At 43.7% G+C, this 72,089-nt stretch overlaps 1 non-coding gene across 1 annotated transcript; it reads right to left on the bottom strand.

Moving 5' to 3' along the window:
- Positions 1-40,967: 40,967 nt before the first annotated feature.
- Positions 40,968-41,039, bottom strand: TRNAA-AGC (transfer RNA alanine (anticodon AGC)). Its single transcript has one exon. It is a non-coding gene; the product is annotated as a tRNA-Ala (tRNA).
- Between the last annotated feature and the right edge of the window lie 31,050 nt (positions 41,040-72,089).

The raw sequence follows: 72,089 nt of genomic DNA, 5'->3' as shown, positions 1-72,089 counted from the left end.
GGACACCGAATTCATTCATGAGGATGCAGAAATCATACAGCGCCTGTGCGCAATTCATATCACCGGCTGCCCCCAAAAACAGAAAATCATCCAGATAATGCATAACATGTCTATGCCCTGTGGCCTCTGTAAATGCCCATTCCAAAAAACAGCTAAACATCTCAAAATATGCACATGAAATGGAACAACCCATGGGCATGCATTTATCCATGTAATAATTACCCTGAAATGCAAAACCTAGCAGGCGCTGATCCTGCGGGTGCACCGGAAGCAACCGGAATGCTGATTCGATATCACATTTCGCCATCAGCGCCCCAGGGCCTAGGTGGTTCAATATAGCCACGGCATCGTCGAACGATGCGTATCGTACCGAACAAACTTCTGGGTCTATGGCATCATTCACCGAGGAACCCCTGGCAGCAGAAAGGTTATGTATGAGTCTAAACTCCCCCGGATCTTTCTTCGGGACAACCCCTAAAGGGGAACATATGAAATCGGCCACCGGCAGGCAGGAAAAGGGGCCAGCCACTCGTCCGAAACTGACTTCTTTTGCTATTTTCTTTTCTGCCACGCTTGGGTTGTGCCGTACCGATAACTGGTTTCTACAAAAGGAATTCCCCCGAACTTCCCCCACCGGGATGTGGAAGCCATGTAAGAATCCCTTCTGTTGCAGGGTTTCTGTACTCACACAGAACTGTGCACAGAGGAGTGGAACCTCGGCAAATTAGGGTGTCCCAAAACTTACCTTAGCAACCAACTCACCCCTTACCGAGCTAGCTACAGTGTCTCATTGGACATATCAAACACCCAATGTTTAGACAAACCAGAACATGAACTTACAGTACCTCAGGGTACGTGGGACTCATGAACACTCTTTCGTTATATTATCATTACAAACCAGAACATGGAGTAAAGAAGACACATGTGCATTTGAAATGTTTATTTACTAATGCCGTCTTCTCAGGCGCAGTATCTTTGATAATACAAGTATACTTATTATCAGTAGCAAAATTATCAGCATAGTTACTAAGACATAAAAAGCGAATGGTGACAGCATGTTAACATGCTGTAATGAATAAGAGTTAACAACACTTATATCTCACCCTCCCTAACACATATATTATATTATTATCTAAGAAGGTCTCTTTGGGTTGTTTTAGGGCGGGCCCATACCTTAGTGTCCTAGCATGAAGGAATCACATCAGCATACACCAGCTCTCTCTGCATGTGCACCGCATCAAGTGTGTTAACAATTCTCGTGCAAAGCAATATCAATCCCGCCTCAAGCCCAAGTTGGCAAAGGCTGCACTTGTGTTATGACTATGAAGGCGTGGAGATCAGACCTCATAACAATTCCATATCGTGTTGCTCCTGAAACCTCAGCACTCTCCGTGCAGACATGGTTTATTAAACAAAACTGATATCAGAGCAATAACATATTATTCTCACATACACCACGGCAAACCACTAGGTTGAAAGCTAAGTCAACAATTAAGGGTCGTGTGCAGAAGTTGCAAGAAAGGAAAAATGGCGTTTAAATCCGAAATGTACCTATGCTAACTTAACACGATATAAGGATATATAGGAGCTATACAACACCCCCCCATGATCCGAGAACGGACTAAATAAGGTAACAGAAGTGCCATCACATGAGAGCAGAATCCATGTATAAACGAGCATGAATAAAAATTCAATTATAAAAATTAATGCCAAAAAATAGCCCACAAATATAATGTGGCTCAAGCCAATAGGCAAGCAAAAAATAAAATGTCTTGACCAACAGTCAATAAAATCAAGGAAATGCTATCAATCAGCATGTCAATTTGAGGCAGTGTCTATGATAAGACTGTATATGAAAAGTAAGCTGCAACAGCCTCCAGGAGGAAGTCACTGTCCTCATCCGAAAACAGTTCAGCCATCCAATTTAAAAGATGAAAGGAACATACGTGATCTTCCAGCACCGCATCCTCTATAACCATCAGAGGACAGCTCGGTGGGTTGTCAAGAAAACTCCGTTCCAAGAAATTTTGCGCTGCCGACAACACATCCCAGGGACCCATTAGTCCATGTGCCACCGCCAAGGCCATAATCCTTTCGTCAGAACAAACCAACTCGTGAGCAATGATAGGACTCATCAGTTGATCAAAATCGACGTCAGAAGATATTGGTCCGCAGAGACACAAATCAATGGCCCAAAGGAAATCACAGGTCAGGCAGTGAAATACAGGCTGGACACAGGTGAAATAGGAGAACCGAAAAGATAATCCAAACGCCGTGCTTAGAGTCGCCAACGGCAGTGTGCCATAATAATCAAGCATGCGGTTGCGAAACCGCGTCAGTAGTAACTGTGCGTGGTCTTGCACAGGAAGGGCATCCATATTTAAAAAGGCTGAAAATCACCAATGCGCCAGCCGCTAATGCAAGCAAAAACGGGAACCCTCCAAACAAGGATGAAAAAATAGAATGGAAGAAAGCAGGGATGACTCCAAAAATCTTCTCAAAGGAAGTCACGAGACCACCGCTAACAACTTTAAAAAAATGTGCTAGGCCCGTTGTGGAGGATGCGTTAAAGATAGAACGGACCATGGCTCCGAAATGCAAGGGCAAATCAGTGTTTAAAAGAGCCTGAACCTCCGTGCGGGTGTTAGCAATGTGAAGCACGAAAGTTTCACGGGCCGAGCTCAAGGCCACCTCTTTCTGGGACAATAGAGCTCTTATTCTAGCCATGCCGCTGAATTCTGCTCCCAAGGTCGGTATCTGTGGCCAAATGGAAGACTCCCTATGTTCACGTGTGGGAGGATAAAGAACATTTCAGCAGCAAATAACTCGCTCACTAACCGTTACTATGAAAGCTATACCTTTAATTAAACCACAGCAGTTTTCATTATTGAGCATTAAATAACTACCATTCTCTAACAATTTAAATGTGGGGATGATAGCAGGAACTGGCGTGCCCTGTAAAACGCAAGCCATATTCGGTCGGTCCTTGTTACATGAACCGTGTAACTGTATGTGTCTGCACATTAAAGAATGATCTGGCGTCTCAGTACACTCATCCCCTGTTAGATAAACCTCTTGTTCATCCTTGAAACATCTGTATGTGTATGGGAGTGACCAGACCTCATGAAGAAAACCGCTACCTAAGGGTTCAAAACGACCTATTGGCACATATTTCATACAATTTGAAAACTTATATAAAGCAAAAGGCAGCGTTATTAAACCGTGGATAAGCCACGTAGCAGCAGTGGTCTCTGCCACAGAAAAAGGTAAAGATTCCAATCTTTCAATATGGAGCATAGAAAAGGAAGCATCACGCATTGAAAGCAAGCGTTGTTTGTCTGTCAAATTAAATGGTGCAAATAAAGAGGAAACGTTCATGTATCCCCAGGGAACTTTACCCATTTTTAGAGTCTGTAGTGTCCATGCAAACTGCATGATTGAACGTAATTGATTTTGACCATGGTATAATACAGACACTTCATCATGCACAATATCAACAACAGACGACACAATATTATCTAATGTGTAAATTCTAGAGGAAAGCACGTTAATGCTATTGTCAACCACTGCAAGCACTTTCTCAAGATTTGCCTGATCAATAGCCCTAAGGCGTGAAGCAGCCTCAATCTGTGAGAGTTTCCAAATTTCATTGTAAACACCATATAACCACCTTTTCGACCTGCCACTAGCTGGGCCCTTAATGAAATCATTCAAATCCACGTCTGCATTCAGTTTGGAAAGGTGATACTTAACCGCAGGTAAAGTTGAATGTTTCAGCCAAGCTTGACACAACTTGCCAACAGAGTAAGAGGTGACAGTATGACTCAAATCAAAACGGGGATCAGATCTAACAGTCTTAAACCCGTCAGTTATATTTAAAAATCTTTTTTGACAAGAATCAGCACTACGGTGCCAAAGCAGCCAACCCTTGGGAGTCATACTGGAAATGTTAAAGGAGGAATTCAGAAGCAGAGCCTGTATATCTCTAATGGACAATTTAGTAAAATTACTCCAATTCTCATATTCCTCCAACTCCGGGAAAGACGGGGTGTTTAACCTTTTAGACGTAGCCAATCCAAAGCACGTGGTCTGGGAAATGGTTTCATTTAAAAACCACATATGATTTGGGATGAGACATGCACGGTGCAAAGCCTCAGTGCCTTGTACCTGCCAGGCCCTTGAGCCCCAAACTGATTTAAGGTCTATGGTATCCTTCCATAACTCATACCCTCCAGTAACTAATTGATCCAGGAAGGCCTTTGAATATAACAATTTTGTATTTGTAAGTCGAACCTTGGACAGTGGCTGTTTGTGAAATTTAAATAAAAGGACTCCGGATTGGACTGATTAAAGTCAGTGAAATAAGTATACTTTTTAAGAAACGTTTCTGAACTCCCTTGTGTTGGTGCTGGGCAATGTTCCCACTGAGTAAAATTAACCGCATCCCTTCGGGAAGATGTCTTGTGTAAGAAGTGATTGCCATAATGTTGGAACAGAACAATTCACCATAATTAGCAGATTCTAAATATAAATCCTCAGCATCAAAAGCAGCATAATATTTCAAATCAGAAAACAAACTTTCCACAGCATTAACATCCCAATCATCAGAACGAATGTTTTGTTTCACCACATCCCCCATATTAACTCTTAGTACATTAGGGACATTAACGACTTCCGTTGGACCATGAATCTGAAAACGAACTGCATCCCACGCGATTCCATCCAGAACAGGCCACGCTGTGATGTTAACCAAAGTCAAGTCTCTTTTTAATCTGTGTGTAGAATGTGAAGAGGAAAGTGGGGCCAAAGTTCCATTCAAATGAGTAATGCAAGTTCTCTCCTCGACATAGTGTCCATTCATAATCCGAAAAAAATAAAACACAAAACCAATTGACATAAAAAGGTAAACTGAAAAAAGGACCAGCCAAATGTATATCCAAGGAGGTATCAAAAAATGTTTTTTAAACAGGCTAGCATATAATGCAATTTTAGAGGGTTTTTTCGAGGCAAGGGAAGCAGAGTCAAATGAAAATCTGGATTCCGTGGCTAAACGAGCTTGCAGGTCAGGCATGGACAAATCAGTGGGGTATGTATAGTCTGTCTCATCAAGGTTAGTTCCTGGTAAAGTAGTCAATAATGGAGTGGAAACAGCAGGTAAATCGATGGCCACCTCAGGTTCATTATTAGAAGCAGTGGGCATAATTGAATTTCTCACAATGGAAGGACAGGAAACAGCCGGTGTCATGCTAAGAAGAATCGGCCACTCTGTGTATCTTGACATTGTCAATAGAAATAAACCTGTTTTCCTTACGACCTGGAAGTGGTGGTAAAATGACTGTTCTTGTGCCCTTCACTCCAAGCACTGGGACCGGAGCTCGATAGGAGGGACCAAACTCTTTCTTGTTGTCGATCTTCTCTCGAACCAGTTCTCCAACTTGGGGTAGCCAGCCAACTACCGGGATCTGCAACGCATCATCCGATGTGGAGGGCAAATGTTCCTTTGCAAGAGTGTCTCTCGTCTTTTGTAGATTCTGTAAAACATTGCAATGTTCATCTGCGTCAAAGGAAGTGGCGCGAACCACCGAGTCTAGACCGTCAAGGTCAGGGACGAACATCTTGATGCCAAAGAGCATTTCGCATGGGGTCCGCCCACCCAGAGACCTTCTAGGGAGATTATTAAGAGCACGCTGCACGCCATAGAGGTGAGCCAGCCAATTTCTGCCAGTGCCTATAACTCGGGCTGTCAAAGATTGCTTTAAATCACGGTTCATTCGTTCAACTACACTATTACCCTCGGGTCCGTAGGGTGACGAAAACTTGACTTGGACCCCCATCGAAGTCATGGCATCCTTATACGCCTTAGAGGCGAAAGCCGGACCCTGATCCGAATGGAAGGTACCACAGGCAAAAATCCCTATAAAGATACGCAAATCTCTGATGACAGTCCGGGAATCAGCGCTGCGATGTGGCCATAACCACACAAAGCGTGTGCATGAGTCAACTGCTACTAAGATGTATTTATACGCAGTATCAGATGAAAATGGACCGCAGTGATCTAAATAAACACAGCCTAGTGGTTTATTAGAAATGTACAACTGAGTCTGAGGCGGACGCGTAGCAGTTGAAGGTTTAATCTGCTGGCATATGTCACAAAGAAGGACATAATCACGCGTCTGTTTGTACAGTCCCCGCCACCAGAAACGTTGTTGTAGTTGCGTTACAGTGGCTGAGACGCCCGCATGCGCAGACGCCACACCTTCATGAGCCGCTGTAATCAAGTCTGTTCTGCGATCAGAGTTGGGAATCAGCCTTTCCCCAACATCAGGTATTGTCACAAAAGGAACCTTTTCGGGACTTAAGTGGTATTTATACTTCGAAGGGAATCCCGAAGGATGTTTACTTCCCTTCTCAGAGGCAGCAATCGCTGCCAAGATGTCGCTATCAATCTTGGTTTTCGACCTAGTAACTGCTGCAACTAAGTATGTAGATACTGCTGATTTCGCTGCTTCATCAGCAAGCGAGTTGCCAACAGCGTGAACTCCCACGCGCTGATGACCGAGAGTATGAATCACATAAACGAGTGGCAACATAGCCTTAAGCTCTGCCACTCGAACCCAGATCATTTTATGTTTTATTGTGCTACCCTTGGAATCATGAAAATCATTTTGAATCCAAAAGAACAAGTTTTCATTGTAAGACTGGACACAGTAGTAAGAATCACTTACAATTAGAGTAGTAACACTTGGATCTGCGTACTCCAAAGCTAGTAAGAGAGCACGAAGCTCTGCCAATTGTGCGGTGCAATCGCCCAGGGGCAACGTGTGTACCTCCCTGGAAACGAACTCATCATTCAACATAGCACCGACCACAATGGCGCATGCGGAAACGTAGGCATGTTTAGAGCCATGCGCAACCTGCGCCGACCCATCAGTGGAAATGATGCAATGGAAGTCCTCCAAAGGTCGCATCGCCAGAGGAGCAGGATGAACGAATTCATACTGCAAGTACTCCTGCGACCGTAAGGAAGCGTCAAAAATAAACATGACATCCGAGGATGACAATGACGCAGCCCACTGAATCCACCGAGGGTGCAAAGCTTTTGAATTTGGTACACTCGCTTTCGTGACTGCCTCCAAATGAGGACAGGGTGTTACCACTAGCATGCGTTTCCCCTGTGACAGAGCTCGTTCCTTTAGAATAGCCATCTGTACAGCAGTTAAAACCTTTTCTATGGTGGGAAACCGCATCTCAGCCGAGGTGTACAAGTGTGACTTGTAAGCAATAGGTACTGTGTCACCTTCATTAAAAGTGAGGTAAGTGAAACCCACCGTCCCAGGAATTATTCTTATGACCAGGTTGGTGTGGTTATCACGAGTCAGTAAATATTTAGAAGCGAGCAGATCAGCCTGCAAGGATTGCAAAATGGCTGAATGCTCAGGCAGCCAGCATGATTTTGAGAAAGTTGGTTGTATCAAAACATACAAAGGCTTGATACGCTGGGCATATTCCGGAATGTAAGTTCTGCCGAAATTCAAAAAGCCCAGTAAGGATTGTAATTTTTTCAGAGTTGTTGGTGCGCGCAATTGTGCGCACTTCTCCAAGAAGTGAGGAGCCAAACCTCTACCTTCATTGTTGAGCTCATAGCCCAAAAACAACACTGTGTGTTCAGCAATGTGCGATTTTGCAAAGTTGAATTTGTAACCCATGTCTGCGAAGTTGCAAACAAGAGAATTTACTCGACACAGATGCTCCCAAATATCGTCGTCTGTGAGATATATGTCATCCACATACGAAAAAGCATCAGGGTCGAGTGCCTCCAGAATAGAGACAATTCGAGCGGTAAATACACCAGGACTATTCTTGTAGCCCATTGGAAGACGCCGGAATTGCTTTTGGACTCCAGCGCTTGTAAAACTGGTCCATTGGGAGCTAAAGCTGTCCAATCTGTGGGCATAAAAACCATTGGATATGTCAAGCGTTGTCTTGAAACGCTTACGCACGAGACTATCCACTAGGGCAGAGCCGTGGGTATTCTGTACTGCACAGTTACGGCAATGCGAGTTTAAATGCCGGTAATCCAAAACCAAACGATATGATCCGGCAGGTTTATTCACAGTAAAAAGGGGATTATTCATCGGTGACACACACGTTTCAATAACTCCCTGATATTCCAATTGTTCAAGGATTTCCGCGACGGAAGATTTTGCTTCACGCCGAATGGGATATTGAGGTTGAGGCTGCGGCTGAGACCGCAACGGAATTTCGTGGCAAGGCGACAATTTATCCCAACCACATTGGTTACGGTACAGAGCCGGCGCGAGAGCCCGAGCCCACTCTTCTGCAAAATGCTGCGCATGCTCTTTCGAGACAGTGTTCGCGAAACTGGGTAGGATTACCTCCTCCCCTCGCGGCGCCGCGAGCACAAAAGGTGGGGGCCAGTCAGCCTCCGAAAGTAAAATATCATAAGTAGAAGACAGATTCTCCCAAAATACACCTTTAACGGTACGCTGTATGTCACCTTCAATTAACAGGACAATTTCATATAGTCTTTCAGGGGGAGCAAGTCTCGTATCCGCTGTTTCTATCACAACGTAGACATCAGTCGCTGTCACCCTCAGTAGTGGACGCAGCGCCTCCCTGACTATGGTTATCTCCGCCGCGCTGTCCAGCAAGGTCAGAGCCCACGTCAGATTCCGAAGCCGCGTTCTCACTATCTGTGGCATATCGATGCGCTGTTAAGGCTGCGACTTTCTTTTTCGCAAACTGCGGACGCCTAGGCGTAGAATCCTCCTGCTTCACTGCGCCGTCCGTCTGGCGGGACTGGCCACGTCCTTGTTGGCCACCACGTCCACGTCCACCCCCTCCTCCTCCACCGGTCTTCGGGGCCGATGTGTCCTGAAAGGAACGAGGAGAGCGTTGATCAGAACCCTGAAAACGATCAGGCGATTTAATCATCGCGCGGTCGCGCAAATCATAAACTTTTTCGGGTGGCGCAGGAGCTTGTATTGCAGGAAAAGTACCCTGAGTCTGCGTTGTCTGCTTCCCCTGTGTCTGTTTTTTAGGCCAATTTTGTTTCTTGGACTTGGGCTGGGCATCTGTCACTGCAGATTGTCCCTGTGGTTGTTCTTTCTCCTTCACTGGAAAATATTTCAGACCCCTACTTGTGCGGCCAATCGTTTTATAAGCGGCCACCACAATTTTTGCTAACTGGCGGGGTTTGTCGGCATCGGGCAGAGCAGCCAAAGCATTCGACACCTGAAAGTTAACTGCATCTCCTTTAACATTGGAGAGAATGAGATCACTTACAATCTCAAAAGAACCACACAGGCGCATACCCAATTCAACCGCTGCCTCTGGACCGTGATCATTCTGAACACGTCTAACGATTTCAGGCAGGGCAGTCATAGACGGGGTGCCGAAACACCTTGTATAAACTGCCGCAAATGTTTTTCCCCAGCTGTCACAGTCAGCAAGTTCAGGAGTAATATCCTTCGGTAGAGTAATCGTTAACATTCTATGTTTATCAGCAGGAGTAGAATTCGGAAAAACCGCCTCCAGTTGATCAAACTTCTCTGCTAGCCAGAATGGGAAGTCATCGTTGTCAACCGGACGCGCACCAAAAACCGAATTTACCATCACTGGATTGAGACGCATACCGCCTCGTTCCATGGGAGCGGCCGCACCCCCCTGGGGACCACCAGGAAGATGTCGACCGATGTATTGCACTAAAGCACGAATCACGGAAATGGAAACTACATGCAGCCTGCGAATTTCAGCCAGGGTGCAAGCCCCGTGATTCGGGTGCGGGGTAAAGCCACCCAACGCAGGCCAATTAGTACCTGGAATTGAGAGTGGGCCTAACCTCGCAGGGGACATAGAGTGGGGGAGGGCGCCATCAAACCAAACTCGATGCTGCCAATGATCAATAGGTATTTCCAATGCCCTGTACGGCGTATATTCAGCAGGGACATCTGAGGCGGTGTAGGAGTGGAACAAACCAGAATTAGCGTCCACAGCCGGAAACGTAACCCAAGAGTAAAACAACTCGTAAGGAAACGCCGGATCTGCACATACCACGAAAATCACAGCCATCCCATCTACTGGGACTTGGTACGTCTGAAGATGGTTGCGTACCGCTACGCGACTATGCTGCGCAATAGCCACCGCTGCCGCCATTACAGAATTGGAAATAAGAAAACACAAAGAATACTTTGTAGCACAACTGGGTAGTAATTCAAAGAAACCGTTTAAGAAAGAATCAAGCTTGAATAAAGACCTATTTCAAAAAATAGGTAGGTTTCACCGACACCCCGTTTTCCGGAAACGGACGTGAAGGGGTTAAGGCATGAACGATAAACTACTCGAGTGTCATGATATAAGACCACCGAAACCGTTGGGCGCCATGTTGCAGGGTTTCTGTACTCACACAGAACTGTGCACAGAGGAGTGGAACCTCGGCAAATTAGGGTGTCCCAAAACTTACCTTAGCAACCAACTCACCCCTTACCGAGCTAGCTACAGTGTCTCATTGGACATATCAAACACCCAATGTTTAGACAAACCAGAACATGAACTTACAGTACCTCAGGGTACGTGGGACTCATGAACACTCTTTCGTTATATTATCATTACAAACCAGAACATGGAGTAAAGAAGACACATGTGCATTTGAAATGTTTATTTACTAATGCCGTCTTCTCAGGCGCAGTATCTTTGATAATACAAGTATACTTATTATCAGTAGCAAAATTATCAGCATAGTTACTAAGACATAAAAAGCGAATGGTGACAGCATGTTAACATGCTGTAATGAATAAGAGTTAACAACACTTATATCTCACCCTCCCTAACACATATATTATATTATTATCTAAGAAGGTCTCTTTGGGTTGTTTTAGGGCGGGCCCATACCTTAGTGTCCTAGCATGAAGGAATCACATCAGCATACACCAGCTCTCTCTGCATGTGCACCGCATCAAGTGTGTTAACAATTCTCGTGCAAAGCAATATCAATCCCGCCTCAAGCCCAAGTTGGCAAAGGCTGCACTTGTGTTATGACTATGAAGGCGTGGAGATCAGACCTCATAACAATTCCATATCGTGTTGCTCCTGAAACCTCAGCACTCTCCGTGCAGACATGGTTTATTAAACAAAACTGATATCAGAGCAATAACATATTATTCTCACATACACCACGGCAAACCACTAGGTTGAAAGCTAAGTCAACAATTAAGGGTCGTGTGCAGAAGTTGCAAGAAAGGAAAAATGGCGTTTAAATCCGAAATGTACCTATGCTAACTTAACACGATATAAGGATATATAGGAGCTATACAACACTTCCTCAACACCCCAGAGGACACATGATCAGGGTATTTGTTTAACCACGGAATCATAACCATGAGATCAACGGGTGTCGGCAATCTGTTACAAAGGTCCACCTCACTCCTGCTTAGGTCCTCCTTTTCCACCCGTCCCGCCATTTTTTGATCTACATGCACTTTCCGGGTGTGAGGAATTCCCACAGCCGGCACACACATGCTTAAACTTGCATGTCCCCTGCGGTCTGTTACAATTGCCTCAACTGAAGCCCCAACAGACCCCTCCTTGTCCGCCCTTCCCGCCAACTCTAGGCTGATAGCCCCCACCTGTGCCTGCTCGAAAGGGCACCCCGGGCTTTTGGCAGACAACTCCGGACCCGCTCCCACCTGGCGAGGACGTACCTGTCGCCCCTGGCAGGAGTTGCTTGTGCCATGACACCGAGTCCAAACAATCCCAAGACAGAGAAGCATCATATTCCTTTGCTTTACGGAACTTCATGTCATAGCCTTTCCATTCTTCCCCCTCATACATTGAATAAAAATCCATAATGCGATTCTGATAGCAAACCAACTCAGTCATAACATCAGGTTTACGTTCCCCCATAACTGCGGTAAATATAGAGAAGGCCTTAACCCAGTTCGTCACCGTCTCTTCCACACTGAACTCGGCCATCTTGGCGCGCCATACACTAGGGTGCCACAAATCTTTCTGCGTTTTAGCATACTCCATCTCACGATGGTCCGTTAACAAAGAAAACATGTTGACATACTTGTCTCCCCATATTAACTCTTTCGTGGCCAAGGGAACGTGCTGTGCCACCTTTTCCCGCCTTGAGGGTATCGAGCCCTCCCCCACCATTGGCAATGCGAGCTTACCCGGATCGGCTATTGTTGCCGCCGCCTTCTCTTGACCAGCTGCTGGTACTCCAGGCGCCACCTGGGAGGGAACAAGAGGAACACTCGCCTTCGCGACATCTCTCGATTGCCGCAACTGCTTCATTAACACTCTGGCTTCTTCGGCCGGATCTCCCGGGGTCGCTGTGTCCCCCACCTTTGTTTTAAGCCATGCGGTCAACTGTGCGGCCAATTCTGGGGGCATATCATCATCCTCGGTCGAGGTGATCACCACTGGGATAGGCTGGCCTAAAACTGGTTCCTGAACCGGGTTACCAGCCGGTACTAGGGGGACGATGGTCGGTACCTCTGGTGCCGGGACCCCCCCCGAGACTTCCCTTTCTTTGACCCGCTTCCCTCTTAACCCGGGAACCACTCCCGGCAAGGCCGGGCCTATTACCTTTTTCGGCTGACCTGGGTCGTTCATTGCAGCCAATTGTTTCTTTACCTCCGCCAAACCTCTACCGAGCGATTGGACTTGACCGAGCTTTCGGTCCATACAAGCCATCCGTTTCGACAACAGGCGTAACACCTTCTCCATCTCGGAACCCTTTCCTGCTTGCTTGCTAGGCATGGTTTCGAGTCCTCCGCCTGTAGTCGATCCACGAGGTTCTGAAATCCGTGTCGAACTGAAAGAGAAAAAACAGGATTACCATGTTCAAAATTGCTGCTTGTTCCGTCGAGGGCTCACGAGCAACGAGTGGGTGCAGCCTTCCGATCCGAGGAACAAGAGGACGATCTTCTGGATTCCCGCTCCTTTATCCTTCTGCGGGAGGGCGTGTACCCGTCCCCGATACGCCTACTGGGCGTGGTCTTCCTTCGAGGTGTCTAGGACAACCCCTCTCGGGCGGGGGAAGGCGCGCCCCGGCTACGCCGCTTTGGGCATACCAGCCGGGCCACGCCCACCCTGCCCAAAAATGGCTTCCCGGGAGGTTCGGGCCCCCATCCATACGTTCGGGGGGACCGAGCGGTCGCCCCTTTCCATTCGTCACCACCTGACTGTGAGAGACAGATTTCAAAATCCCCGTTCTGCTTTTTTACTAGGGTTTCAAGGAATATCGCGGGGTTCACTTTCGCCTAGTTTAAAGTGTAACCATTTGTTCTACCTACCTTTATGTCACAGTTATAAATTCTTTCTTCCACTTCAGATGATTTTGTGTCCACTTCTAAGCGGAAGTCTTACCTAATTGGATGATGGTCACTCATTGCTATTTCGCAGGTTTTACAAGTAATAACCTTGCAGACATACCTACTTGATAAAAGGGCGAAGTCAATTAGTGAATTACAGCCCCTTCCAATAAAAGTGGGCTCAAAGTGTACAGGGGGTGTGCATAGTTAATTTGCATATCCCAGATCAAATTGGGAAGTTATTTCGTTCAACTGATTCCCCATAGTTGTATGGGAGAAATGGGTTAGTGTGTCTTCCTTATCTTTGCCCATACCACAGATACCCTGTTTACTATATGGACATAATGAACAATTAAAATCCCCAACCCAAATGATACACATATCCCCCTGCAGATGTTCTTCTAGGTGTCTTAACATTTGACATAGATCCCCTATGACCTTAGTAATTTGGGTTTTCAGGATGTTGTTATAGAAATGTATTAAAACTGTGCACTTCTTTCCCCCAATTCTTACTGACAATATCTGGTAAAACTCAGACCCATACTCAAGCTTCACAGTCAGATCCACCGCTATGTTCGACACATAAGTACATAAACCCCCTTTATTGCGCCTCATGCTGCTAGAGTTAGCAGGGGTATGAAAGGTACGAAAACCATTTATATGTATTTCTTCAATTACCCATGTTTCCTGTAAACAAACTATGGAGTAATCCTCTATAAACGTTAACCACAAGGGGTCTCTCGCCTTTGACGCGAGCCTTGCAATATTCCTCGATACTATTTTACACATTTTACTTGTTTCTAGCTTGCTTCCTGATCCCATATCCACTCCTATTATACTATCTACTGTCGGTCCCCCTGTCTCACTCGATGTTTCTTCTTTATTCCAACTGTAATCTTTAGTGTGTTGCCTCACAGTTACAAACTCCATTATGTCCCCCCCCCCCCCCCAGCCGGCTATCTTCAGTTTTCAATATAGTTTGTCTTGCTTCTACCTGAGTAGTGTGTTTTTGACCGTGTCCCTGTACTCCCGGGATACTTGCCTCTGTCGTGAGCCCAATCCCCCCCACCCCACTCCATCTCCTGTACTGTACTTTTGGTCAGTCTAAATCTTCCATTGACCATAATAACTCAAATCAGTTTTGGAGTGGCAAAGTCTATGGTCTAATTGCATCATGGCTCAGGTTCTTATTTTGAATACCTTGCATGTATGAGGGTGAAGGAGGATAAAAAGCCCCCAATGGTAAGACATTTATTTCCATGTAATTGAAAGATGAATTCCCTCTCCTGTTCGGAATTGCACGCACTAATCTGGAGTCACTAAATGTTAGAACTACGCAATCACCCTTTAAGATTTTACGTTCTTTTCCCACTCACATAACCCGCCTAGCCATTTTGAAGGTTCTAAACAGTTCTTTGCTGTGCTCTGTGTGTCGTCCTAACCAATGCAGTGATTTATTGTGAAGTTCTTCCCATGTTTCCTGCCCCATTGTGAGCAGCAAAGGTTGTTGTGAATCCACATACTGGGCACTCACCTCTACATGATCGGAGATTTTCTGTGTGCATCCATTTGATCTTCCCTGTGCACCAGAAATCTCATCTAGGGTGCAGTTTGTAATATTTAAGAGCGACAAATCTTCCAATCTTACTCCCCTCCTCCCTTTAGTAATGGTCTCCTCTATTGTATTTATTTGGTCTTCTATGGCCCCCTTAGCACCAGATAGATAAGTCAGCCGGGTTGTTTGACAGACTAATTTTGGATTAGTATTTGCCGTTTTAGTTATCGGACTCATTTTCCTTTTGCTCATGTCTACGATCTTAAATTAACCCCTTGCAGTATAATTAAAGCTTTACACATAGTGATTGTAAATCAAAAAAATCAAAAGTGTCCTCGGCCAGGCTCCGACGGCCCGCCCGGTGTCCACAAGTTCGTAACAAAGGTCATAGGGAGATGCTAAAAATCCAGGGTGTATGCACAAAATGCAAAAGGAATACAAGCTTTATATCAATACTCCAATGCCTCAGCGGCCCAATGTCCCAGCAATATACTATGCGTGGAACAGATGCCTGCCACTAACCAGTACAAATGAAGATAGGTGTTAGAGGGGTGACCCGGCCCGGTCTCTGACGGTCCCGGACGGGCACAGATGGGCCCGCCCTTGGTCTGGGGCTACGTTCCGCACATCTATACACTCATTATTTAGAAACACTGGCACTTAAGTTTTCCTTTGGGCATTTGCTACTGGTTGAATCTGTAATTCACAGCACTTGTGATGGTAACTGGTTAGGTTGGTCATTTCACATACATTCATGTATCCTGAGGCACACGTGTCTCCTTTCCACCATGTATGGTATGTCATTTCTGTACATTCGATCATTGTATATAGCTGTGGTTGTAGCTTGATTTTAGTAGCTTTTTGATTTATATTGCATAGTGCATTACAATAACATGTGGTTAGCCTTTTTGCTCATCTCAGTGCCCCCGAAGAAGGGACGGCGGGTCCCAAAATGCATTGGGCTACACACCTTTGATCTGCACCTCTAAAATATTATATTTGCCCTGAAGAATATGGAATATGGATAATGTATAAAAATGAACAATGCATTATTCCTGTAACCATTGTTATGTTTTTTTGATTACTGCATTGAAAACATTTCAACAATGACAATATTTGTTTGAACTCTTTGTGGTACGAGATTTGTTTAAATATACTTGGATTTCGTTTGAAAAGTCTGTGAAAAATGTTTTCAAACTTTGAATATGTTCAGTTTGTAGTGCACTCAGTGTTTCAAGCAATCATTGCGCTTGATTTTTTTCATATAAACCCATATGTGCCAAGGTTTACTCTAGGTGTGTTATGGGGTTTGTAATGCATTTCTTATTACCAAATTGCTAGCACCTAAATGCAAGTTCATGGTTGAGTGGACAAGTTTTGTGCCTATCTAAATTTGATCAGTAAAGGTTCTATTGCCTTATGTTTTCTCATGACCGATCTCATCCCTGCATTAGTTGGAGCTGCTCACATTAACTGGATGCTTTGTTTTTGCTCCTATCCACTTCTTGAATTCTGGACATGGGCAGGGAATATGTTTCAGCAGACATTGGTATTATTGGTGCAGCATGTTGGTTATGTTCACTTTAAAGTACAGGGTACAGAATTATCAGAGCTTCTCAATGTTTTGGTCAGTCTGCTCTATGTCCAGTTTCATGAGTGCAGCTTCTGGTCATAGATTGATTGATTAATTTCATTATTTCCCATTTAAATACATTTTGATGCTACCTCATCAGGGAAGTAACACATAGAGATCTGTAACTCAATACATACAGGAGAAGATGTGAAAACTTTAAGAAAAATAATACAATGAACACCAAGCTAAGGTACATTTGGTTTTAAGAAAAGGTATGAATCACCAAGTAAGACAGGGTACTAGGAGAGACAAGAAATGAGAGAAGGCCAGTAGTAGGAGTAATATGAGTAAAAAGGGAGAAAAGGAGGAAATAGATAATCAAGGAGATAAAGCATAACAGGTAAGAGAGCAGAAAAAACAAACAGAGAGACAGAGAAGGAGGCAAGGTATAAAAGAGGAAAAGAATTCAGGGAAGGCTAAGGATGGAAAGATGACAGTCTGTGGAGAAATGGAGGGTGTGAATAAATGGAAAGTGAAAAAGAAGCAGGCATAATGTCAAGGAATAGGAGGAGGATAGAGGAATGTTGTCAATTTTGATGATAGAATATCTAACTTATGGTATTTTATTGAGGAAGTCTTGAAATATTTGATGTTTTTATTAAAGGGGTGAAATATTTATTTGCGTATTTGTTTAAACATATTGCATTTGTGATGTCATCAGTGATTTTACTGACCATATCATGAGGGTTGGAATTTGTGAGGTCATAAGCAGTTCATTGCTGGGGCATAAGTTATATTTTTTCTCAGTTAACTATAACTGCAGAAATTCTCTGGTTTTGTATGAGTGAAATCTCAGCCTAACTATAACGTCCATGTAATGTTTGTTTTTTTCCGCAACTTTCTAAGTTTAAAAATATTCTATCCCCTAACTACAATGCCCCTGTAACCTTTGATGTTTTTTTAATTCTATTTCATATCTCATTTCATGAACTATGTCTCCTCACATTGACATTCTAGCCTTTTCTTGTTCCCTTCCCCATACCCCTTTAGCTCTGTTTCCATGGTGACCAACAATGTAACCAATCACACATCTATTTTATTTTAAATGTATTGCACAACCTACTTGTAATCACTACCTTTCTTACACCATCCAACCAAATGTGATGTGTGAAACTTTAATTGCTAAAGTAATGTTTAACTGACTTCATTTTCAAAATGGCCTCATGCGGCTGCAGACTCCTCATGTGTGCTTCTGCTGCATCCTTCAAAATGGTTAGAGTATGGATTGTGGGTCATAGATTTCTGTTCAGGGCAAAAGAGAGTGCTAGAAACAGAGGGATTGACAGAAACCTAGGTTTGCTTAATCTGGATATTAATTGGTTTGGCCAGAGATGGTTAAAATGCCATCAGCTTCTTTCATTGGTTGAAAGCATTAGGGATAACCAACATCCAGACCTCATCATTGTGCACTGTGGTGGCAAGGACTTAGGCACACTGACTGATGTAGGACTGAAAATCCTAATGAAGGATACCTTTGAACAATTATTACAACTTTTCCCTTACAATGTTTTGGTGTTTTCTAACATATAACAGAGGCAGAAATGGAACTAGTCTTCTGAATTCTGTCCACAGATAGAGAAAGTCAGAAAACATGTTAAAAAACGGTTTCAGCTTTGCTCAGAGACCATACCATGGGCTCTGTCTATATTAATAACCAGCACTTCAACATGCATGGAATATACAGGAGAGATGATGTTCACTTCACAGAGGAAGACAACAGAGGGCCTCATTATGATGTGATAAGGACCGCAATTAGCAGCTTGGCAGTTGCAGTCTGAACTGCATCTACTGCTGAAGTCTGACCAATGCATTAGGATAGGTGTGGTCAGAGGCATCAGTAGGAGGGACTGTCTGATGCCTTCCGACTTGTTCAGTCAGAAGCTCCTCATAATCCCTTAAGGAAGGCGTTTCCACCATCAGGATTATGATGTTAGTTTCCGACGGCGCTTCTATGTCGGCCTTTCCAACATGAAAAGGCAGTCGAAAAGCAACCTTGGGGGACCCTAGCAGGACCCTTTCCCCCTGGTCCTCAGTACCTGGAGGGCACCTATGGTCCCTTCCTAAAAATACCTGCACTGTGTGGTAGGCACACTGTGTGACAGGCACCATGAGGTGCCTGCCACATGGAGCAGGGATTTTCACAAACTCCCATTTCTCAGCTCTGACCGACATCGTAATCAGGGCCAGAGGGTTTGTGAACAAATTGAAAATCTGCATTTGCTTGGATATGTAGTCATCATATACTCACAATTAACACAACATCTCTCTTAAGAGTCACCCTATGTCTCAAACTGTTGTTATTTTTTACAGCAAATCCTTGTGTTTATTAAATTGTCAGCTCCGCAGATCCATCACAGATCCATTGCAGATCTGCAAACCAAAAGCACACATTCAATGCAAAATAGCACATTTACTATTTATACTAAAGGGTTCTGAATGGATCTCACATTGGGATGGTATCATTTTAGGTATATTAGTCAGCAGGTGAATGGGTGTAACATTGTCTTTAAGGTATATAAATGGGTGTGACAATGTCTGTATAGGTATGTGAATGGTTGTGATAGTATCTCTACAAGTATGTCAATGGGCATGGCAAAGTCTATATGGGGTTCTAAATGGGGGTGACAGTGTCCTCATGGGTTTGTCAATGGGTGTGACAGTAACTGTTTAGGTACTTGAATGAGTGTTCAGTGTATGTATGGTTTTGTGAATGCATGTGATAGTGTCTGTATGGGTTGTAAATGGATGTGACAGTGTCTTTATGGGTATCTGAATGGATGTTACAGTGCCTGTAAGGGTTTGTGAAGGGTGTTACAGAGTCACTATGGGTATGTGAATAGGTATACCAGCCTCTGTTTAGATACATGAATGGGTGTGACAGTGTCTGTATGGGTTTGTGAAAGGGTGTAACAGTGTCTCTATCAGTATGCATCTGATGTGGCAGTGCCTGAGTATGTGAATGGGTGTAACAGTGTCTGCATGGGGTTGTGAATGGGTTGGACATTGTCTGTATGGGTTTGTGAATGGGTGTGACAGTTTGTCTATCAGTATGCGAATAGGTGTGAAAGTGTCTGTATAGGTTTGCTAATGGATGTGACAGTGTAAATAGGCGTGACAATGTCTTTATTGATATCTTAATGTGTGTTATAGTGCCTGTATGGGTTTGTACATGAATGGGTATGAAAGTGTCTCTATGGGTTTGTGAATGGGTGTGACAGTGTCTGTATAGGTTTGTCAATAGGTGTAAAGTGATTGTACAGGTTTGTGAATGGATGACACAGAGTCTCAATGGGTATGCAAATGGGTGTCACAGTGTCTCTATGAGCAGGTGAATTGATGTGACCTTGTCTGTATGGATTTCTGAATGGATGTGGCAGTGATTGTATTGGTTAGTGAATGGGTGTCAGAGAGTTTCTATGGGAATATGAATGGGTGTGACAGCCTCTTTATAGCTACATGAATGGCTGAGACAGTGTCTGAATGGGTATAACAGTGGGTATGACAATTTCTGTAAGGGTACGCAAATGGATGTGATAGTATCTGTATAGGTATCTAAATGGGTGTGAGAGTAAGAGTGAGTGTAAAAATTAATGTATATATATTTTTTTCAGTTTTGCTAACTCCATGGATCACCCGTGGAGTTACAGGTGGGGGCCGCACTGAGCCCTGCAGAGGGTGCGTGGATTTCACGAGTGGCCCCCAATTTTATTTTTCAAAATTCTGACCCCAGGACACATGCTCACCTCTCTTTGATACCATGTGCAAGGGGTCAGTACGCCTCTCACCTGATCCCTTCATTCAGTTTGCAAACAAATTTCCAGCCCTGGGGACCGTTTCCTCGACAAACCAAATGGCAGTTGCAACTTTTCTGTGAAGGTGGGACCAGCCAATCATAAATTTGCATGAATCTGGGATTACACTTGAGCGGACCCACAAATAATCTGCATCCCCAGATATACAAAAGGTTTCCAAGTTAATATCTCCAAAACTCCTGAACTGTTTACACCAAATCATAAAAGCGGTGCCAAAGCTATAGGCACATGAAAATGGCCTTTTTGATAGAAACTCAGTCCTCACTATAACTTCCTAGTGGCGACCTCCAGTAGGCAACATATGTATATATATTACCTACTGGTGGTGGCCAGTAGGTAGTTATACTTAGGACCAAACGTTTTATAGGAAAAGCATTTTTGTTTTGCCAATAACTTTGGCGCCGCTTGACGAATCTTCACAAACTTTTCACACGACATTCACTTTTTGGTTCAGCTGCTGTGTTGGAAGCTTTAGGGTGATCCGTCGAGTGGGGACTGAGAAAAAACAGGGCATCCCAGTGCACCCTTGGTGGCCAACTACCCCTCTTGTTACCTCCAGTAAGTTCCACACAGCGGGATTGCTAAGACATTTTCAGAGCCTACGCCCCCTATCTCTACCGCTCTGCAAACACTCCTCCTGGTGCACTACTGGTTGGGGATGAAGTCCACTTTGCCTAAGGGACTTTGGGGGACAAGAATCCCTCCTGGTACCACCTGTAAGTCCCACGGGATTCTTGAGAGCTGGTCAGAGGCACAGACTCCTTTCTCCACCACTCTTCAAATGTGACTACAATTGAAACAAGCATTGTAAATGGAATAGGTTTTGCATTTGCTGAGTTAGAGCTATAGGCGTTGTAAATGACAATGTCTTTTACCCATGTGCTATGTAGTATATGTATGTGGTGTGTAGTGGAATGATATATGTTGCGTTGGAATTGTTAGTTGTGGAAATGTGTGGAGTGGATTTGTGGAGTGATATTACATGGCACGGTGTGCAATGGAAACATATGTGTGGATAGTAATTATGTGTTATTGAGTGTACGGGAAATGGGTGGAGTGGCATTGTGTGTTAATAATTATTTGGAATGGTATTTTGTATTGTGCTGTGGTATGTAGGTGAGTTCAATTATGTGGTGTGCTGTTAAATGTTGTGGCGTGATGTGGAACTCTGTGGTGTGTATTGCATGTATGTGGTGTGTTGTGTAACTGTGTTGTTGAGTTAAATTATGTGGTTTGGTGTCAAATTATGTGGTGTGAATTGGAAATGTGTTGAGTTGAATTGTATATCATGAATAGCTTTGCCTTTTTGGTGATGAAAAAAACCCCAAAAAGGTAGGAGCTAAGCTCCAGATCTGTCTCGTTGGTGTGTTACAAAAAAGACAATTTTATGCTATCTAATCGCATCTTAAGTTATGTTATGCTTTTTATGCTGTTATCATACCATATCTAAATGTAAAAATGTTGATTTCTCTTGGACAGTAACTCACAACCATTACAAATTCACTCCATTCAACAGCATAGGGAAGCATTCAAATATACTTAAACAATATTTATTTTGGTACCCATAAATCAATTATAAATTCATCAGTAAACAAAAGTAGATCTCATAAATGTTCATTTATTAAAAACACAATTCAAATCGATAAAAACAATGCAAACAAATGAATATATGTGTATCAGCAAATTCATACGTATAGTACAAAACGAGGGAGAAAAAGTTCTTGCAATGTGTATGAGAGGCAAAAACAAGTGAAAACATGTAAATCATCATATTTATGTTAATTTGATTGAATCAATTTCATGAGAGTGTATCCATCCTTGTGTGATTAGGCTTGAATGTTCCTCAAATTTAATAATGCAATAAAGGGGCGTCAACGCGTTTCGGTGGACTAAGAGATTTTAAAACACCTTCTTGAGGACTTTTTATTGCTAATGTCTCTCTTAAGGTAGGCACAATATCACACATGCCTGTTTAAAAACCAAGAAATATATTAAATATCACAGTGCTATCATGTATGCAATCCATTAAAATAACACATTAAATTGTTTACCTCATTACATCAAACATTTAAAACCATGTATTACATATGGAGATAACTCATTGTTGCACTTTATAACTGTTTTAAGAGCCCATTAATACCTCAAATGACTCATTCACATTACTGGATGTAAGTCAAAAGACTCATTTACTCAACTGGATAACAACCATCATCAGTCACCCTTCTCGTAATATAATGTTATTGTATCTTTTAAAAGGAGGTTTATAAAAAACCTTCCTAACTGAGGTATTTGATTACCATAGAAATATATATGAATATATATACATAGATGTGTCACAGAGCCCATTAATGAACTCCTCATACATCAGGCAATTTGGCCTCAAAAACGATTCTCCTGCAACTCTCAAATATCTGCTGGAGGTTGCAGAACAATTAAACGACTTCTGATTCAACTATAAGGTTATAATAATCAAATGATGTACCTTTTTGTGCTACCATTTCATCAAAGTTGATGAATTTTCAATATTTTTCTGTTATAAAAAAATTATATCTTTCATATTTTTCAAGGTAATGATTTGTAATTTAAAGAAAAAAAATACAGTACAACAATATTGAAAATCAAAATAAATGATCCAGATATCATAAAAATCTTGGATTTGTAATTCTTAAAAATAAACCTGACCCACCTCAAGCTTTGGTGATTGACATGTGGTCAATGACAAAGGTTCTAGATGATAACAAATTGTTTTGTATTGGCCATAACCACATGGGACATGGCAATTCTATGAAACAAATCATAGAATAAAACACATTAGCAGGAGCAAATGAACACCTGCTCCAACCTGGTGTAAAGTCGTACCACAGCCTGCACCACAAAGAGGGAGCACAGCCCAGAGCCACACCTGAAGACAAACAGATGACATGGAGCAACTGAACACGCAGCACGGACATCCAAGAGGGCCACAACACCCACCGACAACACACCTAGTACCACCCCTCCCTTGCACCCCCGACCAAAGACATGCCACATCAGCTACACCTAAACATGTACGAAATAATCTGTCACAGAAATGAGCATCACACATTCACTTTCGAAGGAACCAATGAAACTTTAATGAAATGAACACTGAAATGAAATGAAGACACATGGCGGCTCCCCTCAGGACAATACGTAGGTCATAGCCTACAAGACAAAAAACATGATGAGCAGGTGTGTCCTGCGCACATCAAAGGACGGGAGAGAGCAAAGGAGAGAGAGAGAGAGAGAGAGAGAGAGAGAGAAAGAAGAAGATAGGGGGAGATAGAGAGAGAATAGAGGGAGAGAGAGAGTGAGAGAGAGAGAGGGAGAGAGAGAGAGAGAAAAGAAGAGGGGGAGAGAGAGAGGAAGAGAGGGGGGAGAGAGAGAGAAGAAGAGAGGAGGAGAGATAGAAGAGGAGAGGGGGAGAGTGCCACCCCTGCACACCCAGACCACACTGCTCACCTGCTGCCACTGGCGTGTCTCCAACCACTTGCCGGAATGCATAGCAGTACACCAGGCCACACATCAGAGTCAGAGCTGTCGTCTGAAACAGAGTTCCGATACATGACAGGCACAGTACACATACTTGCACAAGATAACATCACCTGCATGCCCATGCACACCCTGGCAGAGGAACCCCAGCCCCTCCCGCCGCCCATCGAAGCACGCCTGCCCATGCCCACCCGGGTCTCACTGTTCACCTTCTGCCACTGGCGTGTAGCCAGGAGGTTCCACCGCATGCTACTGCAAGCCACAAGCCGGGGCCCGCGGACATGGCACCCTCCACACCATGCAGCCAAGCTGCGCAGGCCACCAGGTCTCACATCTGGTGCTGGGTCTTGATTACTCCATGGCATAGGACATACCAGGGTACCTGACACTATTGCAGCCTGCACAGCTACTCTACCGAATGGGTGCCACTAACTCTGGGATCCCGGAAGCGAGGCCACGTTTCGGTAAGCCCGGGCTTCCCGCTGGCTCTGCCTACACTGTGGTCCAGCAAGGCACACAAATCCTGAGCAGTCCGGACTGTCCGGAGGGATGGATGGGATGGATGGATAGGTTTTTATATAGCGCAATATCACCGCCAGGTCTCAAAGCGCTTTGCATTGGGAACCCGTCCTGGTTTTTCCCTGTGAGATAGCCCCTACTGGGTATCCCCAAGGTGAAAGCCAGGCATCCCGCCGCGGGGGGCCATAGTGGAGATTAAGCAAGCTATTGCCCAGAGTTGCAGAGTGTGAACCTGTGATTCGAGTAGGCACCGAAGCGAGAATTACTGAGTCCGTGGACATTTTGGGCTCAAGACCCTGCCGCGTCGGGAATTGAACCCTGGTCCCAGGTCTGATCTCAGCGTCCGGGTCTGCCTCCTCTAACCAGTGAGCCACACATCATCGCAGGCTGCACACCCGCTCAGCAGCTTAAGGTGCCAATGACTCAGCGCACCCAAAGTTACCGTGCCATGGCCGGGTGCCTGTGCTGGCTGCAATGCACAGTGTGCCACAAACCCTGTTCAACCCCAGTCAGCGTCCCGTTGCGGGGCACTTGTGCCAGCCACAATGCACCGTGTACCACAAACCTTGTTCAACCCCAGTCAGCGCCCTGTGGCAGGGTGCCTGTGCCGGCCAAACTGCACCGTGTGCCACAAATCCTGTTCAACCCCAGTCAGCGTCCTGTGGCGGGGTGCCTGTGCCAGCCAAATTGCACTGTGTGCCACAAACTCTGTTCAACACCGGTCAGCGCCACGTGGTGGTATGCCTTTGCCGGCCTCAAGGCCTTGGGTCCGTCATCCAGTCACCACCGGCAAGAGGGGTATGTGACGTCGTCGGGCACTTATATTTGCGGGGTCGCATGGCCTGTGATCCCTGAGCCAGATGGCTGTAGTGTGCATGCAAACCTGCCCTCAGGAACTGGCTGTGACATGTTGACAACTAGACCAGTGACCTGCACACCACCAGGGAGTACGCCTGCGCCGGGAAGCAATGAGCTCCCCCTCGGAGTGTTAGCAGGGTGGTATGGCCTGCTGTACGTCGGAACAGTGGAGGGCTTGCAAAAATGACTCGTGGGCACCGGCCGTGGTTCAGTCCATGTCCGGACAAGGAAGTGGCTGATGCGTGTGTCCCTATTGTGGTGTCCATGGGACCCGTAACACAAATTGCTATGTAGCACCCTCTGACTGGCATCCCACAGGAAGAGCATCATTGACACAAGGGAAATGACTATCCCTACATTCATCCACACATACATACATGAATGATGAAAGACATGACACAGCAGTGCATCACTGGATGTTTATTGCACATCTAGTGACGTTCTGCAGCTGGAGCGGTACAGGGCAATGATTAACACACTACACAATATGAGGCCATGGAGGCCCAGCCAGAGTCCATCTGGGGATGACAAGTATTGCGGAAGAGGAAGGGTACAGTCCGCAGTCTGGTCACCTTGTCACTGGTCTTCAAACAGGATGTGGCAGTCCATGTCGTTGTCCAAGGTGAGTAAATCGGGGGTCAGTGGAAGGTCATGGGGCCATGTGCGGGACCAAGCAGAAACACACCAGGTGGCGGAAATGAATGCTACTGAGTCCTTCTGATCACAGGCACATCCACCTCCTGATCCCCGGATGTGTGCTCTGCCCCACCTCTGGGTGTTGCTGTACCGGCTGCGGCACTGTGTGCCACTGACACATCAGGGGCCGGAGGTGGATTGTCAGCCGCACTATGTGCCACTGACATATCAATTGCTGGAGTGTTTAGGCCTGCCACACTGGAAGGCAGAGACACACCAGGGGGTGGAGATGGGGAAGGTGTGGCGGCAGCAGCATTTATCATCACCACGCCTTGTGGCAGCAATGCCATGATGAGGATCTGCAGGGAATGGTAGATACCAGCTACATTCCACTGATGTGCAGTGGTGGCTGCCATCTTTTCCTCCTCCATCTGCACCATATCCTCCATGAGCCTCTGCATGTGTGCCTGCTCATGGCTGGTATCGCTGGAGCCACTGTGAGCGGACAGGTGTTCTTCTCTCCACATCATAACTCCAGCGATGTCAGTCAGGGCTTGTTGGAGACCATGGAGTGGTCCTACACACCCAAGGATGGCATCAAGTTTGGTTGCCATGATGCCGAAGCCCAACCGCACCTGCTCCGCGGTCTCCCTCTGGCACTCTAGCACGCGTGGTTGGAAGGCCATGTGTTTTTCCTGGGGGTCTTGAGGGAGTGCCGGGGCTGTGGGTGCCTCCTGCTGAGTGCTTTGGGTAGGGGGTGGCGTGTCCTTGATGTAGCTAGGCTTCCCTAATCCTGGAGGTGAGTGGTGGATGAGGTCAATGATGTCTTGGATGGTTTGGGTGTTGATGCTGGTGTCCTCCTCGTTATCAGTGAAGAGTGGCTGGGACTGCTCTGCAGGAGGTGTTCACGGTGCACCTGCGATGTGAAGGGGAGATGGTGTACTACAATGTGGCCACATGTATGTAGCCACATGGTACATGTTGACATTCAGACAGCATGGCATTGTACCTTGTGACAGTCTGTAGATCTCGGCGAGGACCCAGAGTCATTGTGGGTGTGCACTGTGCTCTGCTTGATTGTGCATGTGTGCCATTGTGCCCATCTCCAGCCGTCCCCCCAGTACCTAGTGGTTACTCATCCTGTTGCGGTTGTGTTGTGTCCTGTCAAGCAGTGTCCGATCCCCTGACTCCGGCCACAGTCTCCACACTGATAACTGTCGACACCAGCTCCTCCATGTCATCCAGCTCAAGCTGTGGCGCTGTGCCCCCCGCTCCAGTCTGCGCTGCTGCCTTCTGATTGGCGGAGAGGTTCTCCTTGGTCCTCCGCTTGATGTCATTCCATTGCCTCTTGACCTCGTCCATTGTCCTCTTGTGCTCTTTGATGGCATTCACCTTGTCCACGATGGCCCGCCATATTCCATTTTTTTGCCCAATGACACGTTGGAGGTGAGGAACAGTTGTTGATGGTGTTCCATCACCTCCGTGACTATGATCCTGTTTGCCTGTGGACTGAACTTTGTCTTCCTCTTCTTCTTGTCCTTGCCCTTCCCTATCCCCGAGGTCCCAGGCTGGTCATCCGGGGAGCTTGTGGGGTTGCACTCATCCTCTGTGCCTGTTCCGGCTGCCTCCATGGTGCTTTGGTGTTGGTAAGTTTGTGTTTGGGTGTTTTTTCTACTTTTATGGTGATTTTTCCCGCCTGACAGGTGTGTGTTGCAGGCCTGGTGCTGTTATCGCTGACTTCCTCGTTTCGCTTTGGCCCATCGCAGGTTTTATGGTGTTGTGGTTTGTGTTTTTCTCTCCATCAAGGTGGTTGTATTGTGGACATTTTCTGCAGTTTTGGCAGACTATCGCTTGCTACCGCTGCGTTGTGAATTCCACATTGACACAGGGTTATTTTTCCGTGATAGACTGCGATGTTGAAAGTTGCGTTACGCTACTCTTGCGGTCGCTATCACACATTCTTGTGAATATAACCCTAAGTCTTTTGACTTACATCCAGTAATATGAATGAGTCATTTGTGACATTAACGGGCCCTTAAAACAGTTATACATTGCAACAAGAAGTTGTCTCCATTTGTAATACATGTTTTTAAATGTTTGATGTATATGAGGTAAAAAATGTAATGTGTTATTTTAATGGATTACATATATGATAGCACTGTGATATTTGATCTATTTCTTTTTTTTTAAACAGGCATTTATGATATTGTGCCTACCTTAAGAGAGACATTAGAAATAAAAAGTCCAGAAGAAGGTGGTTTAAAATCTCTTAGTCCACCGAAACGCGTCAAAACCCCTTTTTTGCATTGTTAAATTCAAGGAAAATTCAAGCCTAATCGCACAAGGATGGATAGACGCTCATGAAATTGATTCAATTGAACTAACATAATTATGATGATTTATTTGTTTTCACTTGTTTTTGTCTCTCGTACCCATTGAAAGAACTTTTTCTCCCTCTTTTTGTATTAAATGTATGAATTTGCTGATACACACATATGCATTTGTTTGAATTGTTTTTATCGATTTTAATTGTGTTTTTAATAAATGAAAATGTATGAGATCAACTTTTGTTTCCTGATGAATTTATAATTTATTCATGGGTTCCGAATTAAAATATTCCTTAAGTATATTTGAGTGCTTCCCTATACGGTTGAATGGAGTGAATTGTTATTGGTTGTGAGTTACTGTCCAAGAGAAATCTCAATTTTTACATTTACTGTACTTGGGACCCCTCTCTTGGTTGGTAGGGCCACTCCCTTTCTTGTTTTATATTATACCACTTCTGCCCTAGTTTATATTATCTTGTAGTATGCCATGTTGGTTTATAAAATGTTATTTTATGTTATCCAATTCTACCATTATATGTATCTGTGCTTATATAGCGCAACTGCCACCCTACGGGTATCCTGGCGCTCAGATATAATAACATCTGATCAGCATGATGACGAGCAGAGAGATGGAATGTACGGATCAGACTTTCGGGAAGAGCCAAGTTTTCAGGCTCTTCCTGAATTCAATTAGAGAGTCAGACTGTCTGATCCTTTGTGGCAGTTCATTCCACAGCTGAGCACCTACCACACTGAAGGCCCTCCCTCCCATCCGTGAGCGTTTACATTTTGTGGTTGCTAATAAACTTGCACCAGAGGACCGGAGCTGTCTCTGCGGAAGGTACCAAGAAAACCTTTCTTGTAAAGGGATTGGGCCCATCTCGTGTGATGCTCTGTACACCTGACAGAGTGATTTAAAGAGAACCCTTTCCTTTATTGGTAACCAATGGAGCTCTCTCAGGGCACGAGTAGAGGACGCGTTACACCGCAAATTCAGCACCAGTTTTGCCGCGGCAGACTGAACTCTTTGCAACCCCTGGAAGATGTACTGAGGAGCCCCTAAATACAAGGAGTTGCAATAGTCCAGCCTGCTCATCACTGCGCTGCTTACTACCAAGAAGGGCAGATCCTTTGGTAGGATCGGAAGTATCCCACGAAGCAGACGTAGCAGGCCAAAGCACACGCTAGCTGTCTTAATTGCCTGAGACTCCATCTGGAGGTACTTATCTATTAGGACCCCGAGATTCCGTACCGTACTGGCCGGAATCAGTGGATCCTCCTCAGGGGTAAGCCTAAACTCTATCGGGGTATGAGGACAGCCTCACCTGTGCGCAATATAGCACCTCCGTCTTCCCTCCATTGAACTGCAAAGAGTTCCTCCGCAGTCAATCTGCGGTCTGACACATGCACTCTTGGAAGCGGTCCATGGAGACTGCCTGTTTTCCTTCCAAGGAGAAAGCCAGCTGTGTATCGTCTGCGTAGTTGACCAAGTCAACCCCGAACGATTTAATAATAGGGAAGAGCGGCTGCAGATAGACATTAAAAAGGATGGGGCTAATGGTGGAGCCCTGTGGGACCCCATAGGCAATGGGTGACTTACAGGATGTAAAAGGCACCATGGTGACTGTCTGTTCTCTCCCTGTTAAGTAGGAACAGTAGCCATTGCAAAGCCTGTCCCTTCATGCCTATTCTCTCCAGTCTCTCCAGAAGGATTGAGTGACTCACTGTGTCGACCGCGGCCGACATATCGAGGAGCACCATGTGTTGTATTAATGTTGAAAATGTTAAGTATGGATGTATAAATGTTCAAGATATTAAATATGGTCAATACCGCACCAGTATTATGCATAGTGTGTGTGTCTAATAGATATATGTGTATGTCAATTTGTACTTGTTTATGCATTCACATACGTGTGTTATATGTGATCTTACACATGTTCACCTATACTTTGAGTGTAGATTATTATTTACTTAAGTGCTTGAATGGTTTCTTTAGTGCTGACAAGCATTCCCAGGCCGTTTCTGTGGTCGTACATCCCAGACTATGCTCAATTTGTTGTTGTTTTAGATACATTCTCTAAATAGTGCAGGAAAAAGCACGTACATAAAATATATAATAGGGAAGATATATTAAGCAAAGTCAGTGTACACGAAAGAAGATAAACATCTGCTGTTTGTTATTGCTATGTACTCCCAAAGCATACAGTTACCGAAGGTTTACACACCCATGCAGAGAAATGGCTTTTAATCCATGCTTTCTGTGCTTCCAGCGTCACTAGGGAAAAGTTCTGAAAAACATTGGTATTTGAAAAAAAATAGCAAAACGTTGTGCAACTTTTTAATTGTTTTTAATAAAGGATATTTGTATCCAGTGGCTGCTAACAGTTCCTTTAAAGTAGCTGCCAAAACCTGCCCGGGGCGGACATAAATAAAGTGCCTGTGATTTCAGCAAATCTACCAGATTTCAAGCTTTGTACTTGGATGCGCAGGTCAGGGCACCATCCGAGTACAAGGCACCTGCTGAGTGCCCCGAGCCTGCATCACTGGCTCGTAATGCTCACTTGTGAGGCCGTTCTTAGGGTTCGTCGGACCCACATGCCTCGTGTTGACACCAAAAACTAGGTTCAGGAATCCACCATCACTCCTTGGGCCACTTCCATACATGCATTGTAGAAGGAGAGCTGGCACCTTCCATTTAGATCGAAAATATATTTATTCTCCAGAGTTTTCGCATTGTATGTCATCTACACTGGGAACACATAACAGTGGACCTTCAGTTAAAAGTCAATTCAGACACTTTTTATGTTAGGAGGATTTCATTAAATGTAATTTAGTACATGCTTTAAATACTTTAGTGGATCAGAGCACCTGCTGCAGAGATCTGGGGTTCACAGGTTCAAACACAGACGAGTTCCTTCTTCGGTGACAATAAATTGAGTGACATTGACTCGGTTTCAGTGCTTAGAGACCTTTCTGCTTGTAGTATGCACTATGGAAACATGTATTAGCGCTGCAATTTGTAGCTGGGTCTGTTGGACTTTGAGCAGACAACTTTGAGTATTACGTTTTCTGTGTATTGGGGTTACCCCCTGCACACACGTCGTATCTAACACTGAACTGGGAATTCATACTCATATTACCAAGCAATAGCGATAATTATCGCTATTGCTTGGTTAGAGACAAAAATTTACCGCTGAGCTGCGGCGATTTGTATCGCAGATAAACGTTGGTATTACCAAGGTTTATCGCAAATGCGATAAAAAACGGCGCAATGCATGAATATCGCTGAAAAGTCAGCGATATTCATGCATTACCGAGCTAATGCTCTTAGCCATGTTATCCACCTCCCATTGGATAACATGGCTAAGAACTGCTCAGGGCAGGTGTTAGCTTTTGGAGATATTCGCGCTTAGCGCGAATATCTCCAAAAGTTGGTTATAGGAGATAGCGATGATAGCGACTGTTTCCAGTCGCTAACATCTTGGCACGCCCACTTTGCATGTCATTAGTGATAAATATCACTGACATGCAAAGTGGGGCCCAAGATGGTCGCTATCTCCTACTAGCTGTCGCTAACTGGTGTTAGCGACAGCTAGGTAATAGGGAGATAATTTTATCTCCGCTTTCTTGGCTTTTAAAGCCAAAAAAGCGGAGATAAACCCCCTTGATAATATGCCCCTCAATCTCTCAACCTGAGCAACACTGATAAGTAACAATGTTCCAATCAATAACAGTCTTTTCCAGACATTGTGGATTCCGTATCTTCTTTACTTATTCCAATCCAAATTTCATAGTTCAATCCAATCAACGGGTACAAGTAAAGGGTTCTTCAGCATTACAGATAACCAACAGACTTTGATACGGAATCCACAATGTCTGGAAAAGACTGTTATTGATTGGGATATTGTTACTTATCAGTGTTGCTCAGGTTGAGAGATTGCATTCGTAATTTAGGATAGAATCTTATCTGTCTACTGTTACAACCCATGGTAGGGGTTGTATCTCTTCCTTAGAGCATACACTAGTCGAAGATATACAAAGAGTGAATATATTGACACTGTTTGGAGCATTATTCCCTACTGCCAATCTGTTGTGGAATGTTTTGTAACATTGAACTGGGCTCATATTTCATATGTGTCCATTGCCTGCCAGTGATTACGTCCATTGTGGACTATAACTACTGGGTACATTTTTATACGCAGCATGTGTGCGTGTACTCACTTAAAAGATATTTGTCACTGTGTGCAATTGATATGTGTGTCTCTGTGAGCCTGTCGTTGAGTGTACCCTCTTTTCAGGATGCATGAGGTTGTACAAACATCTCACACATAGGGCACAGCGTTGACTTTACCAGGTCTCCTCTCAATGTGCCTGATCGTGCCCTCATTTCATGCATAGGTGCTGGCATGTCATTATGTTGGTGGTGTTACATAGCAGTTCACTTATTGGCACGTCAGTGAGCATAATCTCAGTGCAATATTCAACACACATGTGCCACAGTGGGATGCAGTGGTAGTGCAGGTTTCTGGTTACCATATATGGAGTGCGACTCCTCCGTCATGCCTGATGTGGGCTGTGGTTTCCATACACCAGTTGGCGGGAGGGTGTGCTTGCACCATCCGGCTGTAGGGGGTTGCTGCACATACAGGAGGCAGGCGCACAAACGTGCTCCCACTGTCCCCTGAGCACTCTGCTCCAATTACCACTAGTATACTTTCAGGGACACATGTGAAGATGTCCTATACTAACTTAAATCAACCTAACCTCTATTATTTGAGCATTACCTCTTGTCTTACCACTCATATATCCCTGAATTTTGTTATAACTATGCATGTTTAAATAAGAAAGGAATATGATCCATACTGATTAGTTCCCCTTTGTAAATTTGTTACTGTGTGGTGCGCTTTAAACCTAATCATACCCCCCAGCTGCTGATTAAACGCAGTGATAGAAGGGCTGTATATCGCAGTCCGCTCTATCATCCACAACCAGGAAAAGGGAAAATCTTTTTTTTGTTGTTGACTATAATCCCATTCCCTTTTCGCCATAAAGGGTGACTCCCTAATTATTTTGTATAGATGTCCTTGTGGGAACCAGTCTCACACCAGGATGTACCCTTCCCTTGTGGACGTACCAGGAGTAGTGAGGATCTGTTTTAAACCCTTTAAACTCCAAGTATTGCTTTACAAGTTAGTTGAACGCTTGTGTGCATGACTTATAAATGGCTAATCCATGCTTCCCAGTTTATCACAGAGCCTAGTGAGAGTTTGCAATCACAGACTCTTCATGTGTGACACAACTGTGAACCGTGGACGTTAGGGATTTTGCAGTACTTTAAGAACATTTAAAATCCATACAAAGTAAAACACACTGAATCGCAAAACACTGAAAGCTTGTTTTATTGTATTTCATTATTCAGGGGGCGATGGTCACTGCAACTTAAAATAGGCCCTTATGCTAAACAATGTTATTCTGTGGTCGGACAAATTATTAACACTTCTTGAAGCAGCCACCCATCGGGTGTGCTTATTAGGCATGTCAGCTACAGATCAAAGTATTTATGATTGTTGAACAACATTGAGAGAGGTAGTGGTTGAGGGATCCATGGTTAAAGCGACACTGATTTTATACAAAAGGTGTATTTGTTCTGGATATCTATCTGAACTCTGACATGAAGATTTTTCTGCACATATACTGCCTCTTGGAGCCACTTCTTTGTTTAGTATAGCATCCCTGCCCTGCTTAGCGTTCAAGGTTGTGGCCAGTAGGGGTGACAATGCGTTATGGTGGTGTCCGCACCATGAAGTAGCATAGGAGCATGTGGCGCTATACAAAACATAGAAGTGGCTCCCTGCGGCAGTAAACACCCACAGGGCAATGTCTAAGGCACGCGCTATAGCAGTGTTCTGTGTATATGTAAATAAGGCAGACACTGAGCAGCGCACAATGCACGTGTCACGTGCACTAAGCATTCTGCTGTGTCCATGGTGCACCCCTTGGGTACAGTCTTTAACTATGTCGAGTATACACGTAGGAGTGTTCAATGTGCTGTGATGGGCCAGAGACACATGGTCTGGGACTGCCGGCCACCCCCTGCCTTAACACGCAGACAACAGTTACACCTTTAACAGACCAACAACAGAATTCTTTGGAAGGCAGGGGGTCTCGAGCCTGAGACCCCCCGGCCTTATTTTTTAAAATATGAAACAAAATGAAAAATGTTAATCAAATTAACATTTACATAATTATTAAATGCAAACTTCAGAACATTAGATTTACATCCATATTTGACATGATATGATGGGCTAACCTTAACAAGTATCTAATACAGCGTGGTTCCTAACATAATCTAACATCCTGATATTAAAATTGCATTTTAATAATTTCTGGTCCTACGGCAAGGTCGCTAACCGGTGTCAGATCCTTTTACCCAGCTACGCTCTCACGTCCGAGATGCGCATGCGCGACAAGGGCCCGTTTACCCTTGTGCGCTCCGTGAACTCCATTTAACCATAACAGGAGGGCCCGTACACTCGCGCCCTTAGCGTCATAGTGTATGTGTGGGGTGGCTAGCAGCCTGAGGAAAGCGTTGACTCCCCTCCCCCGCACCCAAGCAAGCGGATATCCTGCCCCTAAAGTTCTGGGAGAGACCAGTGGCCCCTCCCCCTGGGCGACCCCTTTCGTGAATGGGGCCGCCCCCACCTAAGGACCTTAAATTGCTGCTCACCATTTATGACCTTACCGCCAGACCCACATAATAAATACGACATTACTAACTAAGAGGGAAAAAAGGCCTAAGGAAAAAGAGTTAATGCAACCGCAATACACACCCAGAAAACATACACATATTAACCCTGCCTGTAAACGTGGAAAAAAGGCCTAAGGAGGAAAAACATTATTCCTACGATATTGCATAGCATCACACCGTATACCTAACAGTGTCCTTACCAGAATTCTGCTACCAGGGGATGGAGGGTGGGGAAAATTAAACGGCCCCGCAGCGGGGCGAGGAGCGAGCCTGGGAAGCGCGGGCACAAAGAGGCCGGTTCCCGCGCTCCCCAGGCTCTTAACCCCTCCTATGCCGCGGTCCCGCCCCTTGACCCGGAAGCGCCAAACTGCTTCCGGGGCAAGGGCGGGACACGCGAACAAACCGTGATCGGCAGAGGGGGGGGCGGGCCCAGCCATGTGTGCGTGGGGGCCGATTGGCCCCCCCCTTTCCTCATGGTCTGGGACTGCCGGCCACCCCCGCCTTAACACGCAGACAACAGTTACACCTTTAACAGACCAACAACAGAATTCTTTGGAAGGCAGGGGGCTCGAGCCCGAGACCCCCCGGTCGTATTTATTAAAATATGAAACAAAATGAAAAATTGTAATCAAATTAACATTTACATAATTATTAAATGCAAACTTCAGAACATTAGATTTACATCCATATTTGACATGATATGATGGGCTAACCTTAACAAGTATCTAATACAGCATGGTTCCTAACATAATCTAACATCCTGATATTAAAATTGCATTTTAATAATTTCTGGTCCTACGGTAAGGTCGCTAACCGGTGTCAGATCCTTTTACCCAGCTACGCTCTTACGTCCGAGATGCGCATGCGCGACAAGGGCCCGTTTACCCTTGTGTGCTCCGTGAACTCCATTTAACCATAACAGGAGGGCCCGTACACTCGCGCCCTTAGCATCATAGTGTATGTGTGGGGTGGCTACCAGCCTGAGGAAAGAGTTGACTCCCCTCCCCCGCACCCAAGCAAGCGGATATCCTGCCCCTGAAGTTCTGGGAGAGACCAGTGGCCCCTCCCCCTGGGCGACCCCTTTCGTGAATGGGGCCACCCCCACCTAAGGACCTTAAATTGCTGCTCACCAATTATGACCTTACCGCCACAGGCCAGCATAGTTGACCAACTATCTGCCCCCCCCCCAACCGCCTACACTGAAAGGTCATATCCTCCTAATCAAAACCCTCTACCCCTGCTAGTTTGTTCTCTATCCATAGGGCATTCCCTGACTCCGTCAAATGTACCCCAATCCTGCAAGTATAGACAACCCCTCCAACAATTGCCAACCCTTTTTTATCAGCCGACTGCTATTGTAAATTGTCCCTCTCAGATGCACCCCTATGGGATATACGACAATTGAGGTGTTTGAAATACTTTCTCAATCCAAGTGTTGATCCTCTTTACCGAGTGCTTCTTCACCGAGTGATTCTGCGCACTCACCGAGTCCACCCCCCCCTTTTTCTGCAGCCTGGGAAACAACTGAGACCCCCTATGGTGCGGTCTGGGTTTTATATTTTGCTAACCTGCTTGATACTGCAATTATCCCTTCCACCAGAACCCCCTTGCCCAATTAAACCCAATCGTTGCTACCCGCCTGTCAGATAATGACTGAGGGTGGGGGGGGGCGTGCCTATCGAGTACCTCTCCTTCCCCGCTCTAGACGGACAGACCCCACCCTTCGGGTCCCATAGTTGCTGTGACCGGGGGTATCCTGGTACTATACGGGTACACCTCCCACTGGCGTATCGTGAAGTCTGCTAACCACTCACACCTGGCCACTACGCTCTGGGAAATGTTAAGTGTATGTCTACTTCTTTACTATGGAAGTCCCCACTTCCCGACAAGGGGTGCTGAGGTGTTGCATAGGCCTATTAATCCTGGGATTGCCCAGGCTAGCAATGTACACCCTTGTGCACTGCCCCATCCCTATCGTTGGCCCTACCAATTGGTAACCTACGAATATACCATGCTGACACTGGTGGCCCTGCGAGCACAGGCGCCGTTACTGTAGAGATACAATTTCCTGGTACGGAAAATAGTGTCATTTTTTGTGAAACAACATCCCGCTACATTACTGCGGCCAGCCCAATCTAGGGTTAACACACCAAAACAATCAACACAGTGCTGGCACCACCTGCGTCCTTGACCGCACGCCCATCACACCTGACGTTGTTGCTTGCCATCCTCTACCTGACGTACGCATTCCTTGGCCTGTCCACCTGTTGCAGCTGTTGTGGTGTGGAGCACTTCACAGATATCCACCATGGACCCGGCCATACATAAATGGAAAAGATAAACACAAACCATTAGTGTTTCTGGCGATAACTGCAGTACACGTACTTGTCTTATATTGCCATCACATGCTAAGTTTTGGATAAGATTAGCGCCAGATGTATACTCATTAACACTTCCAACTGTAAGTGTTTAGCATAGTCTCAGTTTGTGTCCCATGTAGTGTGTTTGGATTAGTGTTACGGAGAGAGTGCCCTGTAGAATGACCTTCATTAAAGAATAGTACCCAGTGTGCAGTGCAGTGACCCAGTGCATGGGGTCCACAGTGAATACAATGGCGCCCTCATGACTCCTTAAGGACGATACACAGTGTGAAGTGCAGTGCCACGGCACATTCATTGTTGCTAAAGATTCTGCTGCACCCAGGACATCTCCTCCTATTCCTGGTTTTCTACCCACGTCTTTAGGCAATAGGATCTAAGTTTGAAAGGGACAGTCTGTTTGCCAGTGCAGCATCAAAGTTTTTAAGCAAAGGATTAGCACAGCCTTAACCATGCCTGGCAGTAAAAATGGCTTCCTACTTTCACATTCATTGTTACTAAAAGAAAAAATTCTGCTGCAGGCAAGGACATCACCTCCTATTCCTGTTTTTCTACCCACGTATTTATGCATGGGATATAAGTTTGAAAGGGACAGCTGTTTGCCAGTGCAGCATCAAAGTCTTTACACAGAGGATTAGCACAGCCTTAACTATTCCCGTCTATAAAATGGCACAAGAGCCTTTTTTGCCCCCCATTTTGGCTACCGGTAAATACCATCCCAGCCAACCTGACATGATCACAAGGATCCCCCGACATGTGTTTCACCCTTCTCAGAGAGCTATAACACTGTCCACACCAGAGTGCACACCGGGTTTAAGTCTAAACAAAACCCGTTCAGAGAGACAATGCTACATCAATATACCAGAACACCAAAGCAGAAGCTCTGGATAGTTCTCAAGTTTGATTGGAAAGCAGCTCCCGTACATAGTACTCTCAGCAACAGTATCCCACTGCGTTTCGGACTCCCCTTAAAAATCAATAAGACAAGAATCTTTTACGTATCCCTGCTTTCCCGATTTGAATACATTACTAGGCCCCCCCCACGGTATTATTCGTCTTCTAATTGAAATACTCCAGTCCCTTGTTTGGTTTTCTGCTTTGAGTTGCACAGAACATACGTGCCTCGCAATAGAGTGCTGCCCAACCTGAGAAACTGGCTTTCACACCTACTCACCTAAATGTTACTCGCGGGGAGGACCCCAAGAGAGGTCATTAGCATAGAGAAGTTTACGATATTCTTTATAAGTATCAATCCCGTTACCACTCCCGGCAGGACATTAAGCTTTAGCTTTTGGTCAAATACCCTCCAAGCCAACCTGACATAATTAAAGGAAAACCCCTTACATGTCCCGCCCTCATTAAAGCCCTCAGAGAGGTATAACTCTGTCCCTACCCAAGGAAGCGCCCAGTTTATGTGTACACGAGACCTGTCCTCCATGGAAACACAAACTTTAGGGACAAGAACTAACGTGCTGCAAGAATTATGCTATCCAAGAAACAGACATATGTGGGTAGTTCTCGAGTTTAGCTGGAAAGCGGCTCCCATATAGCGCACTCTCAACATCAGCAGCACTTTCCACACCTTATTAGAGCACTCAGAGGTATATCTCCGTCCCTACCCACGAGATCCCCCAATTTAAGTCTAAACAAAATCGTACAGAAATAAAATGCTGCAGAGATCCCGCCATAAAGAAGCAGTGAATTTTTGGCTAGTTCTCAAGTTTTAGGTGGAAAGCAGCCCCCGTACAGAGCACCCTCAACATCAGTGGCACACTACATTTTGTTCAACTCGTTAGTGCCCTCAGAGAAGTATCGCTCCATCCCTGCCCGAAGGAGCACCCAGTTCAGATCTACACAAAACCTATCCAGAGGTAAAGAGCTGCATAGATCCTCGCACTTTCACACCCGGCTCTCTCTCCCATGATCAAATGTTTATATTTGGCTGGTTGGTAGAGTGCAGTCCTAGCCGCCAGGGGTGGCGGCACTGTACAGAGTAAATTCATATTACTGGTTGGTAGAGTGCAGTTCTAGCCGCCAGTGGTGGCGGCACTGTACAGAGTAAATTAATACTACAATGGGAGCATAGCATATTGCAGCACACACACTCGAATAGTGTACCAGGGCTTTCTATTGGATAAAGATAGTTAGATCCACAGTGCTTAATTTGTCAAAATAGAAAACATTGGGCCTGGGTCCTAGTCAGGTGGCCACAACAGTTAGCCCCACCCATTTCCCCCTCCAGTGCTGGGCTTGACATTATTAACACATCACTAACCTAAGGACTTGTAAAATTGTGCAAGGGTGACATCATCAAGTGAGTACACTGCAGTATTACAACGTACATCCACCTTTATGTGTAGAGTAACTAAACAAAAGAAACACTCTACTTGGTACCTTGTCCTATTTTGTAAGTAGTTTGAAATGCACAGCTCCCTCCTTGCTCTGGACACTGGGGCCCTGCGTGGAGAAGGCGGGTAGCGTTATCCCTTAAAAAACCTCTGTCTGTTCACATAAAATAAAGTAACATCCCAACGACAGCGTGGAGCGCGCCAAACATGCACATAAAATGTGGATGAAAACTGGGAATGTGTCTCACAACGGGGCGTGACCAATGTAATTAAGGGCGTGGTTTAAAATAACGTAAGCCAGAAATACGATACAACAACGAGTAACATCATACCTACAAGGTTTTTAGTTGTATAAGATAAATAAGCAGCAACTATGGCTCGTATATAATATTGCAACATTATTCCACTTAAAGCCCTGGTGACACCACGACGATGTTTCCAAAAGAGAAGGGAAATCCATAGAGAAAATGACTCTTTACAGGCGTTCCCTTCCCCTACAACGCTCTCCGGGCATAACGTCATGCCCTAACATCTCTACAAGTGAGAAGTGAGCAGTGGGAGCACACGTACACTGAAGCGCCTGCTGTCCATGGAGTCCGGAAATAGAGCACCTGTGTCATGGCTCAAAACCGAGCCCGATAGAGACCCGTCTAGCTTTTCCTTTACATTTCCTCGCATGCCAACCCGTCCCATCCTGAATGAGGAGATGCAACTGGCTTGTGCAAAGATGTGATACAGTAACCACCCGCACATGCGCATCTTCTTTCAGAACATGCCAGCTGAGTCTCGGGATGGATCAAAGAGGATTGCGATGAACAAATTAAGACATTTTGCCCTAGTGCTGTACTGCGTGAATGATGTGAACTTGGGCCAACCTGTGCAAGAATGGAATTATCTCTTTTAGCATCAGACAAATTATATATGTAATGAGGAAGGAGCCCTGTTGTAAAGAACACCCAATAATAAACCAGTGTGATATCCATTTCATTTCAAAAGCTGCTTGTGCTGCATTACCTCACGAGGGTGCGAAACCGCTGCGTCGCTTCTTCACTCCTACTCAAAAATTCCAAACAGTACATTTCATGACACACACAGCCTGCTGATTGTGTTGCACCACGTACATCCAAATTTCACACCTGGGTACCCGCCAGGACCGCGTGGGAAACCAATGCCACCCATACAAAGGCAGCAGGGTGAAAATCCCAGCCAAGCACTGCTCTGGAAGGTGGAGACCATTGAAATCAACCAGTAACTACAATAATGTTTTCGATGACATGTTACAAACCAATAAATATGAGTGCACTGGAGGTGCCGGGGATTGAACCCGGGGCCTCATACATGCTAAGCATGCGCTCTACCGCTGAGCTACATCCCCTGGCTCCGGTGCATAAAGTGTGTGACAAAGGGAACAAAGGGACCCAAGGAAAATTACTTTATACTGAAAATCGACTTTGCAGAGAGCAACCTGCAATTACTGTAATCACAGCAGCCAAAAGCAGAAAGAGTTCCAACTGTACGCTCGTTTCGGAAGGAAGCAAGGGACGAGGCACCGCACACGCAGGTAGGCACTGCGGTGGATACCCACGGGCGCCCCCAAACACCCTGCCATTGCGGTGCCCTCTGCCGTAAATTGCCCCGAATGTCTCCTGCCCAGCCCTAATCCGTGCATATGCACATAAGGAGCTCGAACCGGTGACCTTGCGTCATCCACAACAAACCCCGCCCAACTGAGCCAAGCAACAATTCCTGATTCCAAGGCGGGAGCGGGGATACTCACACCAGAAATCGAACGTCCTGTGGTCTGCTCCGATGGCCATGCCCCAGTGATCCTGCCGCTCATGCAGCGAAGCCCCCCAGGTGCCAACCACGTCCCGGGCCCCAGAGCAGGTCCATGTCGCCAGGAACCCCGGCGCTCCGATGCCGAAACCGCCGCTCCGGTGTATGTACGCCGCTGGCAAATCCCCCCAAACGCTCGTCACCGCCTGCTCGTTGATAAACCGCATTCTCCGCCCTGAAATAAAAAAGTGAACATTAAACGGCCCCAGAGCGGGGCGAGGAGCGAGCCTGGGAAGCGCGGGCACAAAGAGGCCGGTTCCCGCGCTCCCCAGGCTCTTAACACCTCCTATGCCGCGGTCCCGCCCCTTGACCCGGAAGCGCCAAACTGCTTCCGGGGCAAGGGCGGGACACGCGAACCAACCGTGATCGGCAGCCATGTGTGCGTGGGGGCCAATTGGCCCCCCTTTCCTCTCTTAGCGTTCAATGTGTATGTCTCGATTACAAATCCAACAGAGGTGTCTAGTGTGCATATCATGGTTAATGGGCAACTAGCCACGTCCAATGTCCCAACAAGAGTGGCATGGTCTCTAGTCATAGTTTATGTGCAGTTTGAAGGCACCAAGCCTACAGCAGTGTCTACTGCACATATTGTGTGTACAGACTACTTAAAATACCCACTGTGCCTTTCATTTGCATTGAACTCTCAACAGTTTCCAATGTGCCTATCATGTGTTCAGTTGATTGCAGATTCTATTGCATACCCATCACAAAGTCCCACCTGCATTTCATGTACTCTGACCATTATCATCCTCCAATGTGCACCTCCTTGTTAGAGACTGCGAAGGACACTTTCACGGGGCAGGTTGTACGTAAACAGGTGATAATATATGAATTCTGCCTAACTCCCTGCAAATATCCTGTCAGCACCGTGACATGCTGCTTTTTCTTATCACTGCCTTTCATAAGCCAGCAGTGTCTTGTTGTGACACATAGCAGCCCTTAAAGCCCGCCCCGAGCCTGCTGCAGGTGAACAAGTCACAGGGAGCGTCATCTTTGCACTCAGCACCCGGGAGGCCCGAGTGCACTTTGTGAGGAGGGCGGATGACCCAGGGCTGCAGGGGGTGAGCTGCCAAGGTAGGCTTCCAAAGAAAAGACATGAGCAGAAAGAGGTGGAGGGTGCTGGGACACCCAGCAGGCAGGAGACGCTCATATTTAGCAATCAAAGTCCATTTTGTTACGAGGGCGGGTGACCCAACCCAATTGAAGGCTGAAGGGGGTGAGCTGCCAAGACTGTGGCACCTGCAGAACAGACATCAGCGGGCGGGAGGCTGGTTTCATTTACCTCAGCCATGTAGGCATGAGACTTTCATATGCAGCCGCCAGGAGAGGAAGATTCACTCTCTTGGGTGAAGAGGCGTGTGGTGAAATGAGTGGCTGCAACAAGGGTTCGATGGGCTCCAACGCATGCCATGAAAAGGGTCTTCAGCCTCAGTTTGGTAGTAAAAAGCAGACACAGTGGGGTGTAGGTGCCCCCTCACAACCCTGGGCCCCAGTATGACTGCACCTGCTGCACTCTGGCTAGCTACAGCCGTGGAAGAATTTTGTACAGTTGACTGACTCTTCCTTGCATCAGCAGCCTGTTAAAGAAATCTCTCAATTTTGTGTTCAGTCCAATTCACTTCCACCATGGAGATCAAAGAGTGCAGGGAGTTATATAAAGTTATTATTTGCAAAGTGTACATGATTTATCACTTGCCTAGTGTGAAATTCGATGAATATCAGTTATTAACAAAGAACAGGATGAAAACAGTCCAGGTTTCAGCCTTTTCTCGTAGGATTAACAAACAAAAAGGGGCCATGTACATTAATAAATATGTATATAAATAAATACTGTGCCTCTCTAAGACGTTTGTTTACTTGACCTTATGAATGTTGGCAGAAATTGCTGGCACTGCCTCTGGATGGAGCCTATTCCAAGACATGACTATTCATAGTGACAACATTTTTTCCTCTGACTGTGATTGGGCTTTTCCTTTTTGAATATATCATATGTCTAGTTGATTCTGCTTTTCCCTAACCCCAAAAAGCCTTCATGATGGGTCAAATAGTTAAGCTTGTGCCGCTGATATGCATTATTTATGAATCAGACAAGGCCAACTCAGCCTTTCATCCCTTAGTGGTTGGCAAATTGAGTGTCATTAAAAAGGGCAATACTAACCTTAGTTACAGTGCTATGAATCAGCAGCATCATCAGAACAAGCTGTCTTGCGCTGCTGTGGAACGGATAATGGGAATGCATTATAATTGTGCATTCCAAAGGAGTGTCAGCCATCTTACATGGTTTTGTGGAGAGGAGATGGTGTAAGTGGTAAAGTGCCGACCTTGAGTCCAGAGAACAGGGTTTGAGTCTCAGAGGCTCAACATCCTGTTTCTGTGTAAAGCATTTCTCAAGTTATAAATTCTGTCAAATTGCAAAATAGAAATAAATGTAATAAATGTAAAAATCAATCCTCTAACTTTGAAGTGTTTAAAAGAAAAGTAAACAGGTGCCCTCCTGATGGCATTGAAAGGTGCAGAGATGAAGCAAAACTAAATAGGCAGGGACAGGGCGGAGGGAATAGGGGTGGAAGAAATAGTACCTACATTAAAGCGGATGGCCATCAATGAAGGAAAATTAATGTGCAGTTGAGCGGTGATTCTGAGCTCCAAATGGAAGTGATTTATCAGGAGCTAATGAGAAGCCACAAATAAAAGCAATGCTGGAGTCAACCGATGGTAATCAGCAGGCGGGGTTACACTCCATATAGTGAATAAAGTAGGTCTTGCAGACAGAGCATGCGTGCTGCCTGGGCTCGGCCAAAAAACTATTGAAATTCACTGAAAAAAAACAAAGGTTACAGGGACATAATGGTTAGAAATTAGCATTTAAAAATCTTTAGAAATTCAATGTAAAAAAAGCTAAGCTTAGAATGACGTTGTAGTTAGGGATTAACATTTTAAAAACCATTGAAATTCACAGAAAAAAACAAAGGTTACAGGGATGTTATAGTTAGGCTCACTTTTCACTCATACAAACCACTGAAATTCAGCTGTTTTATTTAGTAAGCTAACTATAACTTGTACACCTGCAATGAACTGCCTATTATGACCTCACATATTACATCACTCATGACATGGTCAGGGACATCCCTCATGACATCACTGATAACATCTCAAATGACATCACTGATGACATCATCCACAGAATCTGTAAAGCACCCACTCACGCCTCAATATAACCTTTCATACACCCACTCCAACTTTCACACTACCATTCTCAAAACCATTCACACATCTATACCAGTACTTACACAGCGACTCACTGATTCATAGATTAACACACACATCCACTCACTAACCCATAGAGACATTCATACACCAGCTCACTTATTATTACAGCCTCTGTCATATCCAGTCATACACCCATGCAGCCACTCACACACTGTCAGTCACCCATATAGAAACTCACACACCTACTCACTCACTCATACAGTCAATCACACATCCACTTACTCACCCATACAGTTGCACACACACTCACTCAGTTGCTTATATAGTATCTAAAACATACACATTCACCTATACAGTCACTGACACAAGCATACACTCACCCATACTTCTACTCTCACATTCACTCACTCACCCATACAGTCACTCACATACCCATCACTGTTCTATGCTGCCTTTTACATACCCAGATACTCACTCACCACTGAAACATGCAATCACTCAACGAGAAAGTCCATACACACACTCACTCACTGTCACAGCCCCTCATACACCCACTCACTCACTAATACTGCCACTGACATATCCACTCATAAACCCACACAGCCACTCACACACTGTGTCAGTCACACATAGAGCTACTCACACACCTACTCACTAACTTATACAGTCAATCAAACAGCCACTTTCTCACCCATGGAGTTACACACACACTCACTCATTTACTCATATAGCTATTAGCTACTAACACATACACATTCACCTATACAATCACTGACACAAGGATACACTCACCCATACCTCTACTCTCACATTCACTCACTCACCCACACAGTCACTCACATACCCCATCACTATTCTATGCTCCCTTTTACTCACTCATATACCACTGACACATGCATCACTCTCAGAGAAAGCTCATACACACACTCATTCACTATTACAGCCCCTCATTCACCGCTCACTTACTAACACAGCCACTGACATATCCACTCATACGCCCATACAGCCACTCACACACTGTATCAGTCACCAATAGAGCTACTCACACACCTACTCACTCACTTATCCTTCAATCAAACAGCCACTTACTCACCCATGGAGTTACACACACACTCACTTATTTACTCATACCGTTACTAACATATGCTCATTCACCTATACAGTCACCGACACAAGCCCACACTCACCCATACTTCTGCTCTCACATTCACTCACTCACAGATACTGTCACTCACATACCCCATCACTCACTTATGCTGCCTTTCACACACCCATATACTCACTCATATACCACTGACACATGCACTCACTCACCAACAAAGTCACGCTCCCTCACACATCAACATGAATTGTATGTAAGAAGTATGAAAATGTAGATGTATTAGTGTATACAAATTAATTTTTAATAAGGTTTTTAATAGATTTTCGTATTTGGTTGTGTACAGAAGGAAAGGAAGGGACCCGCTGTCTGAACGGTTTGAGAAAAGTCACTGGGCTCCCTACCCTTTTCTTCAATGGACACATTTTTGCACCATTTGGATAAGAGACTTTATAATTTTGGTTTTGGCACTTTAATACATTTTCATTATTGTATTTATTTTCTTCTTTGGTTAATATATTAATTTTCTGCAGTAAAAAGCAATTTTGTTATATGTTAAGTTGATTATATAACAATAAGTTTACAACTGTGATGATATGGTCAATGCAATTGGATTTTGAAAGAGAGAGAAGGGTGCACATGTAGGGTAAGTGCAGGTTAGTGTAGGGGTAACAATTACTATTCTAAGTCCAGGGGGGTGCATCTGTAGGGTAAGGGCATGTTAGTGTAGGCGTAACAATTTCTATTCTAACTCCAGGAGGATGCATCTGTAGGGTATGTGTTCGACACTGTATGAGTAACAATTACTATTGCAAATCCAGGGGGTTGCATCTGTGGGGTATTTGTTGGATAGTGTATGAGCAACAATTACTATGAAAAAAAAAGGAGGAGAAGGAGACACGCACTTTCACGGTGAACCTGGAAGAAGAGAAAGAGAAAGTGACGAGAGATGATTTCCGACGAGTTTAGGCTTGAGAGCCTGGTTAATCATTGAATGGGGTCTGGCAGATAAGTCCGCACTTATTCTGCAAGAAGCCTTTCGGGGTCTTTCGAAAGCAAGTCATCTTTAATAATTGCCTCTCGCTGCGTGTACTTGCAAGGTCATCTGATTTGCGTGTATCTTAAAAACAGAAACTTTCTACACCTCTATTTCATTGGTTGTGAAGCATTGCAAGAAGAAATATTACCGACCAATCCCTTTCCTTGCGCAGATTTTGAAAAACATTTGATTGGCTGTTGTGTGGTTAACTCTAACTTCCTGGTCCTAATGTTGATTGGCTTGTTTTTTCTATGTGACGTTACGATACCCTCATCATGTATGTAGCCCATTTTGTGACGCACTTTATTTTACAATGCGTTTCAAACCCTTCTTGATAATATGCCCCCAGATGTGGTAGGGTGTTTTTAATTTTAACTGTCTACTGTGCTCACAAGTTTGTTGAATGTGAAGGTATTTAAAAATATTATTCTATTTTCTATTCTATTCTATCAGGCCTTTGACTTCTTGTGCCGGTGTGACCTCAGCAACTTATCGGATTTTGGGTGAAGCAACTGGTGAGCTCTATTGTGTCCTGAACTCTGCTCTGGCTGTGGATTGCTTGCAGCAGAATCTGTTTGCTGCTAGTTGACTCTCTGTAACGGCAACTCCCTGGTGAAGTGCGTGTTTCACCCGCCGTATTTTGGTTGGTGCATTCCGGACGTGGCAGGAGATTACAGTTTGCTCCCTGACCTCCGCGAGTGGTGCCCGGTGTGCGGCCGAAGCCGTGAGGGTCCTCTGAACGCGGCGGGAGCCGCGAGTGGTGCCCGGTGTGCAGCCGAAGACTCGAGGGGTTTCCCTGAACGCGGCGGGAGCTGCGAGTGGTGCCCGTTGTGCAGCCGAGGGCGCAAGGGTCCCCTGAACACGTCGGTAGCCGCGAGTGGTGCCTGGTGTGTGGCCGAAGCCGCGAGGGTCTCCTGAACATGCGGGAGCTGACAATTTGCTTTCTGAACACGGCGGGAGCCAACAGCTTGCTCTCTGAATGTGGCGGGAGCCGACAGTTTGCTTTCTGAACACAGGACTCCTAATTGTGGCAGGAGGTCTTAACCATGCTAAAAGCCATAAGTGATAGTCCCCTCTGTGTAAGCTGATAACAAACGCTGCTTTTGATTGTGGAGATGCAATAAATTTTGATAGTAGTAGAGCAGAGCAAGGATCCCGTGAAGATGCTGTGAGGAGCTGCGTGGGATTTGAAGAAGAGTCTGTGAGTACAGGAGTTGGTGGTCATTGTGAACAAAGGGGTGGCGGTGGATGAAGCCTACCACAGGCACCTGTCTATAATCTCATGTAAGTGGCCATCTGTATTCACTATAGTGTCCCTTCAAGGCCCGAGTTGTGACTTAAGCCTTATTTGGAAACAGGCTTCAAATTAACAGGAAGTCTCAGCAGCAGGAATAACCAGCACTATTAGCAGCATAATAATCAATTAACAAATGACTGATAATGTATGTCTGATGTCTGTGGGAACTGTATAATCGCATTAGAAACTGTGAGTTAAGGAGTGGGAACTTGGCGCTAGGTTTGATGTTGCATGAGCGGCGCACCGGCGTTTTGGCGCTTTGGAGCTTAACCTCACTGGCTGTGTTGGCTGGAATTGGTCAAGGGTATTTTTCTAACTTTGGATCTTGTTGGCTTAGCAAGGAGTGCACCACTGTCTAGCGCTTCGATCTCGCTGTATCAAAAGTAGGGGGCAGCAGGGATCAGCAGATTAAGTACACGGCTGTCCACGATCCACGAACCACCAGGTAATACCTCCTTGGCAAAACCAGGACGACTGAAATTACAACTGAAATAACACTAAGTGATCTTCTGCACTCTAATGGCCTGTAAAAAATTAAGATCGAGAACTATCTTTATGAAGAGGATGTGAACAGAAGAGGCAACTAGAAAGAGCACTGGGAAGATAAGAACCGGAAAGTCAGTATCGAGCCCTGGAATTAAAAAATATTTCGCAAAACTAAACGTAGATGTACAGGGGCAATCACAAAAAGACCATCAGATAGTCCAGCAAAAAAAAGGGAATAACGAGGCTAGAAAGGATGGAATACAAACCATCGATCAAACCCAAATTCAAAATCAAAGATCTGATATTTCACATGGGATCCCAAAAGGAGACACAGAATATTCAGAATAGTATTCCACAAAAACTACAAGACTCGTTTGAAAACATTATTTCGATTCATAAAACAGAATCATAAAAGTATGACATAACAATATTACAAAATTTTAAAAGGATCAAGCAATTTATACCTAAACATTATTATTATATTGACGTTACATGATTTACGAATACATTTAATAGAAAACACATATATTTAAAAGAAGAAACAATTTAACAATAAAAATGCAATTTATGTGATTACCTAACTCTAAGCTATATGTAGGAAACAGCAATCCAAAACAGTATCTGTTTCTGATACCGAGTGCTACTCTAATAAAACTAAGCACAGCGTTACATATTGCTGGGGTTGATAATGAGAGTAAGTGTTCATATCCCTCTTTATAATAACGAGATCCAAAGGTTAACAGAATTGGTCTAATAAATCTACTTCTTGGGTCTTTGTACGGGGAACAAAAAAGTACAAGATGAACAGTGTTTTGAGAGACTTTGTTGTTACAAGCACACAAGGGTAAACTCTCACACCAGCCCACTTGCGTTGGAAAAGCAAATAGACGAAATCTAGTTAAATAAAAGCGCCATTGTGTCTGCCCTATATATGAAAGGTAAGGTTGGTGCTGCAGCTTTCCCCTATGGTAGATCGCCCTCTCATTATTTCTCAACACACCTAGATTGGTGCGATAAGCCTCTTTAATTAATGGCTTAGTCTCAGGTCCAATGGTTTCAACATTCGAGAAAATATAGTCCAAACCTATCTTAGAGAGGGTTTCCCTGACGTATAATAGCCATGGGATCTTATCAAAATGCTCAAGCTTGAGGCAGTCTTGTAGTGTTTCCTTAGTGAGCTTCAGATCATCAGAACACCAAACATTGCTCCAAAGCAGCAAAGGGGAAACATGGATGGTATCACTCACAAATTCAAGACCCACCTCAGCATGGCAAAATATGTTAGCAGTACCTGTTGGGACACATAAAAGGCGTTTTATAAACTTATTTTCCATGATTTGGATATTGTTACAGGATTGAATACCCCACACTCTCGCACCATATGTTGCAACTGGGATACATTTAGCTTTGTATAGGGATTTCAATTCTGCAACCGGCTTCTGACCCAATTTGCTAGAAAAACGGAAGATGGCCTTAACAGTTTGGGTGGCCTTTTGCACACTGGCTGATATTAGAGGATCCCAGCTCAAGGTTTTATTAAATAAGTTACCCAGATAATTAAAGCTGTCAACTTTCTCAATGATTGAGTCCTTCACCACGAGCCTGCGAGATTTTACCCCTTTCGGGCCGCAGACCATGGCGAAGGACTTTGAGAAATTGACCCTTAGATCTAGCCCCTGCATAAAGGTTTCAAAAGCATTTAAGCAAATTTGTATGCTATTGGCAGTTAGGGTCATTAAAACCGTGTCATCCGCATAAGATAACATTGGTATACGTTTTCCATTTACCTGGGGAAAATCAGCACAACTTTCTAACAGGGAGGCTTCCAAACCATTGGTGTACACCAAGAACAGGAAGGGGGCCAGTATACACCCCTGGTGAACCCCCTCAGTCGATGGTATCGACTTTGTCTTCTCCCCTGCAGGGCCAAATCTGATCCTTACTGTTGTGGCAGCGTGGAGTCTGCGAAGTAGTGTGATCAACGCCTCCTCAAACCCCATAGACTCCATTATTTGCCAAAGTTTATTTCTACATACAGTATCGAAGGCACTGGATAAGTCCATGAAAGCCAAGTGGACACAGCCACGCTTGGCTCTCATGTACTTACCCATGATCAGCGCCAAGTTTAGGCACTGCTCAGAGGTGCCTTTTCCCCGCCTAAACCCGTATTGGGATTCAATGATAATACCATTCGATTCTGCCCAGGTTTCTAAACGAGTCAGGATCACCCTACCCATTAATTTACAGGACCATCTATTAGCGATATTGGTCTGTAACAGCAGGGGTCACGTTTGTTACCCTTTTTGAAAATCGGGACCACTACTGCCTCTTGCCATGATGTCGGAATACGGCCTACCACAACTGCTTTGAACAAGAGTAATAAGAGTGGTGCCCACACAACTGTATTATATTAAAAAAAGTCCAAAGGCACCGAATCCGGCCATGGAGCTTTCAGTGAAGTGCCCTTACTAAGTGCAGCCTCTACCTCAGAGAGAGTCAGTGAGAGACTAAGCATGTTTGCTGACTCCCTCTTTGTGTCGCAAAGCCCCTCGAGGCTAGTTACGAGGTGAGTCCCTTTTGGGTTGAAAATGTTCCCATAGTGTGCCTCCCATACATCCCCTGGAATGTGGACCTGTAGAGTGTCCTTCTCTTCACTTTTTAGGAAAGGACGATTTATGACCTCCCAAAAAAGTCGACTATCCTTTAATTCTGAGGCTTTGCCCAAATCATCCCATGCCTGTCTTTTTAAGTCAGTTTTGCGCTTGATGATGGCATCTCTATAGGCTTTCCTTGCCCTTTTGACCAGAGCCCTATCCCGAGGTACTTGGCGTAGTGCCTTAGTTAAGCTCGATTGCGCTCTGGAACCTTCAGAGTCGAACCATTTGCAGGTAATACCCTTTTTCCCTCCCATAGGTTTCAGGAGATGAGAAGCCACATTGCCTAAAAGAGCTTCGAAATGATCAATTATTACCTCTGGCTCATTTGAGGGCGTTAGGCAGACTTCTAACCTTTGTTTATTTATCTTAAAAATCTCCAGCTCTAAATGTCTGGCGTCTACCTTGTCCCACCTTAGGGTAACCCCCTGGTTCTGGCTAAATTTAATTTGGTGTTCCACAATCTGCGTTCTCTTAAAAGCAGGGCGCAAACTCAGGATAAGTGGATTGTGGTCACTTGCTGGGTTAACCTCAATCTGGAAATCATTGATAAGGTAAGTGTATTTTCTTGAGACCAGAGCAAAAGCAATAACACTCATCTGGCCTCCCGCACCTTGAAAAGTTGGGATACTCAGGGGTCTTGAAAAGCTAGACATATCCAGAGCACAAAGATCATTAATTAATATAATATTGTTTAAGGTCTCACCTTGTTTAGAATGCTTAAAATGCGCAACAGGCTGGTCATTTAGGTCTAACAGGCCACAGACTCTAGAACCACTACATTTACACAAACAACAATTAAAATCACCTACCCACATAATAAAAAGAGGAAGTATGGTATTAGTTACTTTCGCAATCTCGTCCTGCAACTTTTGTATGACCACTGTAGTTTGGGGATCAAATATATTATAATACCAGTTGATTAAGAGCAAGGGGACCGAAAATAAGTCCTTAATAACAAGCAATTGAAATCAAGGGCATTCCACCAGAGTATCAGTTTTAATCATATCATGCTTTATAGAAATGGCTGCCAAAAGACCACCCTTGGCTCTACCGGCTTGTGAGGGTACTGCTGGGACATTAGAAGATTGGTAACCATCCAAACCCGGGGACCCCCTGCTCCATGTCTCCTGGAGACAGACTATATCAAAGGATTCAATAAACTTTAACCATGCCGGATCCTCTAGCCTCCGTGAGAGACCAGCTATATTCCACAAGATCAGGCGGAAGGAATCACCCTCAGCCAGGCTGTCTAAGTCCCCCACGTATGTTGTGGTTTGCGACTGGGGTACATCATTAGGTCTCGGGGTTACTACCAATTGACTGATGTTTACGTCCAGTGAAACAGATTCTACCTGTCTGGAGATAGCGCTCACGCCCGGTGGTAAAATGCAATCAATATGCATCAAATCACCTTTCTGGTGCCCAGTGGGCGTTGATGGTCAGTCCACCATCTCCAGACATCTGTATCTGTTCATAGTTGGAATTCCTCTCCAGGTATCCCTGAAAGATGGTTCCTGTATAAAATGTCTACTAGGATTTCCCCCCCAGTCCACCCTGGCAGGGTGTCTGATGGGATTACCTCCCCAATCCTCCCATTCTCTTCCTAGCGCTCGTTGGCCTACTCTATGCCAGTTCTGATCATAAACTGAGTCGTTGTGGGTCCCAGAAGGATAAAAAAAGAAAAGCCGTTTTGTGTCTATACCTTCATTGGTGATTCGGGGACCCCAGGAACAGATGTGATTCACTGTGCGAGGATCCTTAAAATTAATCAAAACACAGTCACCCTGAGTTGTCTTCTTACCATGGCCCACCCAGGGAACTCTGCCAACCGTTATGATCTGACTCGACCAATTAGGTGGTAGTGGTCGGTTCTTATTGAGCCAGTGTTGGACCTTGTTCATTAATGCCCAGGGAGGTTCTTCTGAGGTGTTTAACAGCTCCGGGACACCAGTCAACACTACCACAAAGGGACTAGCCTCAGGGGGAAGATTAGCAGGGAGTCTACTGTTGGACACTCCTCTATAGGAATCCTTATTGACATTCATCAGGGGTACTGTGAGGGTATTACTGATCACCCTGTCCTGCACAACAGGTTCTTTGGGCTTTCCATTAGTTTTCTGCTCCACTTCTATTGCAGGGGTTTTCGGTGTTACAGTATGCCCTGCAGCAACTGTTTTTTTTGCTTGCAGGTTTATCTACAGGTAATTTATTTCCCCCTAGCTGTGGTATCCCCGGTGTTAATGGGTTTTTCCTTTTTGAGAGAGTAATTAATTCAGCTAGGTGTTTTTCAATATGCTGTAAACTAGTTTCTAGCGGGGAGAGGCAGGATTTGATTAACTCACCTACTTTTATTAGAAATTGGTTTTCTACCATTTTTCCGTTTTCATTTTCTTCCCCTATCGAGGTAGTTAAAACATCAGTGGTCACATTTCCCGAAGGCTCCATTGTGGCAGGATTTAATAAGTTGTTATTTCTGTTTTCCCCCGCCTTCTGCACAGAGTTTTCTGGGTTTATTCCCTGGTGCTTGACCAACTCACGTGCCCTCTTGACCCTTTTAGATTTCTGTTTATCCCTTTTTTTCTTTACAGCACCCTCCCTCTTTCCTCTCAGCTGTCTTGTTACCTCTGGTGTAGTGTGCAGTGATAAATCTGGGGTTTTTTCAAGTTCTAAACTGATTTGGGAGTCAGACAGAAGTTCCGATGCCGATAAGTCCACCAGATTTGGTAGGCTATGCACGTCAACGCGAACCACTGTCGAAGGAGGTTTACTAGTCTGATCAGGAGTTCTAGCAGTGGCAAGGTGACCCAAGGAATTTCTTTTATGGAGAGCAACTGCTAGATCTTGGGACACTCTGCGTTCAAGGTCGGCAATACCCTGGTCAATAAAAGAGTTTGCCTTTATGAGAAAATTATCTATAGGTCCTACTATCTGACCCCCTTCAGCAGCAGTTTTACTCCTACTACCTCATGTAGTCATGGTTCACAGAAGAGTATATGCTATTCCAAACAAATGCTTATGTGGAAAAATAGGAACAATTTTCAAATACAAGTTACCACAAGCGTAGGACGTACATACAGTTCTTTATAAGAAATGATGGATAAACTTAGAAAGTGGGCCCGGTCCGGTCTTACACGGACTCTAACGGGCTACAACAGGCCCGCCCTTGGCCCGGGTTTCGCCCGGCGCTGCCCGCGCAAGTCCCGCGTACCCCGGGTTGGGCGTGGTTAAGTAGCAGCAGGTGAGGGGCGGGAAGAATCCCCAGGTGCGGCCAATGTAGCGCCGCTGCGCCTGCTGGGACTCGCAGTCCCGCTCCAGCACCGCCTCACTGCTGCCAGGAATATGCCCAAGGGTCCAGCCAGGTAGGGTCAGCAAACAAGCTCCAAATGAGTCAGAGTCCCGAAGCCCTTAATGTCCGCAACTGCGAGCGGCTCCCGCGAAGCGGGGGCCGCGAGTCGTGATAAGGACTGGAGGCGGGGGTGGGAAGAATCCCCAGGTGTGGCCGATGTAGCGCCGCTGCGCCTGCTGGGACTCGCAGTCCCGCTCCAGCACCGCCTCACTGCTGCCAGGAATCAGCCCAAGGGTCCAGCCAGGCAGGGTCAGCAAACAAGCTCCAAATGAGTCCCGAAGCCCTTAATGTCCGCGACTGCGAGCGGCACCCTTGTTATTAGTTGTATGTTCATCCTGAGCGCGGCTACAAGACTCTCTAATAATTACACCCCAGTATCCAAATCTCTGTTCACTCTGCAAAGCATCCTGGAATCAGTTCTTACTCATTTAGGGAACATATTGGAAAATTCTGATCAAATGCTTGATACCCAATTAGGAATGCTAAAATATCTAGTAGAGAAAAAAAGGAAGTAAGAGCAATTAAAATCAACATTAATAGCAGGGGATTGAGGTAAATGCAAAGTGGGCCATTCTCCCAATCCAAAAGCTGAAATAATAAAAGCTCTTTCCCCACTGAAGAAAGAAACTGCAACCCAAACTGGAAGGAAATTATCTAAGGAAGTTAAGTACATAAAGGATCATAAGCAGATATATTCACTCAGAAAACTTTTCAAGGAGGAAACCAAATCAGAGACTCACCAACTGCCTGTAGCATATTATCCAATTTTTACAAAAACAAAAATCAAACCCAAATTGACCGCAGTACCGCAATATCCCATTCTAAAGCAACTGCTGAGACTGACCTATCTAATAATCCACATAGGGCCCAGAAAGCACAAATAGCAAACGAAAACAAAAGAAGACTAAATTGAAAAGGAGAAAGGCATTAAGAAGAATTGAGAAAAAGAAAGCCCTTAAAACAAGATTCCAGAATAATTCCCCCTCACCAATCCGATCACTAGATAAAGAGGAAAGGGCAGAAATGCCTCACAACCCGAAGGAAAAAGAGCAGAAGTCGCCGGTGAAAATGCAAAGAGTCAATACTAACCAACTTAAAAACTTAATCCAAAGGCAACAAATTTCTTATTAGTAGAACACAGACCTACGATCCCGGCATTAAGAGATATCCCAAAAAGAACTTTTACTATCAAGTAAAAGTACCCACAAGTAGAGGAGATCAGGCCTAACCGTCTGGAAATCACAGAATTATTCCCTTCAGGTGAAGCTCCCCTTAACCGTGACCAAATTATCAGTCTGCTTCAAAAGATTCAGCCGTTACACTTTCAAGCGAGAAACAAAATAAAACTAGTTACCTTCCCGGAAAAAACGAAAACAACAACAACAACAGCGATGGTAGAATTCTGGTCTCCAGTGATACCAGGATTTATATTGAAGGAGAGTGAGATTCTCCACACATACAGCTATAATTTGACTCCAGTATTAAATCTTAAAGTGTAAAAGATACAAATAACAGAAGAATCCTTTAAAACGCAGCAACTGCATCAAAGCCTTAACACCATTACCAATCCCCCAGAACACTACGCAGAAAACATATTTGTCTCTATAAAGAATGGAGACAGAGGAATCTTGAGTACAAATACTCCTAACAAGGAAATAACAATGAGGGATTATTTATGGGCCTGGATCTCGGAGACCCTGAACAGCAACAAACAAATTAAGGATAACAAATCTTTCGTTTAGCACAGGCTTGACTATCTCTTCTTGGAATATTGCAGGGAAAACTCAAGATAAGATGGCTGAAATAACAAAAAAGAAACTTGGTCTACATCAAATTTCGATCAAGAAAAGTACTATGTATATGATATTCCCGCAGAGCAGGTTGATCTAGGGCATGCGAAAGGTGGGATAGCGATTTTGCTTAATGAAGATTACAAATAGGCCCAAGAAATAATTCCAACTAACTCAAAGAACTATCAATGTATCAAGATTAAGTTTGGGATGAATCCTCTAGATGCTCCAAAAGCTCTACTAATCTGTAAGGGCTATATTCCTCCTGGAGCAAAAATGGATGTACTTGCTATAGAAATCCTAGAAGACATCGAAAAAACAGTAGAAGGACAAGGCTATCCATCGCTCTTCATTATGGGTGACTTCAATGGGAACATATCAAATGAGGTACTTCTAAAATGGGCAAACTGGTACAAAGAAGAGGCTCTAGGCATCTCCATTCCCACTATTTCCTAAAGCATCACTCCCAATGTTAAGTGGAATAATACAAAATGGTAACGTAGAAGGAGACATTCCAGCCTCAAATACAAGACAAGGGAACTGTAGTTCCTCACACTTGGATTACATGATTTGTAGCTCTGATCTGTTTGGTACAGTTTTACAACTCAAAATTAATTTTGTTCATGGCAGTGACCATGCTATTTTACAAGCAAATACAGAGTGGAAGACACAACTTTCCTTGTCAAGCCATATTATGTATAGTCATAGCACAGTTTTGGTAAATCAGGCCCAAAGACGGATTCATTGGAATTCAGCAACACTCAACAAAATTATTACCATAATCGATTCAACGCAATTATTACAAATAATTCACTCTATAAATCTGATAACAAACTTCAAAATGGCTATCAAAAAGTTATTACCAATAGTACAGGAAAAGTTAAAGCAATGGAGTACAACAAAGAATTAATACGAAAAACCAAAATTAGCTACTAATACAAACCAATTAAATAAATTGATAAGATCGCAGTTTCTACTCAGTATCCAAACAGCTAGAAATTAATAAATTGAAAAATCAAAGTAGGAGAGGAAAAGAAAAAAATAAGAGAATAAACCAGGATAAAAAGTGGGCAGATATGCAGATAGCAGCAAAACAAAATAACCAACGTGCCTATTGGAATATAATTGCCAAAGAAACGAGCACGAAAAAAGCATTACAAGCTATCCCGGTGTCTCCGACACAATGGGAATCATTCCTTGCAAATCTATATAAACTAACTACTAATTCAGAAATGACTAATAATTTTGCTAGAAATCCAGAAATAAAATCCTCAAATATCGGAACCCCTAGTCCCTTGTCAATTGAGCTACTTATAAAAAAGGCGAGAACGACAGGAGCAACAGGTCCTGACCAAATTCCGATCAAGGTCCTCCAATGCAATCCCAAAGAATGGAGCAAGATGTTATCTCCCCTTTTCAACCATATCTTTACCACTGGGGAAATCCCCAAATCTTGGAAGGGGAGCATTGTAATACACATACACAAAAAGGGTTCGAGGCTGCATCCTGGCAACTACAGGCAGATAGCCCTTTAAGATGCAACAGGAAAGATTTTCACAGCAGCAGTATTAGACCAACTTAAAGACTGGGCCTTTTCATCTGGACTAATCCCCCTATATCAGGCCGGATTTAGACCAAAGCACTCGGTCATTGACAATATTGCTGTGTTGCAAACCATCTTAGACAAATACGTGGCTATAAAATCCCAGCTTGTGTATGCTGCTTTTATTGATTTTACCACCGCATTCGATAGAGTGGATAGAGGAACACTCTGGAGAAAACTCAGCAAAATGGGTATCCCGGACAAATGATTTCATATAATAACATCATTACATTCCGAGACCTGGTGTCAGGTTCAAATGGGGAGGGAAAAGGGTCTCACAAGCCCTATCCCGACTCCGTACGGCCTTAGGCAAGAATGCCTTCTTGCTCCCCTACTGTTCTCCCTTTACCTCAGTGATATGCCTGATTGTTCTAAACAGATATGCAACTTTCCACCTCAAATTGCCTCCCACAAAATTTACACCATGATGTATGCAGACGATGTAATCATTTTAGACCTAATACCATTTGGCCTGCAAAGAAGCCTCCAAGCACTCCACAACTATAATGAGGAAAACTATTTAATACCGAACATCACGAAAACACAAATAGTTCTGTTTTCAGGAAGGAAACAGAGTACCAAATTCAACTGGTCTCTAGGGGGAAAAATGTTGGAAGTGGCAAATGAATATACCTATTTATGTCGAATCTTCACAAAGTCTCTACAAAATAGGCTCCATACTCATAAATCGCACTTTCATGGTTATATGCTGCAACAGGACAAAGACACTTTTCTTCTCTGCTTCAGGTATACAGCGCCAAGATTCTACCAGTGCTGTCATACGCTTTTCAAAACATCCCAATAAGCCAATGGAACTTTCTAGACCTAAAAGAAGGGAAGATCTTACGGAAGCTAACAAAGCTGTCTCAGGCTGTACTGGTACAAGCTCTCCGCCTCGAGTTCTCATTAACCAGCTCCTATGCCAGAGGAATTGCCAATATCATCAGGTGGGCATACAACCTTCTCCATGCGGAAGAAGGAACGCTTCGATCTCTACTTAAAATAGAAACATTTGAAAAAGAATCTTCGAAACATGTATTCTTAAAGAATGTTTTAACTGCTTTTAAGTTATCTAATGTTAATATTAATTTTTTACAGTCATGGACACCTGCTCAGCTGAAGCTCTTTGTAAAACATTTAACTCCAAGACTTAGGGGCCGATTAGGATGGCGGTGAATCCGCATCCTCCGGGCCGGCGGAAGCCACCGCCGGCCTGGAGGATGCGGATTCACCGCCGCGGCCACAGAAAACAACCACCGCCAGATTAGGAAGGCGGTGGGATTGCGGTGGGACCAGCGGCGGATGGCAGGTCTGTCCGCCGCTGATCCGCGGTGTGTGTAGGGCTATTTGGTGACGGTGTCTGCAAGACACTGTCAGCCAAATTAGGATGTGTGGTGTAACATGCTTTTCCACGGCGGCTATTCCGCCGTGGAAAAGCATGTGTTCTTTGGTGTTTGGGGGCCCGTTGCGGGCCCCCAGGGTGTCGGGGGTGGGGGTGCACATGGGGTGTACCTACGGTACCCCCCAGCATTTACATGCACAAAGCGGCAGGCACCGCGCGGTGCCTGCCGCTTTGTGCATGTAAATGTAAAACATGCGTTTTTAACCTGGCGGCGGCACCCGCCGCAAGGTTAAAGATACAGGATGTGACCGCCAGGGTGGCGGTCACATCCTAATTGCACCGGAGGGACTGCCGCTGCCCCTGTGGATGGCCATCCTAATATTATTTTGTCTTCATATAAAAATTTTGCAGAATCTATAGTCTTTAAGAAAACACAAAAGTATATTCATTTTAATTGAAAGCATGGGCTCAGGAGATCGATCGTGCTGCTCCGATTTGGGATATTTCCTGTAAAAACAGTTACATATAGGTGGCATTCAAAAGAAAAATCAAGTAGTATCTGTTATCTGTTTAATAGTGGAGAGCAGAACCAGGAACATTTGTTGTACACTTGCCCAAACGCTTCAGTGGTAAAGGCAAGAAAAAGGTTTTTACAACCAATTTATAAAAAATGTAGGATTAACTCTGGACAGGAATTGATCATACTAAGTAAGGCTCCGCCAAACGAGTTTGTCTGCTACAATTTTTTAAACTTTTTAAAACCCTTTTCAATTTTGTATTAGAATGAAAACCTCTCTTTTAACAAAACGGTTTAAAATTGTATATTTTGTATTGAATATTTGTGGTTCTCAGTGGAGAACTAAATAAAATAAAATAAACTTGAAACTCTATTCTATCATAATTGTGCTGACTTTTCTCCTTTAGTGTGGAGTACTTTGTCCTTTTATTAAATGTATCATTCTTCAAACCATACTGGAAAGAAAAATGCACAAGTTTTAAAAATATTTTATTGATTCTTTTATATTCATCACATGGGTGAAATGCTAAATCTTTTTTTTATTCATTGGTATCAGGCGTTGGACCACATTTTTTTAATTTTATCATAAGATCTCATTCCTTATGTTTACATTATGTAAGTGTTGCCCCATCATTTATATTTAAATGTTTGGTCTTTTTTTTACTTTCAGATAAAGTAGAATAGAAGTGCTACAACAAAAACTCCCTCACTACTTCATCTTTCTTTTTTTATGTACATTTCATTTCAATATTACATTTAACCATCAATTTTTAACATTTGAAGCCACAATTATATTATTTTTTTCCCAAAAAGTGCTAGCAAAGATAATCCTCCTGTTCTTCACGAGTGAAAATTGGTGAAAGCACTACTCAATATAAATACTTTTAGCGCATTTCCACTCTAGAAGATAAGGCGTATTCACTTTTATTCCAAAGTATTTCATTTTTTTGTCGATAGTTTATTTATATGCATTTTTCAATTGTTAAGAAATACTTGCATACTAAAAAATATAGTATTTATTATGTTTTGAAATCCTCTGTTGAAAGTCATCTGACTCCACTTGAAGAATCATAAAGTTGAATGTAAATTAAAATATACATTAACAAAATGATCCCTCTTTGGAAATGAAAGATAAATTCAAGATGATGGCATCGCTCCTAATTATTACTTTGCACGTAGTAATTCCTTAATTAACTGGTTGTTGTAATGGTTGTTTCATCAACTTGTTATTATATTCCATTTAAACTTAATCATACCACATTCTATAATCATTTAAATTATTTTGCTTTCTTTTTAAAAAATATCAAACACATACCCATTCAGATAATTTACCTCTCTTCCATATTCTTTCCTTCCTCCGTCGAAATTCATCCAACTCCTCTGGAAGGAAGATAATGTTTAATTTATTTTTAAATATACATTAACAATATGTTCCCTCTGAGGAAATGAAAGATATTCTCAAGATGCTTCCGCAGCCCTGAATCATTACCTTGCTCATAGTTTCTTCACAAGTATTGATTCTCTGAAACAAAACTAATTCTCCTACGGGTGTGGTTTATATACTTTTTGGTTACTTAATACTCTATTGGATCAATGTATTGCTCCTCCCACTTTTAAGTCACATTTTTCAGTTGACAGGTGTTCTCATTTCCACTGTTTTAGTACGTCACATGTTTATGTAAACGTGCCTCTTTCAATACTTTTTAACTTTCCTATAATTTCTAAAATTTAAATTCATTTTTCTTATTAAAGCATTTCTATAGGTTACTTTTTTTAATACGAGTATTAACAATCATTCCCCTTTTTTTTTAAATTTTCATTCTAGTAACTTCCCTTTTTTGTAAAACTTCTTTTATTATTCTTATTTTCCCGGCATCCCGTGCCAGAGATACTCTCTATTAAACTTTGAGTATTCTAATTTATATCTGAGTATTAATTTATTTAATTCCAGTACTCCGAGTTGTAATACATTTATTTATCTAATATTTTTAATCTTTCTTTATACACTCCAAGGAATACTGTTATTTGTCTAGAATCACACTACGAATCAGTGTTCATTTGGCAAAATTGAGAGAGAATGATTTGGTTGTTTGATGTGTTTGCAGTTGCATAAGTACATATACTCTTGCAGTAAGCCAAGCTTTAGGGTATGCAGTGCTTCAAACTACTATGCATTATGCATGTAGTGGTGTAACCACCTTCACATTTCTGCTTCAGGCCTACAATTCCCCAGTCACTATCTTTATACACCAGCAAACACAGTGTGACTGCTGTTGCAATTTCAAAATGAGTATTTCAGTACCATGTAGTAATTCATTCACTAAAGTAAAAGTCAACCAATTAAGAATTCACCCAGCGTCTTTACTTATAGTAATGTAATCATTCTGTCAGTAAGCCTGTATACTCATGCTGTAAGCCAGGCTTTAGGGAATAGAGTGATTCAAAGTGCTATGTATTATGCATGTAGTGGTGTAATAACCTTCACGTTTGTGCTTCAGGACTACAATTCCCCACTCACTATACGTACCAGGGGTCTCCAACTAGTAGCTCTGGAGCTACTGGTAGCTCACCAGCACCCTGAAAGTAGCTCTCAGAGGTGAAGCCAAACCAAGCCAATCTCAGAGATTCTGTGTATATTAAAAACGGTAGTACTTCTCATTTCACTACCCTTAAGAGTTACAGACAGCCAAACCACTGGCAGGGGCTGTTGATAACACTCAAACACACACTGTGGTGGCGTATCAATTAATAAATCAGGGATGTATAGAGCGCGGTACTCACCTGTGAGGGTTTCCAGGTGCTGGGGGAGTATGTGGGAGGATTTGTGGAGCTTTGGTGATTCGAAAAGCCAGCTCTTATGGCTGTTCCTGAATGCTTTCAGTGTGGGGGTTCATCTGATGCTGAGGGGGATTTCATTCCAGGTCATGGCCATGATGTAGGAGAAGGGTGTGCCTCCTGTCTGGTTCTGCAGATACAGAGGATTTCGGCCAAGGCCTGGTCAGTGGAGTGGAAGTTTCTTTTGGGGAGTAGAGGGAGATTGAGGTATTGGAGTCCGGTGTTGTAGAGGGCTTTATAGGTGTGTGTGAGCAGCTTGAAGGTCACTCTTTTTTCGACGGGAAGCAAGTGGAGTGCTCGTTTATGCTGGGTAATGTGGTCTTGTCGTGGGATGTTGAGAATGAGTCTGGTTGTGGTGTTATGAACAGTCTTAAGTTTATGCTGTAGGGATTTGTTGATTCTGGCATTGAGGGCGTTCCCGTAGTCCAGCCTGCTGGTGATGAGTGCTTGAGTGATGGTCTTCCTTGATTCGGGGGGTGGGTCTATTTGGAGGTCTTGCTGAGTATGTGGCGGGTGTTGAAGAATGTGGAAGCTGCAGTGTTGGCCTATGGGTCTGTCATATGAAACATGTTTATCCACTTTAAATCTAAGTTGGGGAGACTTGCTTCTGTTGTAATACCATTTGTAGCACACCGCATTTGATGAATTGAATTTTACTTGATTAGAAGCATTTAATATTGATAAACTTTTTCCTAGCATTCTGCTGATAACTTCCCCTGGAATTTTTGGGCGGTTACTACTGATAATTGTGCTTAGGGTGGTTATAGTGTAATGTTAATACATACCCCCGGCAGAACCCTTACACTTCACAAACACCACTACACTACCCTAAACCCTAAAACACTACGTCCTACAGTAGACGAACACCACTCCACTATCCTAAACCTTAAAACACTACCCTCAGCACGACCCCTACACTAAACAAACACCAGTGTACAACCCTAAATGCTAAATCTACCACCGACACGACCCCCTACTCTATTTATTTAAAAAATTTCATTTTATTTAAAAAATTTATTAAGCGCACTGTTACCTTGCAGGCATCCTGGCGCTGACTGGTTCAGAACGGACGTTAGCAACTGGAGCGTGATCTTTTAAAGAGTTACCTTGGGAAACAGCCATGTTTTACTCTTTCCCCTAAACGGAAGAAGTACAGAGATTTGCCTGATCTCGAGCGGGAGCAGATTCCAGAGTTTGGCAGCAGCCACCTCAAAGGATCTACCTCCAGCTCTGACCTAACCAGAGTAGTTAGTTCTGAAAATAACTTATTTTAGTTTTTTGTACTTTTATATTATTATTTTTTATTTTTAGAAGGTTTTTTAGTTTTTTTTAAAAAGAAAAAAAAAGGTAACCGGATGAACAAAACAATGAACTTTGAGGGATGTGGACGTATGTCTGGTGGCGATGTTGAAGGTGATGCCCCAGAGGTATTTGGTATTGCCGGTGGTGGAAGTACATTTTGGCGCAGTCTTCTACATTCTTCGTCAGCATAGTTGACAGGATGCATGGATTGGAGGTACTTGCGCATACTAGCAGTGCCACAGGAGTATTTCTTGTTCAAGTCTCCTCTGGACAGTACTGCCTTGCAAATGTTGCATGTTACTTTGGTGGCATTACATTTCTTTTGCCCCTCTGGAAAAGTAAAAAAAATTCCATAGGATGGATGTGTATATTTTGGGAGGGTGAAGTTCTGGTAGAAATTGTTCAGTAACAAAATCATTAGAATCAAATGATTGTTGCAGTGGTGTAGCCATTTTTTGATTCCAAAAAAGAAGTTCAGGTTTCCTTTTATTTTTTTATTTTTTTTATATTTTATTGAATACGTTTTTCCCATTTTTACATACAGGGCACGGCAATATATTACATATAACAAAGACATATCAGACATTTAGAGATAGGGGTAACAAAAAAAAAGGTGCAATAATTTAAAGTCCAGGCAGAATTGCAAAGTATCCCACCAACTAAGCAAGGCATCAAAGAACATAAACATAAATTAAACAGTCCGATACACATTAGACATATATATTGTTCAAGCCTTTCAATCCATACTCTCTTCTTTCCAACGAGTAATAGGATCCCAAATCTGTTTACCAATTTTCCTTCCCTTTTTCCCCTTCCTTGCATAAATCTCAATCTCCAAATTATGTATCGTTAATAATTTAGCCAACCATTGATGAAATGACGGTGGCAAAGGGTCCAGCCATACAGATGCAATGCAAAGTCTCATGACTGACATAGCTAAAAATAAAAAAGATTCCCCTCCGCCAAGCTGTTGTCCCTCCTCCTCCTTTACACCCAAAAGAATTATTGAGGGTGTTAGGGGAATATCTGTTCCTAATACTCGATTTAAGAAACCCTCGATGTCTTTTATGAGCAACTGCAGGTGAGGACATGTTGCAAACACATGTATTAAGTCTGCCTCTGAATTTCCACATCTAAAACAGGTGGTTCCTGCTGTGCCACCCCATTGAGCTATCTTTGCAGGCGTGTGGTAAAGATGATATATAGTTTTGTAATGTTGTGCCTGAAGAGGCGCTGAGCACCGCAGTGTATACCCCTTTTCTAAAGACATACAGAAACTTTCCTCACTAACATCCAGACTACATTTCCATTTATTTGCCCATTTTTCGATATCATCCTCCTTTGAAATCAATAATTCAGCATAGAATCTCTTTATGGTACAATCCTCCCCTGCTTGAATCACTTCCATAATTGAATTTTTGGTAAATCCTGACGGGCCACCTTTTTTGTTATATAGAAAACTCCTTATTTGTAAATACTTAAAAAATTGTCTTTTGTCTAATGCGTACTTAGCTTGCAGTTCAGAGAACTGATAGACCCCTTGCTGTCCCAGAATGTCTCCTATCCTTCTGACTCCTTTACTTTCCCATTCTGCAAGTATAGGACCAGCAACAACTTCCGCCGGTAGATTTGGGTTTCCTTTCAGTCTAGTGTATGAATTATACCACCCCCGCCCAAATCTTTTAGCAAAGTCTTTCCAAACAGTATAAGCCGCCAGGAGCATTTTAAACCGTGTCCTTTTGATGTAGCTAGGTTCAGTATATTTTAAGAATACATTCTCCGCTTCTGGCCCCAATAACAAGCCATAAATTGCCAATGATCCCAGCTCATTCCATCCTTCAAATTCTGCCCCCCCCACCAAGCCAACCATATTTTGCAGAGCTGCTGCCCAATAATAAAGCTTTAAATCTGGCAGTGCCCACCCACCCCTCTCCCGTGGAAGTGTCATAAACCTGAGTGCTCTCCTGGTTTTCCCCTTTGCCCATATAAATCTGTTAATCAAATCTTCTATCTTTTTAACAGCTTGGCCTCAAATAATAAAGGTATTGCTCTAAAAAAAATAAAGAAACTTAGGTAAGACCAGCATCTTTACTACATTCGTTCGTCCCACAATTGATAGGTGTAAGTTATCTAATCTATCCAGGTCCTTCCGTACTTTATTAATTAAGGGTGTTATATTCTTCTCCACTAAACAATCTAAATCAGCCGATATAGTCACTCCCAGATATGTTCCTGCTTGAGTAACTCGGCTGTCTGCACAGGTAGTATAGTGATTTTTAATTATCTGAGTCTTGGTGGTGTTGAGTTTATAGCCCGAGATTTCACCAAACCTCAAAGCTTCAATTTCCACTTGGACAATAGCCTCCGTTGGAGTTGGTGTAATTACTGCAAAGTCATCGGCGTACGCTAGTATTTTACAGTAATCAATTCTTGTAGGTAGTGATTTTATTAGATCGCAAGTCTCTATTCTCCGAATTAGTGGGTCCATATACATTGCAAATAGCAATGGGGAGCAGGGACAACCTTGCCTTGTACCTCTCCTTATCCGAAATTGTGTTGTAGTCCCCGCATTCACACGTACAGAGGCATACATATAATGCCTGGATTGCTTCAATAAACCTTTTTTTAACCCCTGACCTTTCCAATGTATGCCACAGATAGACCCAGGAGACCCGATCGAATGCTTCTTCCGCATCTAGTAACATGATCGCCATCGGGTCCCCTGAGACTGCTGCAGCATCGAATAAAGTTATTACCTTACGCGTATGATGGGTGGTGCCCCTTCCAGGTATAAAGCCATGCTGGTTCTTGCTCACCACCCTATCTATTATCTTAGCATATCTTGTTGCTAATACTTTAGAGAAAACTTTAGTGTCCGTATTCATCAACGTGATGGGCCTATAGGACCCAGGTTCTTCCGAAGGCTTCCCTTTTTTTAAAATTATCACTATTTCAGCCCCCCCCCCATGACCCAGGTATTGATTTACCTATTTGCGCCTGTTGCATTGTCCTGATTATATCGGCTTTTAAGGTATCCCAGAATATTTTGTAAAGCTCTATTGGAGGTGCAGCGCGCACACAGGTTTCCTTTGACGCAAAAAAAAAACACAAGCTCTAAATCAAGGGCCATTCTAGTATACGTGGGAAATTTTTTGCTAAGAGAGGAAGTAATCAGAAAGGCAAAGCCAGTGGCCAAGCGCTCATATAAGGACATAACATTTTTTGCTCGCCCAGATTTTTGCCACACTACTGTGGAGAGAAGGTGGCGCCTTCCAAAATGTGGGCTGCGAGGTATACCTGATGTTCCCCTGTCGACTCAAAGTTGGCTTTAATGGCCAATTTAGGGTCTTTTTTTCGGAAATAGTGGCACAGGAATACTTGTCTTACCTAAAAGAAGGGAAGGCACAAAGAGATGGAAAAGCGCAAAATGACAGGGCTGCAGCTATAAGGCAAACCGCTTATGTGACACAAAAAAAGTAAAAATGAAATGAAAGAAGCCAGAGTAAGTGAGGGAGGGAGCGGCATAGATAATCCCGGCGATGCAGGATTTATAAAAAGATATAGAGATTTTGGGAGAGTGGGAGGGGAGAGGCTTCCTGGGGGGTCTCGGCTGTCAGACATAGGTCAATATTGACCTATTTGCCAGTAGGGGTGGGAGGGAGGGCAGGGGTCGGGGGGGGAGCGGGGGTACAGAGCACGGTACGGCAGCAAAAGGCAGAATCATTCACAGAAGCAGAGGTAGAGGTGGGGGAAAGAGGAGACAAGATAAGAGATTTGGGGCTGAAAGGAAGGAAAGGTTTATTTGGTGAGGGGCACAGATGTGAGAAAACGGGAAATATTGAAAAAAGAAATAAATTGTGTAAGTATATGAGTATATATGGCAGCAAAATGATGAACAACTTATGGGGACTAGATATGTAACATGGAATGTGTGCGGGTTAAATGATGCTCAGAAAAGGTTAAAGGTTTCAGTGTTACTAAGACAAATGAACGTGGATTTTATTCTGTTACAGGAAACACATGTTATGATTTCGCAAGAATTTTATTTGAAACAATTGGGCTTTCAGGTACTAGCAAGCTCACAGCAGAGCGTTAAAAAAAGGGGAGTAGCTATACTATCCAGGAATAGAAATTTGCTTCTGAGGAAAAAGGCACAAGATCAATGGGGGAGATGGGCAATGGTTGAGTGTATGATAGATGGGGAGTGGACTACGCTGATAACTGTATATGGGTCAACCGAGGATGATCCGGAGATCTTCCAATTTTTAGATGTGGAATTAGCTACCTGGGCTCCCAGAAATATTATGGCAGGGGATCTGAATATCAACGGGGCTGCCGGTCTAGGCTTAGGTTCATTTGGTAAATACTCTGGTAGAAAGAGACGCGTATGTCATGCTCTACAGGGATTAGTTGTAAATAACGCTTTATCTGATGTTTGGGGGGAAAGAAGTGTAGGAAATAAGGGTTTTACATATTATTCCTCCCCACATAAAATCTGTGTAAGATTGGACTATTTTTTTGTTTCTAATACACTTTTATCGGAATCAAGGATAGAAAGACTCCCACGGATCTTAAGCGATCATAATCCCCTAATCCTTACAATAACGAAGCCAGCAAACATTAGACAGCAAAGACTGTGGACTTTTGAAAGAGGGTTATTGCAGGAAGATAAATATGTTGATCACATGAAAGTATGGATTAAAGAATTTTTTGAGAATAATAGAGATAGTTCTACTGCAGGGGTAGTATGGGACGCCTTTAAAGCGGGGGTCCGGGGGGAGACCCTGAGCTTTAATTCTTATAAGCGGAAACAGGAGCAGATGAGAAATATAGAACTTGCAAAGGCAGTACTCAAGGCTGAAGAGAAACTAGAGGAGTGTAGTATGAGCGGAGCCCCATTAGATAATGTAATGTTGGAACTCCTAAAAGTGAAAGGGGACGCTGAGGGAGACATTGCCAGAAAGGCTGCAAAATTATATACAATAAAAAGAGAAAAATGCCACGAATTTAGTGAAACAGTGGGTAGAACCTTGGCTGTTCGGACAAGGCAGCAAGAAGCGTTAGGTAACGTGAGGGAGATTAGGGATACCTCTGGTAGGATTTATACAGAATCAGAGGAAATAAGGGAAGTCTTCAGAAACTTTTATGAGGAACCGATAAGGGGAGATGTCAGTAAAATTAGAGATTATTTACAGGAAATCCCGGTGGTCAGATTCACGGATGAGGAGGCAGATAGCTTGGAAGAGGCTTTTCAGGGGGAAGAAATAAAAAACGCTATCTCGAACATCCCCTCTGGAAAAGCTGCAGGCCCGGATCAGAAGTTCAGGTTTCCAATGAACAAAAAGTGACGTTCTTTTCAGGATAGGTCTTCTCGTAAGGAAGGTCTAAGAAGAGTCATTGAAATGGGTGGGATTCTTCATTAGTTAGACCAGTGAGTGTTATAAACCAAAGAAATCTCTTTTTTGGACACATGGGATCAGCGTTAACTATAACACCCCTAAAACCTATGTTTTTTCCATGAAAATAAATAAATATATATATATATATACATATATATGTATTTATTTATTTTCTATAAAAAACCATATGTTTCAGACATTTTATAGTTAGCAATTAGCATTTAAAAACCTTAGAAATTCACTGAAAAAACCATAAGTTTTAGGGGTGTTATAGGTAGCTGGACATTTCACCTATACAAAACCATTGAAATTCCTCTTTTATAGTTAGTTGTACTAAATATAACTCGCGCGACCGCAATTCACTGCTGATGATGTCACATATTACATCATTCATGACATGGTCAGTGACATCACTGAAGACATCACTGATGACATCTCAAATTACATTACTGATGATATCACTGACATCATCCACTGAATGTTGTTTGGTTTGATATTTTAATATGTATTATATATATAGCAATCTGCATTGAAGAATGAGTGGATGTATAAGTGTCTCGATGGAGGACTTAGTAGCATTGTGATTTACTGTTTAAGTGACTAATTTAAAGTGTCTTACTAAATATATGGGATAGTGATTCAATTGTGTGGATCTCTGTTTCACATGTTTGAAACCTACGGTTTTTTCAGTGAATATATATATATATATATATATATATATTTACTGAAAAAACCATAGGTTTTACAGGCGTTATAGTTAGGAATTAGCATTTGAAAAACCTTTGAAAATTCCCTAAAAAACCATAGGTTTGAGGGACTTTATAGTTAGTTAGTCATTTGACTCATATAAAACCAGAGAAATTCCCTTGTTTTAGTTAAGAGCTAACCATAACTCACGCGCCCGTAATGCATTGCTGATGAGATCACATATTACATCACTCATGGCATGGTCAGTGACATCACTAATGATGTCACTGATGACATCTAAAATGACATCACTGATGACATCATCCAGTGAATGTGTGTTTCTGTAAAGTTTAAATATTTTTCATATATATCTATGCCAAGGTGTAATGAAGAAGGAGTGGCTTTACAAGTGCCTGACTGGATCATTTAGTAGGTGCGTGACTGACTGTATAAGTGAGTAATTGAGCGTGTCTTACTAAATGTATGGGTTAGTGACTAAACTGTGTGAAAGTCTGTAATAGTCTCTCAGTTGGTGAGTAAGCGGCTGCATGGGTTGGTGAGTAGCTACATGAGTGTCTATATGGGTTATTGATTTGTTGTCTGAGTATCTGTATGGGTGCCTGAGTGTTTGTGTGGGTGGGTGTGGGGTGTGTGACTCTGTGCATAGATGTCTGAGTGGGTGATTCACTGGTTGTATGGATTCAAACGTGCATCTGGGAAGGGCTGTATGGGTGAGTTAGTGTGTGTATGGGTGTGTTGGTGAGTGAATGATGTCTCAGTGGTATATGTGTGAGTAACTACATATGTTTTAAGGCAGTATATGTAAGTGTTGGTGTAAATAAATGACTATACGTGAGAGTAAGTTATTTGAAGAGTGGGTGTATAAATGAGTGTCTGCTTGTATCAGTGACTGTTTAAGACAGTAGTTGTTAGTATCTGCATAAATAAGATGTGCTGTGTGTATAAATAGTTGAGTTGGTGTGTATAACTGTATACATGAGTAAATGGGTATGTGATTGATTCTTTGCATGACGGACTAGGTGTGTGAGTAACTCTATGGATGAGTGGTGGAGTGTGACTGTATGTATAGGTGTATGAGTGCATATTATAGTACTGTATTGATGAGTTAATGCATGTATAAGTGACTGGATATGTGTGCAGACCTAGAAAATTGTTGGTTGTTATGTTGTATCTTTCATTGTTGTGTGTATGGTTTCAAAAATAATAGTCTAATTAAGATTTTATATTAGGGCATCAGTATGTGCATTATCACGTGGATGATGTCATCAGTGATGTCATTTGAAATGTCATCAGTGATGTCACTGACTATGTCATGAGTGATGTAATATGTGACGTCATCAGCAGTGCATTGCGGGCGCGCGCGTTATAGTTAGCTCAACTAACTGTAACCGGGGAATTTCTCTGGTTTCATATGAGTCAAATGTTCAACTAACTATAAGGTTCCTTAAACCTATGTTTTTTTAGTGAATTTCAAAGGTTTTTTAAATGCTAATTCCTAACTATAACATCTGTAAAACCTATGTTTTTTCCAGTGAATTTCGAAAGTTTTGAAGTTTTAATTTCATATTTTAATATTTATAAAACCTATATATTTTCTATTTTTTCAAATAATATTTTGGAACTCTATTATCCTTTTTTTGAACTTTAAAAATTATGTAATGTTTCAAATCTTCAAAAAAAATATGTAAATCATTTTTTTTTCCTTTGGAGAAAACTAGAGTCCCGTACCTGTAGTGTACCAAGCTCCATCAGCACCGGAATCCTATCCGCCATATTGCTAAACTCGTAGATAATACATATTTCGTATCCGACTGGTTTGTGGCACCACGTCCCACGTAACATCATATACGTATGAGGTCGCTCCAGCTGCTACTTTGGTATGCGACGGGTACGTAGTACCAAACCGCGCGTTAACTTCATGTTCATAAGGGGTCGCACCCGTTGCGCGTTGCGTATGCG

Source organism: Lissotriton helveticus, chromosome 6 (genome assembly GCF_964261635.1).
Source record: "Lissotriton helveticus chromosome 6, aLisHel1.1, whole genome shotgun sequence".
Taxonomy (NCBI): domain Eukaryota; kingdom Metazoa; phylum Chordata; class Amphibia; order Caudata; family Salamandridae; genus Lissotriton; species Lissotriton helveticus.
Note: the sequence above shows the minus strand (reverse complement) of the source record. Positions and strands in the feature narration are given on the sequence as shown.